Source organism: Apostichopus japonicus, chromosome 2, assembly GCF_037975245.1.
Source record: "Apostichopus japonicus isolate 1M-3 chromosome 2, ASM3797524v1, whole genome shotgun sequence".
In the NCBI taxonomy this organism is placed as follows: Eukaryota; Metazoa; Echinodermata; class Holothuroidea; order Aspidochirotida; family Stichopodidae; genus Apostichopus; species Apostichopus japonicus.
The window spans coordinates 25,430,439-25,499,053 of record NC_092562.1 but is presented as its reverse complement, the minus strand read 5'-3'; the positions used below and the strand labels follow the sequence as shown (position 1 = coordinate 25,499,053).

Genomic DNA, 68,615 nt, shown 5'->3' with positions numbered 1-68,615 from the left:
TCGGATATACTTTTCAATTATCAAAGTAAAGTTAATACGGCATTTTGTAAATGGTACTACTATGTTTTTATTGTGCAATAGACTCTATAAGAAAAAAATCATAACGATAAAACATCTTTTAGAGATGACATTACGACAAAATAAAATGAAAAAGAAAGAGAAATGCTAATGGGCATTATGTTGACTTTCGGGAATACAATCTACTGGTTTGCGACAGAATATATAAGGTAAAATAATATATGACGACAGCATAAATTGATATTTTATGTCAGATTAAATCAATGCTTACTACATACTGTGTTATAAAAAATACATTGAACAATCTGTTTCGACTGAAGCAATAATCGATTATAATAAAATGAAACCAGATAGCCAGTTGGCTTTGTAATTCCTTGCCATACAATTTGCTCAAAATTCCACATCACTATATGACTAATGAAGAGCAATTGAGTTGTCCAAGAATTTGGTAAGAACCAATTCGCTGGTAAGAACTTTACAAAGTTTACAAAATGTTTCAATATAGAGAAATCCAGAAAGAAGAGTCTTCCTATGTGAAATATTAACACATAGTCTTTTACCAATTGAAAGCTAGCAATTCAGCTCTGACACCAACCATCCCTTTAATAATTGTTATTAATGAACGTTTTATTATACATTTTTTTACACACTGTGAAATATTTCCACAACCTATTGCCATATAATATAAACCACAGAGAAAACAGCAAATTATGAGACCATTTGAGATAACCTGTTCACCCCGTGAAGCTCAGAGGGTGAAAACACATAAGGGCCTGCCTGTCTGTGCTTAAAGCAAGACTATCAACTCTCTGAAGCAGAGTTCATTCCCTGGAAGACTGTATGACTTATAGAGCCCCTTCACAAAACTAAACCGAACAGAATTTGATCAAACTATGTCACCAAACGAAAATCAAAGCACTGAAGAATTAACTTAAATTTTGAAGTTATCGTCTTAGAATTAAGGCTTTCAGCCTTTGACACCTGTTGACCTCATTTGATTAATTTCAATAGGGTTCGTGCACTCGTGCGGCGTTCGTTCTCGCCAATTAAAACCCAGCAAAGATTGAGTGTCTCCATAAGCGGTTTTATCATAGTGTAGTTTTTTCTTCTTCTTCTTCTTTTTTATTTGAATTTTGTAAAATATTTTGTATATATATATATAAATATATATATATATTTATATATATGTATACATATATTTATATATATGTATATATATGTATATATATATATATATATATATATATATATATATATATATATATATATATATATATATATATATATATATATGCATTGCATTATTGAAAGTCAATATTGCGAACGTTTTGATACAGTGACACAACTAATGGGTACAAGTACTTCAGATATATGAAACTAATTCAATAAATCAATCAGAAGACATTTATATAGCGCCAAAATCAACAGAAATTGTTCAAAGGCGCTCAAGACATTTACATGAAATTAGTTTCAATACACTTGTTGAAAAATATACCATTTTAGCAGTTTCTTGAAAATATACACGGTCTGAGCATCCTTGATGTAATTTGGAAGAGTGTTCCGTTCTTTTGGTCCATAGCAGGAGAGTGAGCGATCTGCAAATGACACAGCATGGGTTCTGGGCACGCCGTAAACCATGGAGGTCTGTTTTACCTCCATGGATAAACTGAGGAGAAGATGTATATGATCTAAGCTGTATGCGTGGCGGTTGCAGCTGTAGCAGGTCAGAGATGTAAGCTGGTGTCTGTTTATGGTGGGCTTTGTACACAAGAAGAAAAACTTCGAATTTGATACGTTGTTGTATGGAGAGCCAATGAAGAGCAACGAGTTCCAAAGTTATTAAGTCATACTTCTTACGCTTGACAATGATGCGAGCAGAGGTGCGTTGGACACTCTGAAATTTGGTGATGAGAGATTTGTTAACACCAATCAAGAGCCTGTTGCAGTAGTCCAACCTGGAGGTAACTAAAGTGTGCACAGCTAGCTTGGCTGCTTTCAGTCGTGAGCATTTGGCGTGCACGACTAATGTTATTTAGATGATAGCAGATATGATGGTAGTTGTGACCTCTGCACTCATTGTCATACCAGAGCCGAACATAACCCCTAAATTTCTGACAGGGTTTGTTTGGACGGGAACATCTTTACCAGCAACAGTCAATGAGGGCAGATTGAACTTAGCCAATTGGGGTCTAAACCCAATTACCATAACCTCAGTTTTGTCGGCATTGAGTTTCAGGAAGTTTATTGACATCCATGTTTGCACATTGGAAACACAGTCTTTAAGTTTCAATATGCCTGCTTAATTTACTCCCTCCACAGATGTTGGACAAACCGAAACATACACGTGTGTATCATCTGCGTACATAGGCAGATCTAGCCCATATTCGCGAACCAGATTTCCGAGAGGTAAAATGTAAATTGCGAACAGCAAAGGACCTAACACTGATCCCTGAGGCACGCCATACACCAAGTTCTGAACAGAAGAAAATGTCTTACCCTGATGATGTCATCATCTCTAGCAGGCGCGGCGGAACGGAAAAATTATTGGGGGGGCTAATGTGTGGAGACTATCTAAGCGGAGCGCCACCATCGGTTGGCGCGGAGCGTACAAGAAAATTTTGGGTTATTTCAAATCCCCAGATGGCCGGAAACGGCACTTCCCGTGTGTTTTATGCTGCGAATACCTAGCCCTAAAATATGGGTCTCAAGTCTGCAATCTCAGATTGCACGTAAAAGTCTGTAAAAACATTGTAATTTGTATATTCGATGTTGTTTTAAGAGAGTAGCTATTATACTCGTAATGTACTCGCAAAGACGTTTTTGAGTGTAGTAAGGGCAGTGGCGGAGCTAGGGGTATTGGTCGGGGGGGGGGCAAGAATGGTCTGTAGGGGCGCTTTCGACACTATCTAAGCGGAGCGCCACCACAAGTTGGCGCGGAGCGTACAGAAAATTTTGAGTAAAGATACTCCCTAGATTGCAGGAAATTACCCTTTCCGGGCCTTGCTAATTTGCAGATAAACGGAGAATAAATAGGAGAGCGCAATAAAATAGTCAATAATAGCGAATAAGTAAAAAGTATAGTGAAAAGCTGAAAAGGGCGCCAGCAGTCCATTTGAGTCTATCAGGGGGGGGGGGGGCATCCGCCCCCTGACTGTATATATGGACGCTCCGCCACTAAGTAAGGGGATGTTGGAGAACTGGCTGAAATGAGGCAAGTCATTGGCCTAAGACGAAGTTGTGTTACGCTTACTGGTACTCACACTCACTGCTTCCACTTTTCACGGGGCGTGAAGACGCGGTTGGGGTGACAATGTGGTCTATAGCCAGGGGACGGGCCGAGGGTCCCCCAGCAATTACTAAAATTATTACACCTATATAGTATACGTGTGCATCGGACAGATCGACAAGTATGCATTGAAAAATGGACAGATGCACGTTTCGGAGCCTTGGTAAATATTGGGGGGGGGGCTTATCATGCATTTGCCCCCTCAACTTTTTCATTGGGGGGGCTGAGCCCCCCCAAGCCCCCCCGGTTCCGCCGCCACTGATCTCTAGTTCTCTTCATTATCCTTAAAATGATTTAGGGTAATCACTCCTCCGCTATCAGCCTAAAGCTGTAGAGTTTTGCAAAAATTTTTGAAGCAATTGCGAGGCGTTCTGTGCCATCAACGTCTAATGTAGTCAGACAACCAGTCTTTACATTTGCCTGTGGTTGTTCATATAGGAGCTGTCGGCCATCTCGGCTATACTGTGCCAGGAAAGCTTGTCCTTTACATGAACCTAACATATAAATAAAACCGTTCTTGTCGATACACATATCGATCGCATTATATCTTTCATTTGTAACAAGATCTGGTTTGGTGAATTCGAATACGATTTTAATTGACTGTCCCTCCATGGTGATTGCATGGGCGCCATTTCCATGACATACCAGAAGATAACCATCATGTACTGCGATATCGTTCACGACACCGAATTCGCCACCTGTTACTTCCACGGTGTGACTGTAGTTTAGCTGATGATCAAATATTAAGAAAACGTTACTGTATTCCAAACAAACAATGATTCGATTTTTGTCAGGATCATAAGCTACACACAACATACGCTTCCCGGTTGTTACAACATTATCGATGTACTTCCTGTTGTATGAACCATCACGAACATCGTAGATACCGATTTCATTGGGTGCACAAACCGTCACGACTTGGTGCTCGGATAAGTAACAACAATAACGAATGGTGCAGTTACTGTTGTATCTTCTTGTCATCTGCTCCTGCCTTTGTATTTTTCCTCTGCTGTTGATGACGGTGATATGTGAATAATTATCTGGTGCAGTACCAGATGTGACCATATTTCCATCACTGGTGTGTGTGATGCTATCAATCAGATACCCGCCTACCGCTGGACTTGTCTTAGAAGCAGCAGCTTGCTTAGCATCGAATTCCTTAAAATCGATTAGAAACTCTCGATTGAAAATAATCTTTACCTTCCCCCAAACAACTTTTGTTTCGTCAATAGTAAAATCAGATAATAATTCTAACTGTGGAAATTCTTGTTCCATTTCTTTTACTAGGGCGTCACTGGCGGTCCTGATGCAAGGGATGCACTGAGAATCCGACCAATCGTCTTTAGAAGCAAGAATTGATGAAGTTGTCGCTGTGAAATTCTCGTACCTTTCAATAATCTGTTCACAATATTCCAAGATATCTTGAAGTTCATTTTCCTTCTGCCTTGTTAGTAGTTCTTTTTCTGCCGACAGTTCCTTTAAATTTCTATCAAAATTCTCCAGTGTTATTTTGCATTTAGCTTCGATTTTATCGTGTTCTGCTTGCACTTCTTGAGATTCTTGGTCATATTTCTGATCCAAGTTTGTCATCTCGTTTTCAAATTTGACCCTTAGTTGACATTTCTCCTGTTCTCTTCTGTTTTCTATGTCTTCTACCTGTGCCTCTTTCTCAGTATCATTTTCGTTTATTTTGTCTTTCATCTTGTTAACATTGTGTTCGTATTGAATTTGCAACTTTTCTGATTTTTCTTTTACATTCTCTCTCAGTTTCTGCGTAGCAGCTTTAACCATAGTTGGTAACTCGTACAACTTTTTTTCATTTTTGGTAATTTCCAAAAGCTTTGCCTCCAGTAATTCTCTTTCACTCTTCGCTAACTCAACTACATCAAGCAAGTCGTGACCTTTGTGCATACCAGTGACACAGGTCACGCAAATCGGTACACCTCCACATGTACTACAAAATAATTGTGCCCTTTCTGTCACGTGATCAGCACATATGGGATCGACCGTAAATGGTGATATTGTTTCCCAAGTCAAGTTCTTTTCTTTGATGGTTTCTAAGTTCAGAGTGTGTGGTTGGTGATCTTGAAACATCTCGAAAGTTAGGTGAATCTGAAAACATTGCTGACATAACAATTTGTCACACTTAAAGCAGTATGCTGGCATTGTTGATTCCTTAGAACAGCTAACACATAACTGCTTTTGATCTTTATTTACGAATGAGTCTTGTAATTTAATCAACAACAGCCTACTCGTCATATGAAGATCAGTCTTAAATCCATCCACACCTTTTTCAGGAATTTTACAATCCTGTTTACATACTGAACATTTAAACATCCCTCCGCTTGTTGATAAAATGACCGATGTCAAGCAATCCCTACAATATCGATGAAGACACGGTAACAGTTTCGGATCTTTAAGTTGATCCGAACAAACAGGGCACTGGCAAACAGTCTCTGTCATGTCCTTGGAAGGTGTGGAGGATGCCATTGTTTCCGATGGATGATGGCTTTTTTTCTAGAAAATGAGCAGAAAAGGTACTTGATATAATTAGCATTTATTTACAAATAACAAACGCTTAATGGCGGCTATATAGTTAAGAAAACATATGTACTCGAATAAATCCCTTGAAAAGAAACACTGGCTACATTATTTTACCAAAAAAAAACAGACAAAGAAAAGATATATACTACAATATTCTCGTAAGTCGATAGTATGAAATGTGAAACATAAATATCATGCAGGCAGGTACTAGTAGAGGGAATCATTAAGGGCATGTGGTTGACTGAAAACATGATATTGAATACAGCACCGTTTTTCCATGTCCTTTTCTTTCTTGTCCTGACATTGCAACTGCAAAGTTTCCGTAACATCCGTAAGTAACACATAACGTTCGCTAATTGTTAGATTAAAGAAGTAACAAAGACTATAAGACTTTATACCGTGTTGCTTATACAAAAACGTATTATAATATCACGTTATGATGTAATAGCGATTCTATTATCAACGTTTCTACGTAACTTTGTAACAACTAATGTTTATAACATTGTGCAAATATTTTGCTGTAATCACGTTAAGAAAATTATGGGATAACCTTTTCATGACGTCACTCTATATATGGGTAAAGTTGATTGTGACGTCCCCATATTCTTTGTTCAAGATAATTCCTCTTTATGTGATGATCTTTCCCTATTGTGTCATGTGTTCCGTCGGAGTCTTTTACTTGCTTTAATTGTACGTGCCTTAGCCTAACCTTATAACTCTGATAGTTCGACAAATGAAATTAAACAAAGTACACATATTTCAAATATGATTATGTTTCAAATCTGCTCTAGTTTCCGAACTCGTATCTGGCAGTTTGATGGAATTGGATAAACAGATAGTGAGGACTATGCAACAATAGAAATATCTTAGAAGTTATATGTAATCACCATATGTTGGACAGAAAAAGTGAACAGTGTGATTGTTTCCGACGTAGAGATATAGAGTTGAGATGGAAAGCAGAACAAATTTAGATAAAGTTCCAGGTTATTTGAGATCTAAATCTTCTCAATTATGTATCTTCTTTTTGCAATATATTTGACCAAAAAGGGAAGTCAAACAAGAAGCATATAAGATTAGTGAAACGGTTCAGTATTCAAGACCAAAGTTTGGAAAAATAAAGTAAAATATCGAATCATATTTACACATTCTGTCAAAGAGCTCAAATAATTTGCATAATGATACGTGATGATGAGACTGACAGCACTGTTAATGTTATTTCTCAGATCGTTCGATCCAATTACACCTGGCGTTTCAGTTTGAAGGCTTAATACTAAAAACCTGCGCCACTACACCATATACAAGGGCATACACATTTACGCAGTATAGGCCTTAATTTTTAAGGTCAACTTTATTTGCCAAAATTATGCTACAACTTCATAAAATGGTCACGTGTTCTCAAACTTTCAAACATTCCGAATTTTCTTCCATTCTCTTAAATCAATTGATGTGGAGACCTTTGCATGTTTTATTTTAACTGTCCTAAATGTCTGGGAATAATGTGGAGGTTGAGAGGCCCGGAAAAGAATACTTTTCAAATGTCATCAACATTTAGCATGCTAAAAGTTTGGGACCTACACCGAATACCTTTAAAGCTGACTTCATACAAAGTGACATGGTGGTTCATTTGTCCGTGACAGAGAAGTAATGAAAGGTAGGTATGCTGACATTGTAAAAATTTGTTGGACCGTTTAATGTAAATTAACACCTCCCTCTAACACCTTCATTTAACGCATGCGCACACGATATATTTGAGAATAGTTTAGTCAGACATCCAAACATGTATATTTCTAAAACTATTTGTTAGTCATTTTTAGCAATGTTAACATTTTTAGCAATGCTGATATCCTTGTCGAGTTAGAGCGATACAGCTGGACATGCTATTGTTTACTGTTGGAGTTTTACTGCAGAGAAACTTCACAAAACGCCCATTAAGCCACTTACATCCACATATACGAACAAAGTAATGCATAATACACTATACAAGCAGGGACGTAGCTAAGGCCTGATGATCGGGGGGGGGGGTGTAGTGGCTGAAATTTCAACTGGATGGGTTTTGAAGCCAGTAAATTCCGACTGCTGCCTTGTACCCCCCCCCCCCCCCCTCCCCGCTCCGCGCTAATCGTCAACGATACGGTCAGTGTCAGTCAGAAACTCCATCTTTTGCGATTGCGCTTTTGTTCCGAACTTTTTGCGATACATTTGTACCTATTGGCCCTTAACTTCACAAACTTATTAATCACTGGTTATGCAAGTTAGCAACTGAGTATAAGTTATCTGCTTGAAGGCTGCATAGACTACTAACTACAAAAGCTATGTTAATGTAACAAAGGGGAACACCCTTTTTTCAGCAAATTATATTCGACGACATAGTGAATTACCCAAAAAAAAACCAGTGCTTTTTCCTAGAACTTTAAACTTGCATATGTATAATACACTAAACAGGTGCATATGAAACTGACATTATATACGTACGGTGTGTTATATGAACAGGAAGTTTCCACGCCGTCTGCAGTGCCGTCAGTTAACTTCTTGATATAACCGTGTAAACACTCTTCTCCTAATGTTCAAATGATGATCCTTGGAGATGAAAGTCTCTTCCTAGATTACTATTAGAATCGTAAGAATGCTTTCCGAATATTTACGGTCTAATCTCTCCATCTCTCTCATATATATATATATATATATATATATGTATGTCTGCAGTAGATGTTATTAAGTGTGTGCCGTAGTTCAACCCAACACGTCTAGTTCAGCAGTCAACATAGTTCAAAGTCTAAACCCAGTTGGGCTAGTGCAAAAACCAGTGAAACCTAAGGTAAAGAGGAACAAATTACAGCGAGACATCAACCAATATATCCAAAAGAACAGAAGTGTTCCTTTCCAAGAGATAACATCAGACTCAGATGCCCTCTGGCGGCTCCTAAAAGAACATATGAAACTGACATTATGTACGTACGGTATGTTATACGAACAGGAAGTCTCCACCCCTGGTGGAAATTCCAGTTGAACTTTTGAACTGAGTTTGAACTTTTCAACTGGAATTTTTTATATGGAAATTGGAACAAATTTGAACTAGGTTGAAATGTGTGAACTGGGGTTCCCAACTGGTTCAACTATGTTTTACTTGGTCCAACTGGTTCAACTATGTTTTACTGGGTCCAACTGGTTCAACTATGTTTTACTGGGTCAACTGTTTTACTGGGTTAAACTGGGTCAACTATGTTTTACTGCTTATATTTTTAAATAGGTTGAACTGGGATTCTCAACTGGTCCCATATTCGACCTGGTTGGGATCTCCCTAAGGGTTTCAATTTTAAGGTTATATGGTAAAAGAGCTCAGTATTACATATGACAATAGAATAGATAAGCTTAAATTCATGAATAGATGGGTGCCAACATATTGTTGTTTGTAGAACTAAATATGTTAAGAAAATGTGAAACCTACTACAATTTTGAGTATATTTTGCTGAAACGTATTTAAAGGTGGGCTCGCTCGTAAATTCCTCGTAAATTCTGTCCTTCACACCACCCGATTCAAAAATAATATCAATACTACCCTCTACAGGTTCGTCGCTGTTGTCTCGTAATTTCTTAGCAATCCCGTTTTTACGGAAGCGGTGGCCTTGACGAAATTCCTGCATAGTTTCTTGTCTATGGCAGTAGTAAGCGGTAAATTGTTACACCGCGTTTTCGTGTGTGTTGTGTGATACAAAACTCTGTAGTTTGTTAATGCGTTCAGAACTGTTCAAGACTAGTGGGCTGTACAGTACAGGTTATGGTCGAGTTTTGCATCAGGCGTAGGCTTTAGCTTGACCAGGGAGCTGCTACTCTAGCAGCTCCCTGGTTTGACTATTTTATGCCTACATGGTGAGCAGTCGAATTCCGACCGGTTTGGGTGCCCTGGTTTCGTAGTTGATTCACCCATTAGGAAAGCTGTGCATGCTTTATCGAATATCAAAAGTTTAGCCTATAGAAGTACAGTAACCTATTGCTATTTTACTGTAAGAAACCAGTGTATTTCAAACTTTTACAGATGCGCCAGTCTTGTACTAACCTGAGTAAAGTGTTTGAAATATTGTAACCGACGTCTCGAGTCGACATTTTGTTACAGCTCAAGAAACTAATAGTGAATAGGCTATAAGTCCGATACACACTGACTCGTGTCACAAAAATAAAAACGCAAATACAAAGTGAAATTTTTTTCTGAAGTGATTACAACATTGGGTATCAAACGTATGGTCAAGTCCGTCATTTGTGAACAATTGGTATTTCATTCAATTTAGGTATGAATTATATATCGGACACAGTCTGTATGTTAATTTTTTTTTTTATATATGCATTTTAGTTCTATATCAGGAGGGAAAGACAAAGCATTTTTTGTCATATATCATATATAGATAAATATGTATATTTACTTATATTTGGGCTCCTGGCCACGGGCCCTTTAGGCGATCACAGAGCACTTGCCCTAGCTGCACCCCATCCTCGTAACCGGTGCACCGAATTAAAAATAACGGAACTTGAACGGTAAAAGGGAAGTAAGGGAAGTAAGGGAAGAATGGATTGGCAAAAAGGGAATAAGAAATGAACAATAAATTAACAGTTATTTCCACTAAACTACTGTACTCCAGAATTGAATATCCTGCTTCTTGTTCCGAAAGGCTCCCAACGAAATGCCAAAAAGTCGGCAACGGGGATGAGGGGGGGGGTACCCAGCCCACCACGGGGCTACCCCTGCACCTCATCAGGACTGACTCGAATTACAACTCTCAACTTGATACTAGTGAACCAAAAATTGTCCGAGAGTTGAACTGAAATTTGATGGAATTAAAATAAAATAAAATACTAGCTGTCTGCATGGATCATACTCTATACTATTGTGTGACCATATAGGCGTACATGCTCTAGTCAACCAGGAGGAACACTGGGGGAAGCTATTTTACTTGCCAGAGAAATTTAAAAATTGCCGGAACGTTCCTAGCATGATTAATTCATTTCAAACTTCGACGTCAATGAAGGACAAAAAGAACAATTTAGGCCTATGTCATATAAGATCATTGAACCATCACGAACAACTATTTTTTTTTAGCTCTTTGGAAAACTCCGAATAATCTCCCATTTGCCAAATCCTGAAACTGGGAAGTACGGGGTGGGGGGGGGGATCCGTCTTGATCCGCAAGTATAGTGAACGTTCACCACAACAAGCTGTGTTTTGCTTGGGACTATAGAATTGTTAACCATTGTGAACATATATTTTTGTTTTTTGGGGGGTTGGGGGGGGGAAGGGGAGTCGGCAAATTAAAAAAATACAGGGTAAACAGAGGGGAGGAAATACAGCAGTGTATGAGAGGAGGTGAGAGACAGGACTGATTGATCGTGTCGATAGTAATTTTAATTTATATACATGTGATACACGAAGATAGACGTAAAATGTAGCATTGTTTCAACACTACAAAGGGGACCCTCCTCCGCCCCACCCCCCACACACACCCTCCCCCACGTTCAACATCATATCCCCTTCTTGCCAACGGAAATAAACATAAGTATAAATAAACCGATACAGATATTTATACCCGCTGTTAATCCGCAACTATTCCAGCTTGTAAAATCGTGTAGATTGACGGCTTCGCCGTCCTTTACTGGGTACAGGTTGTCAGTCCGACACGTTTTCAGTCCGAAAATAAAATACACGTTTTTAGTCCGAAAAAACGAGTTTTCAGTCCGACACGTTTTCAGTCCGAAAATAAAATACACGTTTTCAGTCCGAAAATAAAATACACGTTTTCAGTCCGAAAAAACGAGTTTTCAGTCCGACACGTTTTCAGTCCGAAAATAAAATACACGTTCTCAGTCTGAAAATAAAATCCACGTTCTCATAAAATCCACGTTCTCAGTCGGAGCTTAAATATATACTGTTCATTATATATATAGGCCTATATATTATTAAATTATCATATATATATATATATATATATATATATATATATATATATATATATATATATATATATTTATATGTGTTGTTTCGGATAGAATAAGCTGAGGAAAAGGTGAAGAAAGTGTTTTCCCTCAAGGCAGTATGCTGTTTGCTAATTAATTTTTATACTCATATCCAGGTCTCGCATAAACCCCATGGGAGTCCGTGCACGGAGGGGGGGGGGGGCGGGGGTAACCATTCCCTACATGCGCATGTATACGTTACGTTCGATTTATATCTGTAAATCTGTAAATGTTTACCTGCATCTCATAAAATTTGATTCGCTGCTCTTTTTATGTAGGTAACATTGAAAACGATATAATTAACATAAATGTTCAGTAACGGGATACAATATTGAAAATAAATCTTTATTTGCACATAATAAATTATGTTCGTTACAAGTAGGCCTATATATGAGGACGCGATAACTTTTAATAATATTTTAATACCTACTTCTTTCTTTTTCTTTCTGGAATACACACGTCTACGCGGAAATATTATATTCAAAACTGAAATAATTAGTCATATGATACAAACCATTTAGACACTTTCAAAATTAATCATCAAAAAAGATGATTTGTTTCTAAAAGATCTCTCTACATTTTCCTTCAAAATTTGCTTTGTATACCGTATATAGGCCATACTGAACCTTGCTCATTTTTATTAATAATAGGCATATATGCAAAGCAGTGATAAAGCCATATGACGATAATAAATATCAATATGGAAACTTTATAAGAAAATTCTAAGAATAGATGTATTTACATCAAAGTATATTTACAATGCTTGTGGTGATAATAATAATAATAATAAAAAAATTGTAATAATTTAAAGAGACAGCAGAAAACCAATTAATTAATCTTGATAGAAGCAACCACGGCTTCAAAATTCTACATTATTACAAAAAAAGTGGCTCGCTTCAAGATTATTACCACCTCATAAAAAAATCATAGCCCGAGTTTAGTTCATTTTGTGCGATTACTGATTATTAATTGTTCCTCTTGTAAACATTTAAGACGAAATGAACTATAATCCTCGGCTCCTCGGTCGAAGAGTCATGTCAAGTCAAACTTAACGTTACGTTAATAAATGAATCAATTATTGCTTGCCAATGTTTAACGACAAGGCTTTCTTATAGCCTTTTCTGAATTGCATACAAGGTGACGGTTGTATTATTGCTTATACGTATTGTAGAAGATGTAGAAAGAAAAGTATCGTATATGAACAAGATTATCGAGTTCGAGGGCGAGGGGGATATAAGAGGGTGAGAAGGGGGTGAGGGGTGTATATATATATATATATATATATATATATATATATAAATATATATATATATATATATAATATATATATATATATATATATATATATATATATATATATATATATATATATATATATATATATATATATATTGACTCAGAGTTTCACGCGTTGAGCGATCATCAGACAACTCTGTTCCACTAGTCTCAACTAGTCTCAACATAAATTACAGAAAGGGGCAAAAGGTTTCATCAGTCCAAAAATATACTTTCTCCATGGAATAGCCTTTTTATAAGTTTGGTTATCTATCGCCGACTGGTATCAGGGAAAATAAAATCCGTTGCCATAACAACCTCAAAAAAGTCAATAAACAAACTCTGATTATGGTCTTTTTTTGTTTTGTTTTTTTCATGGAATATTTGATCAATCTGGTGTTAACTGAAAACGTTGCCTAGGAAATGAGTTCAAACTTCAATTGGAAGCTTAGATTGTATTCCTCTTTCATCAGTCCAAAAATATACTTTCTCCATGGAATAGCCTTTTAATAAGTTTGGTTATCTATCGCCGACTGGTATCAGGGAAAATATAATCCGTTGCCATAACATCCTCAAAAAAGTCAATAAAAAACTCTGATTATGATCTGTTTTTTGGTTTTTTTCATCAATATGGAATATTTTATAAAAGTTTGTGACGATCATTAATGGCCCCTTTTACTAGAAATTAATTAAGAACTTCCGTTTTATATTACAGTTTTGAGTTTTCTATATAAGACTTGCGACTTTTTACACAACACTCAATCACAATAGGTATATGAATACATAATTGTCATTGCCACCGCTTTCTAACTGTTTACATACGTATATGCTTTCAAGTGATCATGAAAAGTTCTGAAACTTGGTTCTGAAAGGACACTTGTGTAGACTTTCCGTGTATAGGTATAATCAGATAACAGCTCCCATGGTATGGGTTACGCGATATCTCAACCATTTGATAATTTTCGTCAAAATGTCATGTTAGTAGAATTGTCATCAAAAATCTTGTTTTGTCAAGTTTAGTTTATATAACGCAACAACTCATAAATGTTAAATGTGATTCCAAGATATCATGTTAATGATGTTTTGCATAAACTATATATAGCAATGACTTTGTACAAGTAAACAGGTAAAGTGCAAGAAGCAACTCGAGGAAATGGTAATTTTCGTCAAGATGTCACTTGTTCCTCACTCGGCATTGGAAAACGAAAATGTTCCCTTCAAGGGTAATTGAGTCGTGCTCAGGTTTTTTTGAGGTAATCATACCTACTGGCTAAACAAGAGTACAGTACTGTACCCTTTCTATGCCCCTACCTAAATCAGTCGGAAGAATTTTGGAATCCTCTTAATGTGAAGTTTTTCATCTTACCCTTCCCCTCTCCCCGGTAAAAAACAGTTGTTGCGCCCCTACTGTTAGCTGTAGAACAATAAAGGGCTGATCGGGGTCTGACAGATATCACGTGCAAATTCAAGTTTTAATGATTCACTAATATTGTTGTGATATATAAATGGCATTACTGCCATGCTCATTGGTTACCAGAAGTCTCCCTTTACGAACTATATATGCGGATACACATGTGTTTTGCTAAAAACGTCATTTATAGTATTTGGTCACTTTTCAAGAGAATCGTGGTATCCGAGGCGTAGGAAGAAAGTTCAATCGAGGGATGGTAGGAAGGGGTGGGGGTGTGGGGGGGGGAGTAGAAACCTCGAAGGGCAGCAACAACCAATCATTTTCACAAGACTTGTTTTACAAAGAAGAGAATTAATGCTTCAAATCTAACTAGCTGTGTTCAATCTATCTGCGCATTGAAGGCATAAACAGCCAATTGAGACTAAGCAATTTTCATTGCATATTCAAATTGTCTGGGGTATCGTCTGTAAAACAATCGACCGCTCATCAGCTTCCAGACTTACATCGTGATCAACTAATTGATGTGATGTGAATACGGAATTGTGTACAACCAGCTCCATATTTACAATGTTGAACTTGAATATGCATGAAACATTACATACGTCATCCACCATCATGACCAATTAAAAGTCACTATATGGGTGACTTTATTGGACGCTTTATGAAGATGGTAATAAATACTGGCAAACGGTCAGTAATTCTTCATTAGTATCACAGAACGGCAAGACATACATGATACGTACCTACTTACCACAGGAAAAGACACATTTGATAAACTTAGATTGTTTTTCCCTTTCTGCCTCTGGATTTGTTCAAAATGGAGAAAGGAGGATTAAAGCAGTGTCGATCACCTTTATTTATTCATCTTCTGATTGCTGTCATTCTGCTTCTTGGAGGAAGGTCTCAAGGTAGGCTTAATTTTACCAAAATGTACCTTTTTAACAATGATATACATTAAGTGCCCAACAACAGTAATAGTGTTCTGGGAACAACCATGTCGACATAATGGTATACATAATTTATAGCCTACAAGTGATTACCTCAGAAATGCATAACGTCACATTTATCTTTTCTTTTTGTGGGGATGGACCTCCAGATCTCCCTAATGACGGAGTTCCCTTCAACGATCCCAAGGTCATACCAGTTATCTTCGTATAAGAGCTAAGGTGAAATGTTACATGCTATACTTCCAGCACAATTGGACTGCATGACTATAAGCCAGCGTTGCCAGTTCCCCTCCCCCTCCCCGCCCCCTCCAAAAAAAAACACATTTATGTTGTTCAATCCGACTTAAGGTAGCTATATAGGCCTAGGCTTGGGTAAAAACATTTACCCGTTTCACTCGATATTGCTCATCTAAGAGTCCCCCAACTAAGCTTGCACGGTTTCGTGAAAACCCCAAACCGTTTTTTTTCTTGCAAAAAAAAAACGAATCTGGCTCAAAACCTTTTTTTTCCCCTTCCCGAATTTCATTGAAAACATTCAAATCTCTGACGGAGGTGTCGCGATCGCTAAGATGCGTATTTTTGAAGCTATACCAACACTGCTGTAAAAGTCTAGTTCGTTCGCAGTAACGGGTAAAAAATAAGGAGAATAAATTCAAGGAACGTTACTGTCTTCATGACTCTCTTTTTATTACCCACGTTAACTTAACTTAACTTAAAAGTAAAAATATCGAAAAGAAATGTGTTAGTGAAATTCTTTCTTAAAGTTTTAACATCACGTACAATTATCGTTTGACTTGTGTTTACTAGACTTTACGAATTTCAAGTTCGTGAAAAAAACTCACGGGTCAACCCGATCACCCGATGGTCTAGTCAGCAAGAAAACTACTCTGATAATGACAGTAACTATTTACTTACAATCGTCTAAGAATTTCTGTTAACTAAGGAAGGGTTTGCTCGGTCGGTTGCTTACTGTTCAACCTGCTAATGATGATAAAATAGAATTCGTTGGAATTAATAGATAACAAATTTTCCCCAGATGGAGAAACTTCCTAAACGTAGATGTTAATGTAATGCCCCCTCCCGAGAAAATCAATTGCTCTATACCCCCATATTCACGCTATTAAGATGTTATATTTTCGGAGATTATGGCCTAGCGTAAACCCCATTATGACTAATTGGAGATCGTAAAAAAAAAATCTTTACAATATGATTGGTCCAATAAATTCAGTAGTGGCTGACAAAGTGTTCGAAGGTACCAATTGCACGAGGCTCTAGCCATGTTCGCGGGTGGTGTCTTGGCGGTAAAATAAATTCCTCTTCAAGGAGTGAAGAGAATTTGCCGTCTACACTTTCAAGTACAAGTTGAAAAATATTGCTGGCAAAAGCGGGGTAATAGGTGGGCAAAGATTATAAATTGTTTACGTTAAATAGGAAACACGTGTTCCTCAACGTAAACGAACAACCAACTGAGAGTCGCCTTGTCTAGCGATAATTGATAAGAAATAGTGAAAGGAAACTTGCAAAGAAAATAAAATCTATTAGCGTACAAAGAAAAATTGTCCAACAGCAACATCTGTTATTTCCAGCCATATATGCAACATTTTAACTCCTAATTAGTATTCCTTGACTCAAGCCTGCCTGACGCCAGGTGTATCTTGTGAATAATAGACTGTGATTGGTCTAATGTTACTTTTTGCATCTTTGTTGTTCAACTAACAGAGCCCTGCTCAAATGTTTTCTCACTGCTAGTCATGTGTTCTGAGCCAGCCAGTTGCGTGCGCGGCTGTACATGTCGTATGGTATTGTGGATTGCGCCATGTACCTTTCAAGTTTTAACGATTTTTTGAACACGAACTGTGCTTAATGTGTTTGAAAGGATTTTCTCCATATCCTTTACTGTTAAATTGAAGTAAAACAATAAGAACAACACAAAGAGGACAAACACGTTGGATATAACAATTTATTTTCAACTGCATCTCGTCATTTGAGTGTGTACTTCTCACAACTACTAACGTTGGCAAGCAAGGTCAGTTCAATACTACAAGGTCACCTAACTGATTCACGCATATAAGGGCTGCATAGCCTAATGTTAGGCCTAGCTATCCACACTCAACACTGGTAGGCCTATATGCGTGTGCCAATCGTGGTTGCCAATGTCGTCTAGCAGAAAAGCTTTCGCTTGTTTTAATTTACTTTCATATTGCAAAAAGATCAGTAAATAGGAGAAACCAAAGTCAACAAATGATCGGTGGAACCTTTAACTTGTTTTTTCCCTCCAGTATTTGCAATTAAACATTTCGGAATTCAACATTTGATGTTCAATAAGTTATTTTTTTATTGAGATTGACCGCCAGACCACCTTTCATAGGAGCAGAACTATGTCAATCTCTTTTCATAACTTGCTCATTGGTTAAGAAACAAATCTTCAAGTTTCCCACTGAAAGGTGTTATAACAAATGTTCGAACAAGTTAAGAAAAAGAGTAATTTTTTTTGGGAAAATCCCGGTCGCTAGTGTAATATCCTACAGACTACAGTATGGAACATACAACGTACATGGGTATACGTTGGTAAATATACAAAAAATGAGAGAACTCAATTATTAAAGCAAGCAGGTATTTTGTTGAACTGCCTAGCACTACATTACAAGAGCAAGTGAACAACTGATATAGAGAGGAAGTAATTTCATATAATGACAAACATGGCATGTATTTGGTGGGACATGTTTTTTTTATTCATTCCCTATGTTCTTGACATTTAAATTTTATTTCTGTGATCTATTTACATACATATGATTTGTTTAGTGATATTGTGTTTGCACCTTAATTTCAAAGTTATAAGCTATGATTGTCTTTGCTTATTCCTGGCACCTTGCCAACTTCAGGTTGGCGTCATATTATACTTCTTATTGTTATTGGAGTAGAACCCGTGGTAATAAATGTACGGAAGCGTAGAAGGGACATATTGATGAGATATATGCAACAACGCGCCAATATGAAAAGAAGTTGACAATTGACGTTTTTTTCCGGGATGTATGGAGATGATACCAAATCGTTCAAAATCTGAAAATGTATCTTTGTCGAGATACATCTCGCCAAAACGTCAAGTTTCCGTTTTTTGTCAGCTTGCAATATAGTCCCTCTTAATACAAGATTATCTTCGTCTGCCAACGGAATATCCCTTTAAATTAACATGGGTCGAAACGATGAATTATTTATAATAAATACTACTTCATCAAAGGTAATTATCGCTTCATTCGAAATTCGTAATTTAAATCACTACAGTCATACGAAATGCTTAGCAAGTTGTACAAGGGCAGAGTTAGAGCACATTGTCAGTCAAGGATCCCATCTCAAAATCTTGTCCCTAACTCATGATATGGTCGATTGAATGGAACTAATTTCGCCTGGTCAAACCCCTCATTCTTCCCTGGGATGGATCGCAGTGGGTAATCTGTGATGTCATTACGGCAAATGTTTTTCAAAACCTTTATTTTTCTATGATAATCTTCTTGTTCATTTATCCTTGATATAGTTGGAATGTTCGCTTAGCTGTCAAGGTTCTCTGCCATTTTAGAATTTCAACAAAATGCAACTGTTTTTTTTTAGTAGAAATAATTTTCTCTGTAGAAACGTTAGTTAAAAATCATACAGAAAAGCAAAAAACATTTTCCGTTGGATTGCCATGATCACATCATTGACTCTTTTGTTGCCAGATGCATTCAGAAAGTTCCACTTCATTTTGTAAAAAGTCATATCGTCACCTTATAACATCCTATGAGGGTGTGGGTTTTCCCTAAGGATACAGAAAATGTCAAGAATTTGTATGAAGCAGATAACTTTAGCCAGTGGAAGATATCCCTCTAAATATTCCTGTATGATGAGATAATTAAAGTTTTAAAGCTTCTCAATATAGAAGAAGTAAGTGTTCACATAGATCTGCTTAGAGGGGTAGGATCAGGGGCGGGGGGGGGGGGACTGGGGCACAACCCCACTTTTTTCCAATATAGCAAATGTGCCCTACTGGCAAATAAAATGTGCCCCTTTGATGAAGAACTGTCTTTTTGAATATCTTAAGCCTTTGTTAATTTTAATATATTAAATTAATTATTTAGTTTTAGTCTGTACATGCTATTCTAAAATGGCATCCCATATCTTTTTGTAGCACGGTTAACAATAAATGAAAATCAATCAATGTTGCAGCTCATTCTACTAGGATATTATTCTACACTTGATGATGCCAAATCCTACTTCTGTGTCTAGAGTTTTGAGGCTATTGGTGCATGCCTTGCTGTACTACAAAGGAGATTCACTGGAATTATTGCAGGGTCATATACAATACTAACCCATATGGAGGAAATTATAATTCTAAATGCAGCAAATGGCATAGCTTTTAAGATATCAGATCAGTTTGTGAAAACAGACACCAGTGACATTGATTTTCCGCAGCTTGATGTACAGCTTACAGTAGGTTGTTAAGGGGTACTATTCTTCAGCAATTTCCTGATGTGAAAAGAATTACATCAATGAGCACAATCATTTCTGCTATGTAGCAGAAACACCCAAATGTCCAGCCCTTACTTTCAGAACTTGCAAAACTCATTCATTTATATTTGTTGGCTCATAAAAGTACCGCTTCAGCTGAAAGATCGTTCTCCACACAGCGTCTTCTAAAGAATTATCTAAGAAGCACAATGTCACAAAAGAGATACAACAGTCTGATGTTATCGAATGTACACAAATCTAAGACCGATGACTTGGATTTAACCGAGGTTGCTATAAGACTTTTATTCAACGAATGAACACAGAAGGATTTTTTTGGAAAGTTCTAAATTATGGATGGAGAGAAGTACAGATAGGTTGATAGAGTCATGTGCACCATAACAGTATTGATAGCATACTAACACATCATATATATTTAAGTTATATGACCATTGGCCGGCATGTGTATCGGTTTATAGCATAACGAATGGTGGTTATGGAATGAGAAAGTGCCCCTCTGATGTTGTTCCCCCCCTGGAATTTTTGGAAGCTTCCTACCCCCCTGAATGCTTACCTGTCTATTGCAGCAATAAGGTGGTCCACTACCTGGTTATTTCTCGGACTGAAAACCAAGGGCGTAGGAAACGGGGGGCTGGGGGCGCCAGCCCCCAGTGAAAAATATGGGGGGCGGAAGTGTCATTCCGACCCCCGCTTCGCAAGTCAGAAAACCCTTTTTTCATTTCCAAATGAGAAAAAAAATCTCATTTGGAGCACCAAATTGCATCTAAGGCCAGGTGAAAATGCAAAATTATTTACAAAATAGAGTGGGTGCTGAAGTGTGCTACAGTATATTGCACCAAATTGCATCTGAGGCCACCTGGAGATGCAAAAAATTTCCAATTTCCCCTTAGACCCTCCCCCAGGTCGGCCATCAGTTTTCAGCCCAACCCCCCCCCCCCCCACTCAATAGTACCTTCCTACGCCTATGCTGAAAACGTCATTTAACATTATTTGCTTTAGGTCTCCGTTGTCATAGCATACAAGAAATTCATTTTTATTTGAAGTTTTCTTTATTTTGATTCAATAATTTAAAACGATTACATGAATTATACACACTTTAGAAAAGAATTAGAACAATTTCCCGCTTGTAAAATAAAATAAAACTTGTTGATAAATTTATCGTAACTATTCCTGTAATGTTTCATGTGATTCTTGTTCAACAGCTGCTCGTTACAATCCTGGTCCATGCCCAGGGGCAGCACCGAAACCAAATGACCATGTTACAAAAGAAGGTAAGTTCAACAACGAAGCAGTAAACTAAATCTATACACTAACCGTTACAGTTTAGGAAAATTCCACTAGAGTGACGTGCGCAGGATTTGGAAGTTGATGGGGGGGATTCTGTTACCGATTTAGGAATTGACGTTTTATTGAAGGCCGTCAACCTCAGCCCGGAGGCGTCGTTTTATTCTTTCTCAAACAAAAATGTCATAATCCTTGACTGAGGTCAGGGCATGGTGACCACATCAGGAGCGTTACACATAAAATTCTATCCCTCCCCTAATAAAATCAAGGGAAATAAGCCCCCCCCCAGTCCCACCACCCACCAACTGAAAGATAGAATAATACACAAATGTGTTAATTTAATTTACATACACATATATAGTATGTAAGTATGTTATAATTGAAGCGTTTGAAAAATTTCAAAATTTGCGAACTATAACACTATAAAGGAGAGGGGTTTAACTCCTTAGACCATCCTCAGACGACATAACATCTGATGGTGATTGGGCGTTCCCGTTGCTGCCCCCCCCCCCTCTCCTTGCGCATTACACTGATCTTTTCATATTTCTCGGGACCTTCAGCCAGTTTCTGCGGTCAAGTTAAATGATATTAGTATCATATTTTTTGTTCACATTATCTGTACCAAAGTTACATCCAATGCCAGCTAGCTATCACGTAAGCTATAACAACATATAGTGCTTTATGCGTTTACAATTGATGTTGCATGCAGGTCTTTGATAGGGACTGTATAGTCATTGACATTAATACCGGTAAGATTGTGAAAGGATTTTTTATTTGAGGCGGTTCGAGGGTTATTTAATCAATTTTATGTCGTCTTTATGGAAAAGCAATGTCAAATATACTGTATGGTGTGCCCATTATGAACTTCTAATTTTTAACCAGTGATATAAGAAACAGCCAACAACAACAAAATGTGATATTTATTTTATTAAGTTCCCATAACATTATTTCAAATATCACAAACATCACAAACATCTAATAAGATAGAAATATATTGTTTTGTTGAATTCATTCTATTTGCAGGGTTAGACTCAATTATGAAACAATTTATTTTGTTATAATGACACAAATAAGATAATAAAATTAAAATATATTCTTGTTTTATATACAATCACATTATGTTCTTCATCTCTAACTACTAATTTTCATAATTAATTAACCATCTGAATTAAGTTGTCGGCTATGTTTTATATTTTCGGCAAACAAACTCAAGATTCCACGGCAATCTTATCGATATGTCTTGGATTCAGAATACAACAATGAGCAACCATCACTGGATGAGTTAAATACTAATGACTCAACACTAACCCCCACAGGTAGGGATGCACCGGATCCAAATTTTTGGATTCGGCCGGAACCGGATTTTGCCGGATAGTTATGAAATCCGGCCGGATAAAATCCGGCCGGAACCGGATTTTTTCATTACACAAAAGAAAATCATTAATAAGAAGTAGAAGTATGAAACAAGGAGCAAATCTTAGGAGAGGTATACGCATATTATAAAGAAGGTGAAATTAAGACCCCATTTATGAGATTAAATATAACTTGAAGTGGTGTAATCTACATTCCTTAATAAAATAACTACAATATATATAATTGTTGACAAGCTTGATACAGTATAATACTGCATACTACCTATGAAGTTTGTTTTAAAACGGGAAGCTACATTTCACAAATCTCATACTTTATACTGAATAAAAAGATTATTTAATTGTCGTAATAACACTACTATCTGGAATTAGAATTGTCTTTTATTATTCATTATTTGGTAACAAACTTTTACATTGCAATATTATCTGTAAAATAAAAAAAAAGCATTGTATCTTTCCAGAAGTGGAAGAAACTTCTTATCTATCTTTTATCTATCCTTTAAAATGGAATTGAATGTTCATTAGAACACTTAATGATTTAGGTTTATCATGAACTTTTAGGAACTTTCATGGTGACAAGAGATACTGTATCTCTTTCTGTGAGAAAATTAGATACTGTTTTTTCTGGGTCTGGCACCCCATTTGGTGGAAACTCTTCTAGTCCATTGCTTCATCTATTTATAAAAGTGCCAAGATTACAATTTGCATTTTGCCATGACCACAAACAATGAGTAACAATTGACAGCTTTCTAGACAGGAAATGGACTGTAGTGGTCCACCAAAAGATCCATTGTTTTGACTTCTTAAGGTCCTAATGCACATGTTTGTTAAAAAAAAATCAGATGTATTTAACCATATAAGAGATTGTTTCACACATAAAATTCAGAGAAAACATGAATGCCAACAATAATGGGAAAGTAAAGAATCAATGGAACAGTATTTTGACTGATAAGTACGGTCTATTTTAACTGCACAATAATAAACTGATGAAGGCTGCAAGAAATGATTCACTGCAAACTGTATTTGTTGTATATAGCTTCATATTATTACAGTAGTTGTATTATTTTGGTTGATCTTTAGAAACTGGGTCAGACCATTGAGAAAATTAAATGAAACATGTTAAACCTAATTTTTTCCTTACTTTGAATGTTTTTATTAATTTTTGGAAATAGTTTACATTGATTTAATACCAACACCTTTTTAAGGAATATTTCAGGCCAGATTTTGAAAAAGATCCGGCCGGATATTTTTCAAAAACCGGAACCGGATAATTGCTCACTATCCGGCCGGATAGTCCGGCCGGACCGGATATCCGGTGCATCCCTACCCACAGGGCCCTTATACTTTGATATTCCCCTTAACTATTTTCTTGTGTTGTAATTGTCTCAGCTTATAAAAGTTTATCCTAATCAGTTTCTTTTATAAGTTGGTTATAGTTCAAATAAAATAGAATACTTGATGCACCACTTTGAGTACAACATTCAGTGAATGTGTGGTGACCATAATTTGCTACAGTAAATTGTGCTAGGAACCTAAATTATGAACAGGATATTGCTGTCTTAAGAATTGATAAAATATCAAGATCTATTAGAAGTATGCAGTGTGATGGTAGCCATTTTGTGTGGCACTGTATGTATATCTGTAGTTGGTCAATTTTGTGATTTCAGACATGGTTTGAGCATAAGGAAAGGCAACTTTTGGAACAAGTTGATTATGGTAGCGTCACGTCATTGCCAATGAACCTACCATTGCAAACTAGGCGTGCAGTATATGTGGGTATAAAGGGTAAAGGGGCTGCGGTAACATTAAATAAAGAAGCTTCTCTTTTGATTCACTTTAAGCACATATAGCTCGTTTGTGATCATATTATGTTGTACCTTTCATACGTACATACTGAACACATAGGCCTAATTTGTATTGCCTTTGCTAATTCATGGTAAAAATCATCTCTTCTTGAGACAATATTATTGTCTGTATTTTGACCTACTGATAGCTACTAATATGTACTCAAGCAAACCTGTGGAGACCACCCCAAAGCAAACTACTAGCAGTGAAACAACTGGCTCGACTGTCAGGGAAGGTACAGTAAATGTAGATGTTAGGTATTTGTATTTGTATATTTATTTGTTTCACCACTATTTACAATGTGACGGGAAGTCTCCTATGCAAGGGAAGAAGGAAGGATTCATGCTTACAAGTTCACCTGAGCCTCTTTCTTTGAGACCATTGCCACATTGTCTTTTATTGATTTTTGTTACACTTTTTGGATCTGAAATGTGTTAATAACATTGACAAACAATAAATTTCCGACATTACATCTTAAGGATGTACAGTAGAGAGAGCAAAATCAGAGCATTAAAAACTGGAGGAAGCCTGTTTATTGCTGTAAAACTTAAAAGCTAGCCCCACTTGCCCTGACTGAACCCCCCTCCCCTGCCCGACTCTACTGTCGTAACCTAATTTTCATAGTTGTGACGACCCATACTCTTACAACGCACCCCTGCACACTGGATGATTAGTGAGCACAGACAATGACTGTTTTATGTTAACAAATTGTGCTCCTTTAAATATGTCACATGACAAACTATTTCCCCTTGCCCAGACGAATTTAAGGCAGGAAAACCCTGGAATTCCCTGGAATATAAGCCAGGAAAAGACTGGATTTAACCCAGGGAAATCCGGGGAAATTCTTGGGCTTGAAAATGGTAATTCGGACAGGAAAAGCCTGGTTTATATAACTCATTTAGAGCCAGGTTAAGGCCGGACAAGCCTGGATGGTTAACCCAGGTTTACCCCGGAAAAGCCAGGTGTCTAGTGTGTGAGTGAAGAGCCAGGAAAAACCAGGAAAAGCCTGGTATATGCACACCCAGGATTACCCAGGAAAAGCCAGGTCCCTGTTTATATCAGTGAGGAGCCAGGAAAAGCCAGGTATACATACCCAGTATTAAACCGGAAAAGCCAGGTGTCCATGCTTACCCTATATAAATTATCTTGCTGGCTAGTTGGCAGTTACTTTTACCTATAGGAGGTTAGTGTGTTTGTGGTATAGGAAATTTTCATAGCTTTAAAATCATGAATTATATGTATATGTAAGGGTGTTAGCGACTGAAAATAAACGTTTGTTCTTGGTCAGAGAACTCTGGGTTTGGTGTGATGACCAAACACAGAACAAGACACATAAAAATGGAACACTCAACTGGATTGGATCAAAATAAATTATAATTATGAATAACAAACAATATACAGCTGATCTGAGCCCAGTCAAAGAATTAAATAAAACGACTTAAAGTCGAGAGGTGCACCCAAATGTTAAAGTTAATACACTTAATTTATAAATCTGTTCTGGTGATTGGTGTGCTGGTGACATCAGGTACAGATCTTCCACGACATTAGATCTTCCACGACATCAGTATAGTTGAACAGAATAAACTGTATGATAAATGTCCGATCCCAACAAAATAGTATCCTTTAATTAATAAGCAATAGTGTCCCAGGGTGTCCTTTCAGTAAAATAATGTCAGTTATAACAAATGGTGTCCCGGAATATCCTTTATGGTAAAATAATATCCTCTAAGTAAGTAATATCCTTTATAGTAAATAATGTCCTTTATAGTAAAACGCATGCCAAACTGTCAGGTGAATATCACTCCTTCCATAAAATAATAAGGACTACAGTATTAACTTAATTTTATAAATTAAGGTTCAAAACAAACTATCCAGCATTAAAACTATATTTCTCGTCTTTTGCAACTGTCTTGCTCCAATACTCATGGCCAACTGCCTAACTCCCTATACCCTCACAAAACTCTTTTGTTCCTATAATATATATACACAGACCCCTTTTCCTGTGAGAGCTAATTTCCAGGAAGAACAAAGATAGTTGCTAAGCAACCCAGAAGAGAGAAATCTTAATCCCCCCCCCCGCGACCACAAAACAGCTTACAAATATACTGTACAAATGTATAGCCCTCTGTACAGTGAGCACTGCACTAATAAACAAGTAAAACTATGGTACAAAAGAAAACTTTATGTAAGATCTGACCATCTTACAACCAGCTTATACTGGGTAAAAGGCAAGCTTGGCTTTTCCTGCCTAGCCAGGACAACATTCCACTCTCTTTTCCTGCCTATTGTGGACTTGTGAGGCTGGGTGAAGCCAGGAAAAGGCTGGACTTTCAAATTCCTGGCTTTTCCTGCCCAGCCAGGACAGCATTGCCCTCGCTTTTCCTGCCTAGTGTGGACTTGTGAGCCTGGATGAAGCCAGGAAAAGGCTGGACTTTCAAAATCCTGGCTTTTCCTGCCTAACCAGGATAGCATTGCCCTCACTTTTCCTGCCTAGTGTGGACTTGTGAGCCTAGATGAAGCCAGGAAAAGGCTGGACTTTCAAAAAGCTTGGATATCCAGGGAAACCCAGGGTTTTCTTGACTCTTGCTTAAAAGCCAGGAATTATTTTCGTCTGGGTGATTAGTTACAATAATTATTAAAACTGTGCAGCTTGAGTCGTGAACTGACACAAAAAACCCACTGCCAGCCAGAGAAACGTTAAGTCTGTGTACATGTTCAGTCATTGGGACTGAAACAGACATAACTTTAAAATGGGTAAATTTACCATAATTTGATAGAGTAGAGATCTGTGAAAACTATATGGTTAGCCTGTATTGTTAGACCTATAATATTATAGATACAGAGATATATGCATTGGTTCACTGTAATCACCATACCATCCTGACTTCACGCAAAGACAGTAAATTGCCCTCTTGTTTTGTTTGTGTGCGGTGACTCCCTGTGTTCCCTTAAAGACCAACTATGGAGACTTTTCAATGAACATAAAATCCCACCATTTTGCATGTATATAATCCCTAACTCACTCCAATTACATTGCTGTAATTAACTGTACCAATTTCGGACGTTAACTACGTGAAAAATGGGAAGAAAAGTCAGCTTTGTAGGAAACCTTTTTCAGACATTCCTGAAACATTCCTAAGACATCAGGTGACCATGTGACGTCACTGTTGGTATAACGCACTCACAACAATACTTTTAGTGTGTAAAGTTGTATACTTGAGCTGCCCAAAACATCAACGATAGTATATACTCCTTTTTCCCCGAAATGCCAGAATTCTGTGTTGTTGGAGCTTGTAGTTATACCTCAGCCAACAAAAGCATCAGCTTTTTTAGCTTTCCGAGTAGAAGAACTGACGTAAAACGCCGTAGACTTTGGATCAATTTTGTGAGATCAACGAGGAAAGATTTGTCAGCACCCGGAGTATCTCATGCCCATGAGTCCACATGCATGACCCTGCCTCAGTGTATGCTGCAAATGTCTCATTCTGAGAAACATATACTTTCGACAGCTGTGGCGGACATAGCTAATGTGAAATTGACCCTTTCAAGTCTCCTCGTAAACACGCCCTGGCCGTTCTTACATGTAACATTATATCACGCAATGTAGACCGTGTATATAGACCGTGCCTATAGGTAGCATTGTTAGTACATGTAGTGAGTTACAACTCCCACCGGGTATGTTAATAGTCATGTTAGGATTTCATCGCATTTATCCATGTCATTTGTCGTATTCCAGTATCGTGAGTTCGTGATACATGTGTTATATTGTCCGTTACGTTTGTTCCGGCATCTGCATGGTCCAAGGAGTGGAATAAAACGGTACTATATAGCGATCGGACGTTTTATTTCGTTAGTGACTGTCTTGTGATTGTGGGATGGTACTGGTCAAGGCCTGTTTCAACTAGACCTAACTCTATGGAACTACACAAAGTCACGGTAGTATTTCGCCCAGGATTGAACGAGAAGCGTGGATTTGGATATTCACTGCTAAATTTGGTTTATTGACAGGATACTTTTTCTGTGTTTGTACTTTTGGATATTAAAACGAGTGAGCACTATGTTCAGCTGAAGCTTAGTCATGTATATGCTACCCTGGTCGATTCGGGCCATTGTCTTCTCGTAGTTGTTAGATTATGTTTAGTGTTTTGGGGGGTAATTCGGTGACAGTAACGTAAACTATTTTCCCGTCACATATCACGCATGAGGCATCTTTTAGGTATATTCTTCTGTTCAGTCTGCGGTATCTTGCGATCAAATTGTAGTACGGAATCGGCAAGCTGCTTGCATGTTCTACAGTATATTGTACCGTACGTACCTATTGACGGTCCGCTATGTAAACGATGCCTCTGTCACAAGTAAAGGAGTAATCCCCCACCTGGACACGTCTCAATCTGCTTAGCGTTCGACACCCGAGACGAATGACATAAATAAATGACAGACCACCAGGAATTTTGCAAAATGAAACATAATTTATTTACAACTCGACCAATGACTTTTTGGTCTTGACAAAAGAAACATATATATACCCAACACAAAAAATACACACGTCGGTTAGCATTCGCTAACCCAACCAACCCTTCCAAATAACTCTACTAAGGATCTGCCCTATCGCTTAATTCTTCCCTATCGCTTAGACTTCTTCCCTATCGCTTAGACTTCTTCCCTATCGCTTAGACTTCTTCCCTATCGCTTAGATTTCTTCCGGCTGGTACCCTGCAGGAAGCTCCAGACGGTACGGCGAGCCCCTCACACCAGCGTAGCCGTCGGGCCCCAACACTGCAACCCTATATGACAAAAACACAACAAAACTACTCTCAGGCATGCGCCAAATGGCAAACACATGGCTATACTTATATCTATACCAACGAATATTGTCAAACTATGACGTCAATAGCCCCTATCTGACGTAAAGTCAGCAAGCCACACAACCAATATGGTGTCACTATTTACCAAATAATACCAAGAACCTCCGGGTCAACCCTTTCCATGAAACACATAGCTACTCGATACTATATATCACAATAACAAAATGGCGGCAGCCCGATGTTTGGAAACAGAACATGGTTAGAACGCACTCAAATTGGCGATAGCTACCCGTTCCACTACATATGATAATATACAAAATCAATCAACCCAACCAAAGGCACTAAGGCGAACTTATAATTCGTACACACTTATACGACCTAAAAATACCTTAAATGCTTTAAACGCATTTGACCCTAAACAATTACAAATTCGTATGCCTAAGCATGGACAAACATTTTAAAAAACTGACTGAATTGCGAGCCATAGATCGAGGACTCTTTAAAATACAATACATTAATTTCTCCACAAACCCTACTGTGCGATCAACAATACAGATACCAATTAAATGCGTAATACGGACAAAAAAATCAACTTACGGGATCGTCCTATTAGTAAATCCCGGATTAACTTGGTCAAACGGCCAGGGACGTAACACACAGTAAAACGGCCCTTTGCGGTGTACATATACACAGAAATGTGTCCAAAATGATTTCGTCGAATAAGACAAGAACGGATACACACAGTAATCCTCAGGATACGCTGATATGGCTTAGGCTAAAACGCAACGCCACAAAATATCAACGTTCCCAGTCTTTAGGCTCATACAAAGAAGCCTAGGCTCATACAAAGAAGCCTGGATAACGGCTAACACACAGAAGCCGAGGAATAAGACGGCGAAGACCGGACGGTGGTGAGACTCACACAGAATGCCTCATCCAACCACACCCCAATCCTTATATAGCGACCTTAAGTTGACCCCTGCCCTTACCCGCCAAAGCACAATCTACGAATTCCGATGGACCCGTTTCCCATTATGCACTTGCTCGGATCTACATACATTACCCGAGAAGAACCCGTTTCCCCATTGTTCACCTCAATTAGCAAAGGCCTAGGCTACCCGGTGGAAATTTCCACCCACAAGGAATGCTAAAATACAATTCAGGCGTGACAGCCTCCATATGAGTGGAAATTTATGTTAATAAAATAACCCATTTTACTTAATTTTCTGCTTAAAACTAGTTGTTTACTTTCATATGTTCTTGTTTTAAGCTAACAGCTTTTCAAACGCTCGAAAGTTGAAGTCAAATACAGTACAATTTTTCGCTATCTGTGTATAAACAGTGCCTAGTTTAGCGTTTGATTTTCGCGGTATACACATTATGACGTCACACGGTGACCAGAGGCTCCTTTGGGTCAATCTCTGTTTTCAGACATTCCAGAGGTTCATGTCACATGACTACCCAAATGTCCATTTTCGTGGTCGTTTTTTGATGGGTTATAGAAGGTTTTCGAAGATTATTTTTTACACATGTTGATTATGGGTATGTAAACTCCCAAATTAATGGAAAATCCCCCCAAAAAATTTGTCTCCATAGTTGGTCTTTAAATCGCGTACTGTTTTATACATATGTAGTTGCAGTTATAGACACTGTAGTTGCTGTCCTCTTTAGTCAAACTGTAACCACTTTTTCAATCCCAATTATAATCTACAAAGCCTTAACGGAAACCGCCAATTTTGCCATGTGATCGAGTAAACATCAGTTTTGTATCTAATTCAGACACTTTCGTGGGTTATTGCACCCGTTCAGGGGAATTATACGGTAATTACTTCAACACATGCCGTAAGTAAGGGAACTTTTTCCTTTTTTCGAGCAGTTAGATTCTCCCGAACTTTGCAAGTATAAAGTCTCTCTATTTCTGAGAACGGTCAAACCATCCATGAAAATCTAAAGCTGAAGAATAGAAAAATCAGCGAGAGCTTAATCAATTAGCTATCCTATCAGAGAACAATTAATGCCCTAACCATCCCTAGTTTACCGTATTATACCATCATACTTGGAATTGTTGGTAGAATTTGTCAATACGCTGGCACGGTAGACAAGCCATGAGTTGATGTATTTATCAGAACTGATCTCTAAAAGGATCTGTCTGAAGCACTTCGAATTTGAGCACACTTAGATAGTACAGCATGATTGTATATCACTAAATTATCGTACCTGATGTAAAGAGTCAGCAAAACGAGATATTTTTTGGGTTTTCTTGTTTTAACGATAGCCAGCGAATCAGTGCAGACCACCCCAATGGAAACCACTACTGGTGATGATCCTTCTATCGTGGTGAGAATTACACACTTAATTACATACAATTTTGAAGTAAGAGAATATTGTGTTTGAGGAGTAAGATTTAAGATTCAAATTTTGATGATGATATGAGCAATTATGATGTTGCCTGGCTGTACAATACTGTATGTTGGCTGTTAATTATCACTTCCAGTGTAGACGAGAGATCTCACAGAAACAGCAAAGAAATAAACTTGGAATACTGTAAATGAATAGAAAAAAAAATTGAAATTGGTATATTTTTTCCCCTTTGTCATCCAATAGTAAAGATACCCTTGAAACTATTCGGTTACGATGTCACTCTTTGTAGGAGAGAAGGTTAGATGTTGTGATTGGCATTTAAAGTAAATTCCATGAATCTTCGAAACATCAACACTATCAGTAGAGCCAATTAGAACATTCTGTTTGTAATAGCTTAGAATCTTCAGAGATTTGCAATGAATTCGACACAAAGTATCAAGGCATCAATGCTTCCAGCTATATTGTATGAATAACCACCAAACAAAATGTCTGTCCATTGGAGTGCGTATAGGATAAGGAACCTCCTTTCCATGTGACGTTAATGTTTCTTCCTTGTTCAACATATTGTTCTGTAGGATTTTTGTTACCTATTTTAATACACCAATAAAAGTATGAAGAAAAAGCTGAATGATCGTGTACTGATGTCAAAGGTCATATATTATCCATAATAAGATAAGATATGTCACTTCATGGATTGCTTGCTTGCTATTAACTTGTTATGGTATAATTAGATAAAGGACTGCTTGGATGTCTTCAATGCTGGTTATACAACCGATGGCATCTACACAATCAAACCAACTAACTGGAATGGGGATTTATTTGATGTCTTCTGTAACATGACTGACGGAGGAGGATGGACGGTAAGTCAAGGACATCCTATAGTATAGACGATGTATTGTATATGTATAATATGACTGACGGAGGAGGATGGACGGTCAGTCTAGTATGACATCCTATAGTATAGATGATATATTGTATATGTATAATATGGCTGACGGAGGAGGATGGACGGTAAGTCTAGTATGACATCCTATAGTATAGAACATATATTGTAAATGTATAATATGACTGACGGAGGAGGATGGACGGTCAGTCTAGTATGACATCCTATAGTATAGACGATATATTGTATATGTATAATATGACTGAAGGAGGATGGACGGTAAGTCTAGTATGACATCCTATAGTATAGAACATATATTGTAAATGTATAATATGACTGACGGAGGAGGATGGACGGTAAGTCTAGTATGACATCCTATAGTATAGACGATATATTGTATGTGTAATATGACTGACGGAGGAGGATGGACGGTCAGTCTAGTATGACATCCTATAGTATAGACGATATATTGTATATACGGTATATAATATGACTGATGGAGGAGGATGGACGGTAAGTCTAGTATGACATCCTATAGTATAGACGATGTATTGTATATGTATAATATGACTGAAGGAGGATGGACGGTAAGTCTAGTATGACATCCTATAGTATAGACGATGTATTGTATATGTATAATATGACTGAAGGAGGATGGACGGTCAGTCTAGTATGACATCCTATAGTATAGACGATATATTGTATATACGGTATATAATATGACTGATGGAGGAGGATGGACGGTAAGTCTAGTATGACATCCTATAGTATAGACGATGTATTGTATATGTATAATATGACTGAAGGAGGATGGACGGTAAGTCTAGTATGACATCCTATAGTATAGACGATGTATTGTATATGTATAATATGACTGAAGGAGGATGGACGGTAAGTCTAGTATGACATCCTATAGTATAGACGAAAATGTATTGTATATGTATAATATGACTGATGGAAGAGGATGGACGGTAAGTCTAGTATGACATCCTATAGTATAGACGATGTACTGTATATGTATAATATGACTGAAGGAGGATGGACGGTAAGTCTAGTATGACATCCTATAGTATAGACCATATATTGTATATGTATAATATGAATGATGGAGGAGGATGGACGGTAAGTCCAGTATGACATCCTATAGTATAGACGATATATTGTATATATGTATAATATGACTGACGGAGGAGCATGGACGGTATGTCTGGTATGACATCCTATAGTAAAGACGATGTATTATATATGTATAATATGACTGACGGGGGAGCATGGACGGTAAGTCTAGTATGACATCCTATAGTATAGACGATGTATTGTATATGTATAATATGACTGACGGAGGAGCATGGACGGTAAGTCTAGTATGACATCCTATAGTATAGACGATATATTGTATATACGGTATATAATATGACTGACGGAGGAGGATGGACGGTAAGTCTAGTATGACATCCTATAGTAAAGACGATATATTGTATATGTATAATATGACTGACGGAGGAGCATGGACGGTAAGTCTGGTATGACATCCTATAGTAAAGACGATGTATTGTATATGTATAATATGACTGACGGAGGAGCATGGACGGTAAGTCTAGTATGACATCCTATAGTATAGACGATGTATTGTATATGTATAATATGACTGACGGAGGAGCATGGACGGTAAGTCTAGTATGACATCCTATAGTATAGACGATATATTGTATATGTATAATATGACTGATGGAGGAGGATGGACTATGATATCCTATATGTCGTAAATATGGTTAAGTTTGCCTCAAAATTCTGTGCATATTGTCAAATTATAAGCACCCGAGGGTGTGCTCTGTACAATAGTAATACACTCATTCTCATTGACAGTTATAAAATCATTTAATATAAAGCTTTCACACTGGTCAGCAGAATCACTTTGGACGATTGGTACGGAATTAGTTTGTGACGCAAGGGTCAGGAGTTCTGTTCCTACAGCTATAGGCCTACATTTGAAGTGGCAGTGAAATTTGCTAGAAACAAATAAACATCCGTTAGAATGAGAAACAAGTTCTGACACAATAAACTTCAGTAATTTCTAATGTAATTGTGTAACCATGGAGATTGTTGCAATACATGTCATGGATATTCTTCCCATCGGTCTTTACGTCATCTCTTTACTCTTACTTTTCTTTACTAACTTTGAACCTCCATAAGACCACTTAAGATCATTACAGTGTTTGATTCCATTGTCTATAAATTGGGGATTGTCAGAGTAGATTCAGAGTAGATGGTTTGCTCTCTTGATATAGATTTAGAGTTTATTACAAAAGCAATCTGTCTGTCTTAATACTAGGCCCGTTCTCTCCGCAAATGAGGCCAGTTTTGGTTTGTTGAAGTAATCATTTCAAACCAGAGCTGGGCCCAAAATCATTGCAGGTGTTTCTTTTCCAAAGCGAATAGTATGGAAGTTTGAAAGTAAGATTCCATTATTTGTAATGGGACAGAGTTCAGACATTAGCAACAGTATCCAACATTGGTCTGATTATCTATTACACACACAGACAGCAGAACAGTTTTCATTCATGGTCTGTGAACAATCAACTATGGTAGTAGATGGTGAAATTCACTTTGCTCTAACATGCCACTTAACAGAAGGGTGAATTACAGTTCAGAATGGATTTAATTTGGAAGATTATGTTACTGCTCATTCACAGGTCATCCTTCCTTAGGTTCGTTCTACAAAGAAGTTAAATGCACTTTCTCATTGAAATGTTATTGAAAATAATTTGGAATTATTCTTTTCGTTCTTACATTATATACAGGTATTCCAACGTCGTGTTGATGGTTCCGTTGACTTCTATCGTAACTGGCAGAGCTATAAAGAAGGCTTTGGTGAGCTGGACCATGAGTTTTGGTTGGGAAATGATAAGTTGTATGACCTCACCAATCAAGGTGACTATCAACTGCGGATCGATATGGTGAACAAAGATGGAGCACCATACTACGCAAAGTTTGACTTGTTCCGGATCAACGATGAAAGTGACAATTACACACTGTCTGGACTGGGAACTTTTAATGGAACTGCAGGTTTGTCCAAGCTATAGGTTTCTGTACTATTAAATGTTATGTTCTGTTTTTTTATTTCTTTGGATGTCGTTTATTTTTCCGGTTCCTTGCTGGAAGCAAAGGAACCTATGCAGTCAAGTTTGTGTGAGTGTGTGTTTGTGTGTAATGAGAAGGTGTGCCCTATTGGGTTTGACGCTGAACTTATGAATATTAATGAGGTTATAGAGCCAAACCTAAAAATCTTTACATTGCAATAACTCCACAACATTAAGTTGGATTGTAGCCAAATTTGGTTCAGAATTGTTAGTTCATTGCTGGCTGGTACATGAAGGCCTAAATTTTGGGGCGATCTAAAATTCCTAGCCCTTTTTTGGGGCCAGGTATTCCCAAATTTTGTTTTCACCTCAAATGCATTTTAGGACACATTCTTTGGGCCCGAATTTGAGGGGCCCATTTTATTTTCATTTGGGCCCACATTTGTGATATGTTAAGACATCACATAAATCAAGCATAATTAGGCCTACTGACAGTGAAAATGCTAATACATCACATGCAGTTCATGAACCGAGCAAAATGACAGTCAGTGCAGCAATGAAAAGACATAGAAACCATGTTCGTACAGTGACATGCTAAGGTATCACACAAAGACAAGCACAACTTGCTAACAATGATAATATAACATGATGATATATAACATGACTCAAATACAACAGTGATATTTGATGTAGACTGTCACAGAGATTTAGCATACATGTTCTGCTATATGATGATATGTAATGTAGACTGTCACAGATTAAGATGAATTTCCTGCTATGTAGTGATATGTGATGTAGACTGTCACAGAGATTAAGCATAAATGTCCTGCTGTGTTGTGATAGCCTATGTGATGTAGACTGTCACAGAGATTTAGCATACATGTTCTGCTGTACGGTGATATGTGATGTAGACTGTCACAGATTTAAATGCATGTCCTGCTGTGTAGTGACATGTGATGTAGACTGTCACAGAGATTAAGCATAAATGTTCTGCTGTACGGTGATATGTGATGTAGGCTGTCACAGAGATTTTATAAATACCCTGCTGTGTAGTGATATGTGATGTAGACTGCCACAGAGATTAAGCATAAATATCCTGCTCTGTAGTGACACGTTATGTAGGCTGTCACAGAGATTGAGCATGCATGTCCTGCTGTACGGTGATATGTGATGTAGACTGCCACAGAGATTAAGCATAAAATATCCTGCTGTGTAGTGACACGTTATGTAGACTGTCACAGAGATTTAGCATACATGTTCTGCTGTACGGTGATATGTGATGCAGACTGTCAAAGATATTAAGCCTACATGTCCTGCTGTGTTGTGATATGTGATGTAGACTGTCACAGATATTAAGCATGAATGTCCTGCTGTGTAGTGATTTGTGATGTAGACTGTCAAAGATATTAAGCCTACATGTCCTGCTGTGTAGTATAATGTGATGTAGACTATCACATTGATTAAGCATCAATATCCTGCTGTGTAGTGACATGTGATGTAGACTGTCACAGAGATTAAGCATAAATGCCCTGATGTGTAGTAATATGTGATGTAGACTGTCACAGAGATTAAGCATTAATGTCCTGCTGCACATCTAGTGATATGTGATGTAGACTGTCACAGAGATTAAGCATCAATATCGTGCTGTGTAGTGATATGTGATGTAGACTGTCACAGAGATTAAGCATATATGTCCTGCTGTGTAGTGATATTTGTGATGTAGGCTGTCACAGAGATTCAGCATGGATGTCCTGCTGTGTAGTAATATTTGATGTATGCTGTCACAGAGATTAAACATAAGGTCAAAGTTCATTTGAGGTCAATAGCTCCTGGTTAACTTAGTAGTGTAAACTTTGCACTTACAGACTTAGAAGTGGAATGTAGATTTGCTTAAAATGAGTAACCCTCATTGATTGTAAAGAGGTAAGAAGTCATTGAGGTCAACATTGATAAGTACTGAAGACTTTGTACCCAGGCTCACATGGTGTTAACTTGGATGCGTCTCACACATTGTATGTAAGTTGCCCTTGGTGAGTACACAACCTACTAATACTGTCAAAGATCAAAGGTCATTAAGGTCAGCATGGATCAAAATCTTGTAGCACCGCTCAGCTAAGTGGTAAAAATGTGGATGAATCAAATTATATGAATTTCTTATTTGGTATATTTTGGAATTGTTGATGCCAACTCAGTGGTGCCAAGTTGAATGAATGTGGCATTGACTTGGTTGTTATTAAGTTCATTATGTAAACCTTTTTTAACAGGGATTAATTTAGTTGGCAGGGATTCACCAAAATTTTTGGTTCGTGGTTCAAATGTTTTTTGTTGTAAAAGGGAGCTTCTTTCAACTATATATTACCCCAAATTTTAGGGCTAGAGTATGTGTTTTTTTTTATAGTCTCTGTACTGTAGGTGTCAGGTTTATGTTGACTACTATATATATGTACTGTCTAGTATTGAGATAAATTGTCATCCGTAGTTACAGAACATGCTGCAAGGTTGTAAGAATAATAGTTGTGAAACAGAGGGAGTTACGTTACAATATACAAATTAAACTTTGCTTTTTTGGAACTCAATTGTGTTGTGACGGACGTACAATTTGCAGATGTAAATCCATCATTAAAAAATGTACGTCTGTCACACAAGAACTTTGCGAAAATATCCCATGAAGGTGATCAAATTCAAATTTGATTTTACTGCTTATTCTAGTTTAAGGTCTTATTAACGTGATGCATGTAAGCTTTTAATTGTTTAACATTAAAAATCACACAGATCTACAATAAGATTTATGATCTGAAAAAAAATTCACTTTTTCTACGTACGTCCGTCACAGGGTGGTTTTTTTAAACAATTTTGTGCGGCTTATAAGGAGGTAAAAAATAAAAACCCCACAGCATAACATTGGAAGGCAGATGACACACAATGTCCAAATTAAAAGTTACCTCATATAAATACTCATTGAGATATGAACCAATAAACTATCCGAAATGTACGTCCGAGTTTACGGAACTGCCCAGATTCAACTTAATATATCCAATCATATTTACTAATTGTTTAATGTGTCTATATTGTGATAGGTCCCTTAATTGTGATGGATTTTAGTTTAAGGTAACATCTTTACTTGTTTAATTCACAGATGCCTCTGATGGTATTGCTTTGAGTTATCATCTTAACTCTGCCTTCAGTACCTTTGACAGGGACAATGATGATACAGGCAGAACTAACTGTGCTGTTGAACGCCATGGTGCCTGGTGGTACAAGAGCTGTGCAAATTCTAACCTCAATGGTGACTACATGACAGCAGATGGTGATAGATCAAGCATACAGTGGTATGATCTACCTGGAAGTCAATTTAACATCAAATACACAGAAATGAAGATAAGACCGGTCTAGATATGGTTATTTCCACGAAGTACTTGATAAGAGGATCAAAACTAACAAACACACTGGAATTCAGCAAATATATCATCCATATCAGCAAACAGAAATGTCACAGATAACCCAAATTCAACCCCCAGCTCCTCAAAACTACTCTAAACAGACACAGACACACCCAGGTGTGTTTTACATTCAGACTGAGGACCCAGGTGTTTCTTCCACTCTTCACGTACCATAACCTTGACAATACCCCTTAACAATGACATTTTTCTGAGGACCTGTTGATTCTTTTCATCTGAGGACTTGCAATTTCTTTGTTTTTAGAAAAGAAAACAAGTACAGACACACATATTCTTATATTGTTATCAGTTATGAGACAATGATATTATATACTATTGTGTAAACAGGTATAAGTTCAGATACGTTTCTCATTAACAATAGTTATTACCCATATCATGGCATGGGATGGAATATTGGATGGGATAGTCTGTTGGAATTCAACATGAATTTCTCACAAAAAGTTACATCTTAAAAGGTTGTGTTGCTGAATCAAATGCAGAGAATTTTTTTCTTTCCTGTAAGTATAGTTTATCTAAGCGTTAATAGATTGCATAAATTGGTTTTACACAGAATTTATTATCTTGGCTCTCTGTATTCCATTTGAATTACTGCTTACATATTCATGTTCGATTTTTATTGAGAATTGATTAGTAAACAACTTTCCATCAGACGAAGGGGCGCTCCAGCATTTTGACAGAGGGCAATGTCGTATATTAGTCCTGAATCAAATTAACTCAATAGCCAGATCAGCTTGGTTATAGTTGGGTAAGGATGATTACCGAAGGTATGTTAATATGCATGATTACATGGGTTAGGAATGTATGATTATGTAAGATAGTAGCATTTGCAATTTCATGAGGATCACTTATAGAGACATCATCGTCGTCGTCAAGTCAAGTCAAGTAAAGTTGTTAGGGTAATTAAAAAACTTTTACCATTGTTTAAAATAGTGTTTATGTTTAGAGCTGTTGAATATGCATACATGTATAATGTTTTCTCTTTGCTATGCGCATACTGTGATTGAGGATATTTCGATATTTGGTGAAGGACTCTTTGTTAACTTGATTTTGTGACTTTAAGTAAGTCTTGTACAGTATATTCTTACGTTTAATTGAGACAAGGAGTCCACTTGTAATCCAAGGTTGATTATTCTTTAGCCTTTGCCGTACTCTATACAGTGGGAAGCAGTCTGAATAAGACTGGCTAAAACTATTATTGAAGGTATTAAATGCACTGTTTGTGTCCTTTGCCAGAAAAACTTCACTCCAATCAGTGCTAGATATACAGGAGGCAAAATGTCGGATATTATGTTCAGAATAATTGCGAGAGTAAATTGGAGCATAACCAGGAACAGTACTTGACTTCAAAATAGAGTGTAAAAAATAGGAAAATGATCACTGATATCAGTTGTGAAAACACCAACATGATTCACCTTAGCACCAGCATTGGTATTATTTAAGTTTTTAAGTATATTATCAATAAGAGAAGAACTGTTAGTAGTGACTCTAGTGGGCTTGCTAATAGTTGGGTGAAAGCCACAGGCAGTGAGGTTACTAAGGAAATAGTTATCGGCTGGTTTACAAAGATCAAAGGCACACTCTCAGCTAGGAAATTGCTAAAATCAAAAATCTTGTCTCAACGTATTCCCCGATTAAAAAATAAAAGCAATGCTGCCCTCTTCTCACAGCGGCAACGTATTCATTTCTTTAATATGGCATTCTCATCCTTAGCTATAAACAGCATACGCAAATGGGTACCGTTACCGCGAAGGTATCAGATTTCCGAGATTCTAATCTGCCTCTCAGTGTTGCGTAACCTATAGGCACACTGTGTAATTGTACTGTGTGCTATTCGAGTTACACAATTTTTCGATTTGCTATATGGAACAGTGCATATTGTACTGCTGGGAAAACGCTATACCAGCTCGTAGCAGCAGGTAGTTGTTATGGAAAGTCATATGGGCCCGTATGATTTCGTGCTGCCGATTTTTGTTGGGCAAATTGCTGAAGAAATAAAATGCGAATAGTTTCGTCGTGTAATTCTCTATAAACATGTGACTGAATGTGTGCTGCTTATGTACTGTTATTTGACGAAACGACTTGCTTCTGGCCTAACGTTCTTCAATACTTGAGTTCAAAATAAATAAAACAGTGAGCAAACAGCTTATCCACTAGAGAGCCTGTGTAGAAAAAACACGCACATAATACAGACAGGTTAATGAGCATGGTGAACACAAAGAGATAGATGTAAGGGGATTAGTAGACAAGGGATGGAGAGAAGAAGGAAAGATAAAAACCAACAGGGGAAGAGGATAGGTAGGAGATAAACAGTGGAGGGACAAAGAGAGGATTAAGGGAAGGGGTAGGGAATAAACTGGAGAAGGACAACGACAGAAAAGTGTGGAGAAAAAAAGGGGTGGAAAAAGCTATGAGAAAACTTGGAGTAATGGGGGAGGGGGCAAGGGGAGAAGGGGGGGGGAATGAAGAAAAGTTAATCATGTCCTTCCTGAATGTTGAGCCCATGAGGTTGAATGGTGCAAAGGCGTAGCATCCACAACCTCTCTCTGCTGATTCGCACTAGCTCAGGACGGCTACCTAAGGATTCAATCCCCTTGGCCTATAGAGACATGTCGTTAATGGTATGGTCGCATAGCTCCCAACTCTTGAGAAGGCAAATGCTGGTCCATGCCACGAATTGCCGTCCTGGGGGAGGGGTATATGGGGGGTGTCTCCCTCCCCTTTTTATTTTTTTTTGGAATCCTGGTGATGCCTACATATAAAATGGTGGCACCTAGAAAGGCTTTTGTCACCCACAATTTTCTGAGAAATATGCATTTTTTTGTGTGTAACATCAATAAATTGAGTAGTAGGTGATAATTCATTCTTGCCCGTGGCATGAAAATGTTCGCTGCTCGCCCCAATGAAATGAAATATAGCCTAATTTGAGGTTCAAATGATGATGTAAAGGAGGTTTTATACTCTATTATGCTAAATGCTAAAGAAATGATGGTTGCTAAGTCCAAATTTGATGCAATTTTTTTATGTATACTTGTCAATTACAATGCAGGTTTTTGGGATGCTTGCGCGGGTCAGGGGCTTTGGGTGTTAGAATGCGGGTCCAACCCGCGAATTGTGGGTCAGTTGGGAGCTCTGTGGTAAGAAGGTTAAAGTGTTCTCCAAAAACCTAAAAGATGAATTCATGACCTTCGGCACAGGGGTAAACTGGACTCCTCCAGCTGCCTTTACTACATTTTACTGCATTAATACAAACATATGGTGGCTTCCACGCCAACTCTCGACCAGAGTATGCTGTATTGGCCCCAAATAAACCAGATATTCAAATATGGTTACCTTTGGTCAAAGTTTTGAAACTGGTTTTATTACCACCTTCCAGGAAATTTACCTCACTGGGACATTCAGGCATCTTATGCTTTCAATTAGAATGCCTTAGAACAATTTGGAAAGTAAAGACCTCTAGGAATATATTAAATATTCTAGCAATTATAGCATGCTAAATTGGGGACAATACTACATAGCCCACCTTGAAAATATCCTGTAACCTACTCTGGATAAACACTATTTAATATGGAAGAAATGCTTTGGTTAAAGTATGAATATGGTCACTTGAACATTAAGAAATGCAAGTGAGATAGTGGTAAGTTTTCCCTGCTCATGGTTATTGTATATAGTTGAACTCAATGTAAGAACTGTACAGATGCAATCAATGTGTTAAAAATAAAAACATGTTACAATACTGACTTACCTAACTTTAGAATAAGCAATACAAACAATAGTAGGGCAGTGTTCCAAATACGGAATGCAAGGACATATACCCAAATAAGGCTAGGAGACGCCATGCCTCCATTGTGGAACTTCTCCATGATAAGTATAGCAGCTTTACATGCAAAAGAACTTTTGCCAAAACTTCAAAAGACCCTATAATGTCCCCTGCATTTCAAACATCTCCATCTGCCACTATCTCCATCTGCCACTGGGCCCCACTGGGGTTATCATGAGAGCACTGAATGAACTGTTTTATCACTACTAGCTGCAAGTTAGAGTACCTCTTCAACACTCTATGACATCATAATATATGTTATGTTAAATTGATCTCACACAATACAAAATAAAGACAAGTTATTCTGTACCAACAATAAATAACCCAAGATCAATGTCACATTAGAACTACTGGTATGACTGAACAGGCTACAGTAATTAAAAAGATCAGATATTGCTATCATGGAAAGCCAAATAGTGTACAATCAAGTATGTAGTGAAACCAATATTTCAATCATTTACTTATTTAATATGACACAGTTGTAACTTTGATGACATCAATTATGTAGTTTACTTACACTATGAATGAACATGCAAATCAATGCTAAATACTACAGAAAGGAGAAGGATACATAACACACTGAATGCAACAATCAATGTTTGACACCATGGAGAAGATAAATTCTTATGATACATTGCACTAGCTTAGTAACTTCATTTTACTGAGTCACAATGTTTGTTGTTGTCTGTTATGGTACAGTTTGTTCAATTGTCTTGAAGCCTTGTGATATCTACATTCTGGATACTTGTTACTCCCATTGTCCACTCTTGTGTCCTTGATGTATGGTATTTAAATAAGCTGAGAAACTGCTTTGACATCAGCTATTTCAAAATTGTCCGTATCCATGTTAACAACGTTCACTATGCAAATCCATAGCTTTCACTGGAGAACAAGAAATATGACAATCATCTTACGTAAAGTAGAGAAGCACACATTTATTAATGAAACAATCCAACACAAATACTTCCAGTTCCAACCCTTATATCTGCTTGCAAAACATCCATCATGCCATAACGCTATGCTGTGCTGTACTGTTCCTCTAAAGGATGTTCTGTACATCTGTAATGTGAAATGAAAATGGAAAAAAGACATACTTATGTCACTGTGTGAGGACAGAAGTATCAGAAAGATATACCTGTTCAAATGATTTTCCAAGATATGATTTATTTGATTTTAATTGCAAAAGAGACATTCAGGCTCATAGCCAAGGTAACTGGGTTGGAGCCAGCATAAATGTTATGTTTGTTTATTCACTGAGATTGTAACTTGCACTCATTGTAATAACTAAAAAGTATTGTTCAAATCTGGGTGAAAGTAGACCCCTTAATGATGCCCCTAACACGTTAAACTAGAAATATAGCTCACACTCAAAATTTGCCAAAAATGTCAATGTCTTTGCTGATATGAAACTATATGCACATGACAACCTGATCAGATGACAACTACAGTATAGGCAGTTAAGAGTAACTATCTTTAAGCAGTGCAAGTACTGTACTGTATGTACAAATGATGCCACATCATCATGAAACATAAAAAGAAAACATAAAGAGAAAAGAATAAATGTGCAATTTTTGAACACAAACTGCTTCAGACAGGTAGGTAGCACATTCTACAAGATTGGTAAATGTCTTTATTTTTCAGAGATAAGGAAAAATACTACAGGTACTGTTATCATTAACTTGTGGGGTTTGAACATTTTTGGGTCCCTCACATTTACAGACCTCCAGTGGCTGTATTAGCACCATATTTAGCACTACATGTCTATGTCATTAATATAGCATAATACAATAAATTAATAAATGTGTCCAATGTCCTAAATCTGGTTAGTCATATACAGTCCTACAGTAGTAGACTGCAGACCTAGTTAAAATGTAGACTTATTTACAGCATGGAATGGTTACAGTATGTACATCAAAAAATTACCAGTCTCCACTGGGGTATAGCTGCTGGAGTGCATTGCTGCATCAGCCTCTGTTGGGCATGGCCTTTCGTTGAGGAACTAGTGTTATCTTTTCTGGTTGATCAGTTTGGATACCAACCTCTCGAGTTTCTTAATTGGGCACACACCTTCAACTGAAAAAGACAAATAATACCGGGATGTGCAAAGTTAATAATATATCAGAATGCATACTGTACACATAGCAGGGAAGTGCTCATGAATATTTGAGTGCCAGGCAGATTGGGCGGTAGTGTGATCCACACCCTGGGAGAGGGATTTCATGGGTGGGGTACCCCCCGGCCCCCCCCCCCCCAAATGGACAAATTTTGCACATGAAGTATGCTTAGGTGGTGCTATATTCCTATTCTGTGCCATATATTCTCCCAGATTTTGGTTATGGTAAAACTTATTAAATTATCATCAAAAAGTGCTGGGCGAAAAAGTTTAAATACTGTTTGTGCGGGGCGGCATTCAGAACTGCTGGGCGTACAGTAGCTGCCCAGTGTGAGCAAATCCCTGACATAGTGAATTATATAACTTCCAACATAAATTACTGAATACCACATTTTGCCCTTCACTAAATAGTCAAAACTTCAAATCAAGTTTGCAAACACAGAACAGTAATTACACTACTAGTTAATACAGAACTTTGCTATTGGCAGCATAAATTCATCACATCTGCTTTATGATTTACAGTATGTATAGTGTCAACTCTGCAAGTATTCAAGAATGGTCCATTTACTAATATAGTGCAAACCTAAACTAGTGATGTGCAACAGTTTCTATTATATTTCTTATTTCTATGTTAGTACAGTAGTATACACCTGCAGTATTATAACTCATCTACTAATACCTTACATACACTAAATGTCATAACGTTTTGATGTTACAATGGCAATGTCCCAGTAGGCTTGCTCATACACTAATATGTCACCAAATTTCATCATGTTCAGGGATGCATAATTGCTTTCAAAAATATAGCTAGGCTTTGCTTATTTCCAAGACTAAAAATTACGGAATATTCTACAGGAGTGCCCTAAACAATGAAGTGTTTAAAAGATACTATAGAAACATGATATGGTATATAATGGGTGACCATTCTAGTTCTCTCACAAATCAGTAGTATCATTTTCATTTTGTATAATTTTTAGAACTGCATGATCAGATTATGTGTAGAGCTATGAAGCCTATGATGTTGTTATATTTTGGCAAATGTCTTTAATTTCTATATCATGATGAAATTATCAATTATTGTAAGACGGACTCAACGACCCCCGGAATGGTGCGTCATGTCCAATGAAGCGCATATTTGGTGCGTTATTACAACTACAATATGTGCGTCAGTGTCCGTCAATGTGCCATGCATGGTGTATCCTTTAAATTAAATGTGGTAAATTTTGTCGAACATAAAATGGTGGCATTCACAATTATTGGTGACATTGATTTGTTGTCCTTGATATTATGATTAAACAACGATGATAGCAAACTATCATGTTATGAATGCATAAATATGTGAACAATATCTACTATCCTTCACTAATTCAACAAAGGAGCCTGTAGAGCTACAGTAGTGTAGCTTCTTTCTGAGAAGGCTTTTGAGTTTTGAATTAATTTGGAAAACTTAGTTATATCAGTTATCACTTTACACTACAGTTACAGGAAAAGCCGCTACCGTTTTTTTAAGTTACTATACCAAGTTGGGAGTATTATAGGCATACTCTAATTTGGGATAAAAAGAATTTAAATTACAAAGTGGCTATTCTTACGACTAGTCATAACAATAATTCCCATTTACGCATGCACAGTTGCTTTAACGTGGCTATTTTTACGACTAGGAGTACTATTTTTACGACTAGGAGTAACAATATTTTCCGGTTAAGGGTTGGGTTAGGGTTAGGTTTACCCCTACTACATGCACAGTTGCTTTATTTACTTTACTGCGCATGAATTCGCCGATGTCGTAAGAATAGTTTATAAATAATTGTTATGACTAGTTGTAAGAATAGCCACAGCCTTTAAATTAATGCGTACATTTTTTTTTTTGCAAGTGGAGAATCATCCACAGCTAAAGTGGCTATGTGGATTGACAAACAAGTGAAGCAAAGTAAATATCCTAGCCTATGCATATTAGACTTAAAAAAGTAAAAGAACCCAATGCCTTAGTAACTTAATTCATCTTGGAGTTGCTCAGCAGATTGGAGGTTATTTCACCACTTAAGAACCCATTCTCAGACAAAAAAAAAGCCAAACTGAAATGGCTACACAAATTAGTAGTCTATAACTGAAAATGACCATGCATGCTAATATGCAGTAAATTTTCAAATTGTCAGACTAATTTATTTGTTGCTAGGAACTCTATAATTGTGCTGGTAAAGTAGAATAGGAAATGAAAACAGTAAATATTGCGTATAGGCCCGTCCCTCACGTATCTCATTGCATACTAGACTTACAGTTACAAAATAAATATGCCCATATCCAGTGTTCTCCACTACCGGTTTTGTCCGGGCGCGCCGCCCGGACAAAATTTGAAAAGGCTGGCTAGCGCCCGGACATAAAGCTACCGCCCGGACGAAAAACTCGGCCGCCCGGCCAAAAAAAAATACACTGGCACCTCGTCAAACATTTTCTAAAAGTCACTCATATTCTTTAAGAGTGACGAATTTGATCGAAACTACATGTTTTGTTTCTGCCGCGGCCGCGACGATTTACAAAACTGTCGATATTATGAAACAAACTACGTTCGGCAAAGCCCCGTTTCTAGAATGCCTAACAATGAACAGCGTGCACGATACGTACATCAGTTTACAACTGCAGTGTTTAACCCTACTTAAATATCACGGTAGGCTGGCTTCATGTGTTTCGAGTTTTCCAAGGTACCTTGCAAAACAAGCCCCTGTCTAACACCTGTTTTTTTAACATTTTTGGCACGTTTCCAAAAAAACTTTTCATGGAGTAAACTATTTTGGCTCCACTCTAGAATTAATTAGGTCAGTCAGTAAAGGATCGGTAAATTTATGCGAAATATTATCTTATACGTTCAAGAAAAGTAGGTAAATATCCCCGTAACATTAGGGTAAGTTAAACACACCTCAAGCCAACTGACTCCTTCGCATGAACAAAACAATCTATTCCCCATGATACACCAGGCACAGTCTATACCATACAGACATAGCACGATATCAAGGCCTCAATAGCTACAGTATGGCCATCTTTATGAAAGTAAAACGTGCAATCCCATGTTTTAGGCCACTTGGCATGATTAACTAAATGCTAAATATTGTTTCCATGTCCTTGTAGAGAACGTCAACTTCGCAAAATACAATTTAAGTTGTGTTTTTGTTGTTACGTGAGATCCGTAACGACGAAGTGGTTAGGCTATTTACTATACACTTAACTATGATAGGATAGTAATTTTTCCTTTTTTTGTGAAAATTCTAGAAAATAATTTCTTTTTCTGCCGCTCAACACCAGATGTGGTCTTATGGTTAATTCATAAATGGGTGTACTAGAGCCTTGTTTACATGAAATTAGTTGCATTTAGCACGAAATGCCAGTTTCGCGTGAATTTTTCGAAAGTATTTTGCTCGAGCTTTCGTAAAATTTGAAAGGTGTACCAACCTACTTTTCGTACACAATTGGTAATTTCTCTACTGATTTTCAGAGTTTTGTTCTCTATACAGTGAATGTTGTAAAGGCCGGGTTTTTACGAACTTCAAAAGTCATGAAGTTGATAAACTTTATTTCTTTTCAACTTTCTCACTGCAGTTGTTATCCTGTTGGTGTTGAAATAAATAAAGACTAATTTGTTATTTGATCATCTATTTATCATTCTTTCATTCATTGTGTGCATCTGTCTAATAGGGACTGATAATTGGTTGATATGCCTGAACTTGGCAGTTATCCCAGTCAAGCACAGGCTGTGTTGGGTTAGCCTTGCACAGTGTAGAATAATTTTTGATTGGACTTAGGGCCTATTCATTACTACTCATATTTCAGCAACAATTTTGAAGTGTTCTTATTTTTTTTCATTTGGCAAACGTAAGAGAAAATTTAAAACACTGCCTAAAAAATACCAATTCCTGGAGATACATGCAAGGCAAATATAGCACCAAATATTGCACCATTTGGCGTCTAGCCCACCTTCGGAGGGCAAAAATTTTCCAAAGGGGAGGGGGTGTCCCACTCCCCCAGGACGGCGATTACCCACAGGACGGCGATTACCACCCGGACAAAAAAATGACATGCGGAGAACACTGCATATCAAAAATGCTCTTGACAGGAATAACCACCAATTTGAGGTAGGCCCTCCATGGTGCATAATTTTATAAATCTGGGCCTGGAGCTAGGCCACAGTAGTCCTACTTTTGCTATTGCCCCGCTCATGAGAAGTTGCATTTCTTTCGAGTTTAATTTTCTTGTGGGGAGATCTCCCTACCAAATCCATATTACACTAATGTAGGCTAAGTCCTATTCATATTTGCAAAGCTACCGAATCATAAACCAAACACATGATACCGCACACTTCCATACTGATCATGCTTAGTAGGCGAATATAAGTAGAAAAGCATAAATAACACTTCATGAAATGTTCGGTCTAGGCTAGGCTACAATTTGTACAGCAGCCTGCACTGCAGTAGCATGGACACTGCGGAGTTCGGACACCTAAGCTTTAAAACACCCCAAAACTATATCTCATGGTATAAATCACCTGAAACTATACTTGATATGGTTGGGTCATTTTGGAGAGAAAATAACTGTAGCTTCGTAGTTTTTCGTGCAATTGGCTCTTGCTGTAGGTTGTCTCATCGTGAAATCGCGTATTTCTTAGGGGTGTCCGAACTTCGCAGTGTTCCAAACTTCGCAAAACTGACTATACTACTACTGTACTACTACTAGCCTATGTCTCTCGGTGTATTAGTTGCCTTAGTTTGTAGTACTCGTAGTAGTAGGCCTAGCTAGCATGATCTATTGAACAATATAACAATGAAGCCTACGGCAGACCAAACACTTCGGCCGGAAAACGATGCAGTAGCCTAAATAGTAAATATATAACGTTAGTCGTTAGCATAATTTGCTGCCTACCTTCTCGTATGATCTGCCATGCCAGTCCGTGAAGGTAGCATTTGTCATTTTGTCGATCCCCGATCTCTGTTCCAGTAGATCGTTTTTGGAGACCCAGTCCACGTACGTAGCACATGCAGCTCAAGTACACTTTTCATTTCATGTCCGTTTTGTCGCTCACTGCTTTTGGCATTGGGACCCACAATAAAGCAACCTGTGCCTTCCACCTCAACAGCGCGGCGACGCGGCCGCAATATACACGTTACGTGTGTTACGTGTGTTATGCTACCACTGCATGAAACTGTGCGTATATTACGTATATATTACGTATATATTAATATATTACGTATATTTACATACAGGGTACACTGTACACTGGCAGTATATTACAAATACCGTGTCACGTGATTAACGGTGAACCATCGAAACATATGAAATTGGCCCGCCCTCTAAAAATTTCCTAGCTGAGAGTGTGCTTTTAGAAATACAAAATAAAAAGCAAGGTGAAATATGCTGGCAGGAATCTGAAGAAGTATAAGTTATGAAATACATAAGTGAGAAAGACATGACATTGTGAGAAAGTTGATAACTTGTTTAAGAAATACAAACAAAATAAAAGGCAAGGGGAAATAAAAATACAAATAAACTAAAAGGCAAGGGGAAATAAAAACACAAATAAAATAAAAGGCATGGGGGAAATATACTGGCAGGAATCTGAAGAAGGATAAGTTATGAAATAAATAATCCTATAGTGTGAATTTGAAAAAAGGAACATATAGATTAAAAATATGAATGGAATGTAACAGTTTTTTACAAGATATTTAAGAATACGTTCTGGTATATAATATAAAGTAATATATAATTAAAGTAAAAGCACACCATCGTGGCGTTGTGAAACATCTCAAAAGAAGACAAAACATCCGTCCCTCCACTCCCCTCAATAGATATTCTAGCATGTCCCACTTCGTTGTTATTGGTCTTTTTCCTTTGTGCCCCATTCAAATCCATTATTTTTTCTGTAATAAATTTTTTAAACTTCTTTTCCTCGATGGCAAATTCCTCCTAAGAAAGGTTCTGCCTCTTCAGCCGATCTTCATAGCATGCTACAAAAGAGTAGAAAAAAAAAGATGGTGTCAACCAGGTGTTCATGATTGATTAATCAATTTTTTTACAATACAAACATAAACTTTTATTTCTCTATCATATATATATATATATATATTACATACATCATAGCTCCCAAGTTTTGATTAGTGAGATGTGTGTCCCAGGGCTGCCAGAGTAGATATTTACACTAAGCAGAGTGCCGCTATAGGTTGGCACATAATGCATCTCAGTGCATGTTAGACATGTATCAACATTTTTATTGCTTGTTTAACTCACGGTCCAAAAACGGTGCAAAATTATCATAATTATTATATATATATATATATATATAAACATATATATATATATATACATATATATATATACATATATATATATATATACATATATATATATACACATATACATATATATATATACATATATATATATTTATAACATATATAACATATATATGTGTGTGTATGTATGGCAGGTTTCTGGTTGGCATCTCGACTCATGCCCACTAAAACTTGCATGTAAAAAAACTGAAACTTGCATGTAAGTGTTTTGCCTAGCCAAAAATAAAGAGAGTGGGTATTCAAGTTCAAAACCTCTTATTTTATGATAGAATGACCGATGTCAAGCAATCCCTACAATATCGATGAAGACATGGTAACAGTTTCGGATCTTTAAGTTGATCCGAGCAAACAGGGCACTGGCAAACAGTCTCTGTCATGTCCTTGGAAGGTGTGGAGTATGCCATTGTATCCGATGGATGATGGCTTTTTTTTCTAGAGAATGAGCAGAAAAGGTACTTAATGTAATTAGCATTTATTTACAAATAAAAAACGCGTAATGGCGGCTGTATAGTCAAGAAAACATATGTACTCGAATAAATCCCTTGAAAAGAAACACTGGCTACTCTCTTTTACCAAAAAAAAGAAGAAGATATATACTACAATATTTCTCGTAAGTCGATAGTATGAAATGTGAAACATAAATATCATGCAGGCAGGTACTAGTAGAGGGAACCATTAAGGGCGTACGGTTGACTGAAAACATGCTATTGAATACAGCACCGTTTTTCCATGTCCTTTTCTTTCTTGTCCTGACATTGCAACTAACTGCAAAGTTTCCGTAACATCCCAAGTGACAAAGACAATAGGACTATATACCGTGTTGCTTATACAAAAACGTGTTATAATATCACGTTACTTTGTAACAACTAATGTTTATAACACTGTGCAAATATTTCGCTGTAATCACGTTAAGAAAATTATGGGATAACCTTTTCATGACGTCACTCTATATATGGGTAAAGTTGATTGTGACGTCCCCATATTCTCTGTTCAAGATAATTCCTCTTTATGTGATGATCTTTCCCTATTGTGTCATGGGTTCCGTCGGAGTCTTTTACTTGCTTTAATTGTACGTGCCTTAGCCTAACCTTATAACTCTGATAGTTTGGCAAATGAAATCAAACAAATTAGACATATTTCAAATATGATTATGTTTCAAATCTGCTCTAGTTTCCGAACTCGTATCTGGCAGTTTGATGGAATTGGATAAACAGATAGTGAGGACTATGTATCAATAGAAATATCTTAGAAGTTATTTGAATCACCATATGTTGGACAGAAAAAGTGAACAGTGTGATTGTTGCCGATGTAGAGATGTAGAGTTTAGGTGGAAAGCAGAACAAATTTAGATAAAGTTCCAGGTTATTTGAGATCTAAATCTTCTTAATTATGTCATTCTTTTTGCAATATATTTGACAAAAAGGGAAGTCAAACAAGAAGCATATAAGATTAGTGAAACGGTTTAGTATTCAAGACCAAAGTTTGGAAAAATAAAGTAAAATATCGAATCATATTTACACATTCTGTCAAAGAGCTCAAATAATTTGCATAATGATACGTGATGATGAGTCTGACAGCACTTTTAATGTTATTTCTCAAATCGTTCGATCCAATTACACCTCGCGTTTCAGTTTGAAGGCTTAATACTAAAAACCTGCCACACTACACCATATACAAGGGCACACACATTTACGCAGTATAGGCCTTAATTTTTAAGGTCAACTTTATTTAACAAAATTATGCTACAACTTCATAAAATACTTTTTAATAAAAAGGCGCCCAGGAAAGAACCTGGGCACAAAAACCAAACTACTGAACGACTGATCCGCTTCTAACCCCAGTCCCCTTGCATCGGGACTGTGACTGTGTGATCATCGTCAGGTGTGCATCACCATTCCCGAAGGAAACAGATACTATTACTACACATGACTTCATAAAATGGTCACGTGATCTCAAACTTTCAAACATTCGAATTTTCTTCCATTCTCTTGAATCAATTGATGTGGAGACATTTGAATGTTTTATTTTAACTGTCCTAAATGTCTGGGAATAATGTGGAGGTTGAGAGGCCCGGAAAAAATACTTTTCAAATGCCATCAACATTTAGCATGCTAAAAGTTTGGGACCTACACCGAATACCTTTAAAGCTGGCTTCATACAAAGTGACATGGTGGTTCATTTGTCCGTGACAGAGAAGTAATGAAAGGTAGGTATGCTGACATTGTAAAAACTTGCTGGACCGTTTAATGTAAATTAACACCTCCCTCTAACACCTCCATTTAACGCATGCGCACACGATATATTTGAGAATAGTTTAGTCAGACATCCAAACATGTATATTTCTAAAACTATTTGTTAGTAATTTTTAGCAATGTTAACATTTTTAGCAATGCTGATATCCTTGTCGAGTTAGAGCGATACAGCTGGACAAGCTATTATTTACTGTTGGAGTTTTACTGCAGAGAAACTTCACACAACGCCCATTAAGCCACTTACATCCACACATACGAACTCAGTAATGCATAATACACTATACAAGCAGGGACGTAGCTAAGGCCTGATGATTGGGGGGGGGGGGGGGGTGTAGTGGCTGAAATTTCAACTGGATGGGTTTTGAAGCCAGTAAATTCCGACTGCTGCCTTGTACCGAAGGTGATCTATTCATATATATATATATATATATATATGTATGTATATATATATATATATATATATATATATATATATATATATATATATATATATATATATATATATATAAGGTAGGTACGTGACATTGTTACAAATTGTTGAACCGTTAAAAAAATTAACACCCCCTCCAACACCTCTACTTCATGCATGCGCACACATTATATTTTGGGAATAGGATAGTCAGAAATTTCAAACATGTGTTTTTCTATATAACTCTTTGTTAGTAATTTTCAACATGTTAACATTTTTAGCAATGCTGAATATCCGGTCGAGTAAGAGCGATATAGCTGGGCGTGCTATTGGTTACTCTTGCAGTTTTAATTCACAGAAACTTTACAATAAGCCCATGATGCCACTAATATACATTCATACGAACTTACATATGTATAATACTCTATACAAGAACATATGAAACTGACTTTATGTACATACGGTATGTTATACGAACAGAAAGTTTCCACCCCTGGTGGAAATTCCACTTGAACTTGGTTCAACTGGAATTTTTTATATGGAAATTGGAACAAATTTGAACTAGGTTGATATGGGTGAACTGGTGTTCCCAACTGGTTCAACTATGTTTTACTTGGTCCAACTGGTTCAACTATGTTTACTGGGTCAAACTGGTTATGTTTTACTGGGTCCAACTGGTTCAACTATGTTTTACTGGGTCAACTGTTTTACTGGGTTCAACTGGGTCAACTATGTTTACTGGGTTAAACTTGGTCAACTATGTTTTACTGCTTATACTTTTAAATAGGTTGAACTGGGATTCTCAACTGGTCCCATATTCGACCTGGTTGGGATCCCCCTAAGGGTTTCAATTTGATGTATTTTTGTGTATTTTTCATCAACTCCAACAGGGCAAGTTCACCAGTAAACATAGTTCAAACCCAGTTAGGCCTGTGCAAACCAGTGAAACCTAGTTAAACTCCAGCTGGGTCAGTTCACCAGCCAACATAGTTCACACCCAGTTGGGCCAGTGCAAAACCAGTGAAACCTAGTTCAAACCTCAGCTGGATCAGTTCACCAGTCAACATAGTCCAAACTCAGTTGGAACAGTGCAAAACCAGTGAAACCTAGTTATACCCAGCTGGGTCAGTTTACCAGCCAACATTTTCCAAACCCAGTTGGACCAGTGCAAATGCAGTGAAACCTAGTTAAACCCCAGCTGGGTCAGTTCACCAGCCAACATAGTCCAAACCCAGTTGGGCCAGTGCAAAACCAATGAAACTTAGTTCAACTCCAACAGGGCAAGTTCACCAGTAAACATAGTTCAAACCCAGTTGGGCCTGTGCAAACCAGTGTAACCTAGTTAAACCTCCGCTGGGTCAGTTCACCAGCCAACATAGTTCACACCCAGTTGGGCCAGTGCAAAACCAATGAAACCTAGTTCAAACCTCAGCTGGGTCAGTTCACCAGTCAACATAGTCCAAACTCAGTTCAAACAGTGCAAAACCAGTGAAACCTAGTTATACCCAGCTGGGTCAGTTTACCAGCCAACATAGTCCAAACCCAGTTGGACCAGTGCAAAAGCAGTGAAACCTAGTTAAGCCCCAGCTGGGTCAGTTCACCAGCCAACATAGTCCAAACCCAGTTGGGCCAGTGCAAAACCAATGAAACTTAGTTCAACTCCAACAGGGCAAGTTCACCAGTAAACATAGTTCAAACCCAGTTGGGCCTGTGCAAACCAGTGTAACCTAGTTAAACCCCAGCTGGGTCAGTTCACCAGCCAACATAGTTCACACCCAGTTGGGCCAGTGCAAAACCAGTGAAACCTAGTTCAAACCTCAGCTGGATCAATTCACCAGTCAACATAGTCCAAACTCATTTGGACCAGTGCAAAACCAGTGAAACCTAGTTAAACCCAGCTGGGTCAGTTCACCAGCCAATATAGTCCAAACCCAGTTGAACCAGTGCAAAACCAGTGAAACCTAGTTAAACCCCAGCTGGGTCAGTTCACCAGCCAACATAGTCCAAACCCAGTTGGGCCAGTGCAAAACCAATGAAACCTAGTTCAACCCAACTGGTCTAGTTCAGCAGTCAACATAGTTCAAAGTCTAAACCCAGTTGGGCTAGTGCAAAAACCACAGCGAAACATCAACCGATATATCCAAAAGAACAGAAGTGATCATTTCCAAGAGATAACATCAGACTCAGATGCCCTCTGGCGGCTCCTAAAGACCACCAGGAGCCCTGTCACTCAGGGAAAACTTGAAATATCCAGTGAATTTAGTGAATGACTACAGGCCAATCGATCTTGCTAGCATTTGTTTCAATTGCATGCAAAATACTTTATTACCATATGTCACCGGAGCTCTTAGCCTGTACGGGGACAATTGCCAGTTTGCCTACAGGAAGGGGGTATCATGTACAGACGCTATTTTAACCCTTGTCCATAACATTGTTTCAGGTTTGAACTGTAAAGACACTACTGTTGCCAAAGTTTTATTCCTTGATTTTTCAAGTGCTTTTAACACCGTTTTACCAAATTATTTATTAAATGATCTAATGAATTTTGGTATCGAACCATGGCTAACCCACTGGCTTGCAAACTTCCTAACGGGGTGGTCCAGACAAGTCAAGATTGATAAAGGTCTCTCTAATACCTCCAATATCAGAATTGGTGTTCCGCAATGTGGTCCCCTCTCGGCGTTGCTCTTCACAATTTATACTAATGAAAATACAGTCAAATTCGAATTGTTCTGCCATTAAGTACGCTGACGACACTGCTATTTCTTGTAAAATTTCGAAACTCTCACACGAAAGAGATAATAGTCTGTACAAGTCATTCATTTCTGACATTACTGATATATGTCAACAGAAGAATCTTATCCTCAATCCAACAAAATCCAAAGAAATGGTATTTGAAAATATGAACATCAAGCATGCAGGTCTCATCCAAACTAAATCCGAAAATATTGTAATTGAGGACTCTGAAGTTGAACGTGTGTCTCATACCATGTATCTTGGTGTGCGTATAGATAACAAATTAACATTCACTGGTCATATTTCAAATATACTACGACGAGTCTACTATATTGTATCCACATTGACATATCTCGTTCCGTTCTTCGAATTAGACGTGAGGCATAAAGTATTTGTAACATCGATTCTGCCCCATATAATATATGCTGTGCCTGTTTGGTCTCATTTTCTACTTGCCTGTGATAAACAAAGAATCAGAGCGTTCTTGAAGTATTGTGTTAAGATTTTCAAGTTGGATTATGAGAGTATGGTTGATCAGGTCAATGGTGGAGCTAGGCGTGAATTTATCAGACTAAGTGGGAATATTCAAAGAGAAGAAAATCACCCGCTTCATGGAGAACTGAAATCACTGTGTCGACACACTAGCTATAATCTCAGGAATCGTGCATTGACACCAACATATAGAGTGCAAGTTTTCAGAAACTCGTTTGTATACAGAGCATCTATTTTTATTCAACATGACACTTTAAATGACTTGATTTGATGTAATTTGTATAGTTTCCACAATTTTTATTCCCTAATTAGGTTACTGTTTCCTAACTTTTATACATTTTATGAATGCACATAACATTTTATTTATTTTATTTATTATACTCACCATTTTCCTATTTATGAACTGTATTTTATGCAATTTATACTGGAATAAACGAAACGAAAACGATAGCAGGGACAATTGTTTACTGCAAGATTGTGCACAGATTCCTGCCAATGGAAGTTTACTTGCTACTTGTTGTGTTCTAAGAATGGAATTCTTGACTTCCTGTTTATGTGAAGAGAACAACAGCTTGACTAGCATTAATAAATTCCTCAGAACGTGAAGTCATGGAAGTAAAGGAAAGCTAATTTTGATTTAGAAAAAAAAAACACACACAGCAAACCGGCTGGAAGGTACAGAATGGAAGTTCTCATTCATACACTGCTGATGCCAACCAATTCAAAACTGTGAGCAATATTTCAGCTGTGAGAATCAAGGACATTTCTTCCATTTGCAAGAGCTTCCAAAGCCACTTCATTCAGCAAGAGCAAACTCAAAATTTGTTGATCAGGATTATAAGAAAATACTAGAATAGTTTGCAGACATGTTTAAAGCATAGTTGTGATTGGAATATTGCTTTTTATTTTTATATTTATGATATTGTTGTTTTGGTTTGAGTTTATAAATATCGCAGGAAGTTAATCAACTATAGTTTCTACTCCACAAATAGTACATTCAGGCATACTGAACCTTTCTGCAGTACAGTAGCTACTGTAACTGTATCAGGTTATGTCTCAAAATGTTTTTGTATTATTAATGTTGAGAGTTGTTAAATTGTTATAATACCACTGCATTATTACAGTATGGTTTTATCATTAAAGTTAGAAGTTACGTACCTCAGCATTTCACTTTTAAGCCCAGTATCAATTACTGCACCAATTGGTTTCTGCAAAGTACTAGTAGTATTTGGAAGACAAAACGTGACTGGCATACTACTGTAATGAAATTTCTGCACATGGCACAGTACAGTACCTGTGAACTGTCTACTGTAAATATGTGATTTACTGACTTGTTTCGAAGAGCACTAGCCACCACTCCCCCCCCCCCCCTCCCAAAACAGTTGCTAATAATGCAGTTAGATAGTGTTAAATGATGAAGAGTGTTCTGTTTAAACTTGTTCTTTTAATAAATTTCTTACTTTTTTCCCTCATTTTTCTTACATTTTTATTAACCACTGAAACTGCTAACGTTTTGGTGAACATAGCTGTTGGTTTAATATTCTTATCCTTGTTTCTCTAAATAATATTAACTTTTAATCCAATAGCAATAAAAATATTGATTCTCAAGCAGCAAAAACAGGCAAAAGGCTACACTAAACAACACTGAACATTTTGTGTCCCTCCTAATATATATATATATATATATATATATATCCATGGCCTAGTTGGTTAGGGTGTCCGCGTACAAAGCGGAAAGCCCCGGGTTCGAATCCCGGTGGATATATATATATATATATATATATATATATATATATTGTAGTGATATCAGGATGGTGAGAAAGTAGAATTCTCACACAAATTTATTTACACCCATTATGTATATAGTCATTGTAATTATACTCCTGAGAATCTTTAAGTGTGAATTGAAAACCTAATGAGCCATACGTATAAGTGTCATCTGAGTAGCTTATCTTGATTTAATAGCCTGGGAAAGTTTTACTGCATCTTTTGATCTTATTCCTTTTCCTGGGAAAGTTTTACTACATGCACATGCATTCATACATGGTATGCAGATCCAGCTTGGTAAGTGCTAGAACCATATTAAAATTGTTTGAGGTCAAAGATCAAATGAGTTCAACAGGTGCCAAAGGCTGAAAACCTTTCAAGCACGATAACTTTCAAATTAAAGCTGCAATTAATCTGCGAATGCTCCAATGCTATGATTTTCTTCTGGTGAACATAGTTTGGTCAATTCTGTTCAGTTTAGTTTTTTGAAGGGGCTCTATCAGTCTTCAACAAAACATACAGTCATGCAGGGAATGAACCTTGCTTCAGAGAGTTGATTGTCTTGCTTTAAAGCACACTCAGGCAGGCCCTTATCAGTTTTCATCCTCCGAGCTTAACGAGGAGAACAGGTTTATCTCAAATGGTCTCAAAATTTGCCAATTCTCTTTGATTTATACTAGATGACTTTTGCTTCGGCAATAGGTTGTGAAAATATTTCACAGTGTATAAAGAATGTTTTATATAACTCTCGTTCAGTAATAACAATTATTAAAGGGATGGTTGTTGTCAGAAATGATTTTCTATCTCACAACTGGTAAAAGACAGTTTCCTTTTATATATCTATGTACATAGTTAAATAGATGTCTATGTATGTATACATCTATGTATATATATTTCACTTAACAATACTGTTCTTTCTGGATATTGAAACATTTTGGATTAAAAATTCTATACTGTTAAATCCTTACCAGTGAATTAATTGGTCGATGCCCACAAGTGAGTGAAGCATACCAGGGCTAGAAATCTCTGATCTTTTCTGGTTCTCACTTTAATTCTTGGACAAATTTAACTCACTTGCTCTACATTAGTCTGATAGTGATGTGGACATTTTGAGCAAAGCGTATGGCAAGGAATTACAAAGCTAACTGGCTATCTGGTTTCATTTTGTCATAACAGATTACTGCTTTTCACGAAACAAATAGTTCAATATTTTTGTTATAACACAGTATGTCGTAAAAATTGATTTAATCTGTCATAAAAGATCAATTTATGCTGTCATAACAGTTATTTAACCTCATATATTCTGTCTCAACATAGTCGATTTTTTTCCCCAGAAGTCAAAAGTATGTCCATTAGCATAGATGGTTCTGCGGGTTTCTATCTTTTATTTTCATTTAATTTGTCGTAATGTCATCTTTAATAGATATCATCATTGTTATCGTTATAACTTTTCTTATCAAGTTCATTGCCCAATAAAAACATAGAAGTACCAAATACAAAATGCCGTATGAACTTTACTTTGATAATTGAAAAGTATATCCGATCTGTGGACGACTACATTATGCAGATGTTAGCATGGTAAGAGAGACTATCGGAAGGAGCACCTCTTACTACCCTACCCGGAAAGACTCGGTTAAATTAATCAGCAAAATCTGGCAATTGTAAATTTGATGCGATAATAAATAGCGATGGCAACGGTCGATAAAGAGAAGGAAAAAATTACAAGGGGAGAACACTTTACAATGCTTAAAAGAGACACCGTCAGATACGATAGTGCAGTCGTCATGCACATGCAGCTATAGGGAAGCAACCAGGGGCAGGTGTGATACGCCCCTTCTCTTTAAGTCTTCCCCCACCCCACTCCACCCCGTCTGTCTCAAACGATCAATACCATGTCGGTTTCAGGTAGCATAATCCAAAATATAGATGCATCGGCTTAAACACTAAATCTTCAACGTATAATATGGTATCTATACGTCCTTGTTAAAGTTCTCACTAGCTTAACCCTACCCTTCACAGGATAGCTGATAAGTTGGCAATTCGCACCCCTTCAATTTTTGCGAATCATGACAACGAATATTTTTGCTATGACGGCCTGACGTTTTCTTCACTTGTAAAACATACTTCTTCACGCAGTAGTAAGGAGGCATGGAGTGGTCTGTAATTGCCCCAATTGCCCCAATTATTGCACCACGTGTACTTCCATTCGTGTACTCTGACATCCAAGCACAATAAGCATAGCATATAGAAATTTTAAATGTTAACATAATCTCCTGTTTTTCTTTGTGTAAGTACTTTCCCTGAAGAAAACACTAGGGTGGATTGAATAGACTGTATGTATAGAGTATGCCACCTCTCAAATCAGAACCGAAATCAAGGTGGATTTACACTTAACATATACAAGATTGATGTAGTAAAACGAAAACAAAATCAGTTCCATACAGTTGAACTTTCTTTTCTTGGCCATACACTTATAAATGAGTCAATCTTTAGAGAAGAATGAGGATGAGGAATAGCTATAATAGTGAAGGAGAGTGAGAGGGGGAGGGATGGGAGGGGGGAGGTGTGAGAAATGTAACATTAACAAGTATCCTACTTCCATGATAAGGTGTCAGTTTGAGTATAAGAGTATAAACATACTAATGTTTGTGAGCTCAAAACTCATCAAGGGTGAACAGTATCTGCAGAATTCATATAAACACAACTTTTTCAAGATATCTTACGGATAACATTGTCAGCAAAATTGTGTTACAAAGATGTCATCCATCAACCATCAATACAGTTTTCATGATGGTTTAAAGATACTACAATGGCAGCTCTGCATGTCAAGTATTAAAAAACACAGCCTTTTGACTCTTCAAATTTACCTCAAACTTTTATCATTGTTTATTTTAATAAAGATAAAAAACTAATTTACCTTTATGTTTTAGTTTTGAAAGCTAATGTTTACAACTTTCTAACATTGTTAACAAAACTATGGCTACTAAGAAGGAGCAAAATGAAGATTCTAGGGGAGGAAATGACACCGTTGTCCCGCGTATGTCTTATTGTTTTCGCACAAATGAATGGATAAACTGCTCAGAAATATATTGCCAATCAAAACAAACTTCTAAAATAAAAGCTAAGCTGAGTTTCTGCTGCGTCACTGCTCTTGTTTGTTGTTGTATTATTTCCGTGAATCGTCTCATCTTTACTTCAACAGTAATTTATTCCTGAATTGAGGAAAATCATGAAGGCGGAAATAGAACAAACTATCAAATCAATAAGGACTGCGCTAACTTGGGGAATAGTACCGTTCATAGTATATCAGACGAGGCTTCATCCACATTAACTGTACTGTGAAATATGTGTGGTCGGTTGCAATGATGTGGGTAGGATACAAGGAAGCGTAGAAGAGACATTCATATTAACCAAATAGTTATAATGATAATAGTAGTAGTATTAATAATGATAGTAATAATAATATTTTAATGATAATAATAATGATTCTGCTTATAACGACCTCATCCAAAATCTTGTTGCTACTAATACTCGCAACACACTTTCTCTAAACCCTTCCGCAATTTCGGAGAATCTCAAATATGCCATTTGCTCTAAAACTATTAATTTGCCAAACAAAAACCTAAACGTACATAAAAGCGAAATCAAACATATTACGCAGTACCTCCAATCTGGAAAAAGAGTTGTATGAAAACCACTCCGATGCCAGTCGTCAAAGTTTAGATACTGCCCGTAATAAATTAAAAGGTTTGTATCATGACAGGCTTCATGGCATTGTTGTTCGGTCGAGAGCTCGTTGGGTTGCGGCTGGTGAAAAAAGCATTAAATATTTTCTGAATTTAGAAAGGCGCAACAAGGCAAATAACTGCATTTTTAGCTTAAATATGAACGGAAAATGTCACCACAAACAGTGGAGAAATTCTTCGTGAAATACGTTTGTTTTAATAGTACTTTATACTCTAATTCAAAATGTTATCCTTCATATTTTATTAGAGATTTGCCTGACTTTCACTCTGAGGAATCGGACCCCAGTTCATGCGACGGGCCTGTTACTTTAGATGAATGTCATAGAGCCTTACGCTCAATGGCTAACGGTAAATCTCCCGCTAGCGATGGTCTCTCTGCTTAGTTTTATAGACATTTTTGGTCTCTTCCTGGTCAGCTTGCTGTCGATTCCTTGAATTTTGGTTTTGATCATCATTAATTATCATGTGAGCAATATAGAGGGGTCATTACTTTAATTCCTAAACCGGATAAGGACCATAATGTTATAGCTAACTATAGACCTATTAGTCTCATTTACACTGACTACAAGATAGGAGCAAAAGCATTAGCTAACCGGTTAAAACGGGTCTTCGACAATACTGTTGGGATAACCAGACTGGGAAAACATCGTTTTGTGCTGGACCTAATCGATCACACTACCACAAATAACATTCCGGTCTTTTGTTCTTAATTGATTTTGAAAAAGCTGTTGATTGTATCGATTGGGATTTTTTTGACCACACTCTTATTTATTTCAACTTTGGGACCAGTTTTCGACGATGGATCAAAACACTCTACACTGGTAATTTTTCCTGTGTTCATGGGCTCATTTCTGCAATTCATAGAAGCTGGAACGATTCCGTCAGTTTTGAGTCAATCTAATGTCAAGCAATTCTAAACTGTCACATCCCTTATAGACTGTATTTCACTCTCGTCAAAAGCCTGCTCTAAATGGAGCGTTACTTTTGACTTCTCTCAGGACGATGTGTTAGTTATATTTAAGGTGCCTTCCCGTACGCTTTCTGAAGCAAAAGTACAATATTTCCAATTCAGGTTTTTACACCACATCTTAGGAACCAATCGGCTTCTTAATTTAATGAAAAAAAAACGGCTTCCCCGGTCTGTACATTTTGCAATATTGAAGAGGAAACTATTGAACATTTATTCTGATCCTGTCATGTGACGTCTAATTTCCTTTTAGATTGCGTACAGAAATGTTTTGGTAGACAGTTTATCTGCTCAACAAAACCAAATGTCTTCGGTAAACTGGTAACAGGTTACGACCCATTGAATTTTGTTATCCTTCATATCAAATATTTTTATCTTCAATTGTAAACAAAACAATGTTAAGCCTGACTGCTTTAATTTCTTCTATAAATGAAATTCATTCTTAACGTTTAAAAGCACATTGTTTCGAAGCGAATATCTACTAGCACTGCTCGTAGAAAATGCATGGCATTAAGGACTTGTTTTTCTCATTCAATTAATGAACTTTGTGACTCTTGACTTAACCTCTGCTTATCATCTACCTTACTGTTACATTTCGTCCCCGTTTTCGCGTGCACTTTTGGCGAAATTGAGTTAAATATTGTTCTTACCTATTTCGAGGGTGAAGAATCGGTTGAGCCGGGTAAGAAGTGTTAAAACTGGCTATTTTTATCGTTTTTTCTTACTCATTTTTGACGAAGGTCCACCTAAGACCCACTCTCGTTTTTACATACTGACGAATACTTTAGTCATCATTACAACCACACAGTCACACAATTTGTCTAAGGTCCATGCATTTTTGCATCACGACGAATACGAATACAATGGGATTATTAACCCATAAAGGTTGCTTGACATAAAAAAAAGTAGACGGCACTTGCTGTTCCAGAACGGACGTTGCAAGCCACTCGAAGAATCCATATACATATCAAACGTTTGATTAATCCATGATATTGTGTCTCATTAAGATTGTAAGGAAAGAATTATAACAAAGGGTCTTTTTCTTGACTTTTCAAGTGCGTTTAATACTGTCTTGCTAAATCAATTAATGAAGGATCTTTTACGATTTATCAAAGAAACATGGCTTACTTATTGGCTGACACAGTTTCTTCAAGGATAGCCCAGACAAGTAAGGTTGCATAAAGGGTTATCTGAAATATTGGAAATAAAGGTTTTTATGCCTTGAGGTGGGGGTGGGGTCCATTATATGCTAAATTATTTGCTATAGGTACTGATGAAATTAGGTCAAACTCACACATTTCTGTTACAGAATGTGCCGATGATACTGCCGTATCATGCGCAATTCATAAGAGCTCTGTTGAAACTGACCAATGAAATTTGCAGTGTTCTGTATATGACATAGTTCCAACATGTGACCGCAAGACTTTATTGCGTAACCGCCCCCCCTCTCCCCCCAAAAAAGAAAGGAAATTCGTTTTTGAAAATAAACAATAAAACATGAAGGTCTCATTCTATCAAGGTCGCAACGTATTAATATTGAGGGATCAGATGTGGCTACAGCTGGTGTGGCTAGACCTAAACTGAGTACTGGGAGTATACAGCGACGACAGTTTGACCTTTTCTTGCAAAGCATTAAGGTATTAAAAAGTATATTATATAGTATCTAGTGTGGCTTACGTTGTGTCTTTCTTTAACCAAAATGCTAAAGAAAATGTTTTCAATACTATTATACAACCTGGAACATGTGATGTATACAGTGCCTGTCTGGTACCATTTTATATTGCACAAAACAAAAGCAAAGAAAGAAGAATGAAGTTTCTTAAATACACATCAGCTATATTTATTTAGAATACAATATACTGTGAGAAAAAGTAAATGCTGCTGTAAGACCTTAGTTTACAAGATGGCTAATAAGATTTACAATGATCAGAATAACCCCATAAACTGTACTAAAAAGGCTCCTGCAAAAATCGAGCAGAAATCTAAGAATCCCCACAAAATACCGTACGTAAGTTTACAGCAACTCATTTATTAACCGTGCTACGGTACTTCATACATTCCATTCGAGCACTTAGAATGTTTGTTGTAGTCTGTTTGTTATATCGTTTTATGTATTAACTCCCCTCGTCATATCCGACTCCTCAATAAAAACCTTCACCTGGTCAGCAATACACAATAATTCTCTAATTTTGTAGCCTAAATAAACCAATACACCTGTTTTATCGGTACTCGGTTAGAGTATGGGAGGGGTCTTTGAAGGGGTGAGGGGGGTGGGGGGATGGAGTCCGATCTTATCTTTTAATTTGATGGCTTAGTTGGTCACTAGTTCCCAAACATATTCGAGACGGTAGCTCATACCACTTTTGGTTTAGAGGTTAAAGAGGGTTAAAATGCTAAAGTGGCCATATTTTCAAACTGAGGCTAAATATCGAAAGAAACTTGCAGAAACCTGCAGAACTAATAGTTTTTATGGAAATGTTCCTCACCTTTTAAACGACTGTGATAACGTCAAGGATTGCAGGAGAATGGCATGTCCAAAAAATTAAAGTGTTAAGAGAGTCAAAATCTTGGTTGGATTTACAATTTCTATGTGCGGCATTGAGCGGAAAGTTTTTCTACTTCGATAAAAATTTTCCAAACAATTATGGCGGCGCTGGAAGTTAACACTAACCCTAGATTTACCATTAGGGTTAGCCTGATTAACTATGGTGTCTAAATGAAAAGGTCCAGGCAGTTGAACCTCCGATTGCATATTATGGTAGACCGATGCTCTCATGTGATAGCCGTGTGTTAGGTCAGAGTAATTTGCTCTCCGTGTAAGGGCGCTTTATAAGAATACCTTCTAAGACAAGCGCACTGGAAAGAGCTGTGAAATTGAACTTGAATTACCTCGTGAGATAAATGCAAAGGCACGTTTTGTAAATAAAACAACGTCTTTTAACGTCTTTTAACTCCAAGTGGATGTGACGTATATTCTAACGCGTTTACGTTTATAAGTCAAAAATGCAACATGCAAAGACATAATAATTTGCGGCGTATTTACAGCTTGACACTTTTTCTTACTTTTAAGTTTCATATCTTTTCTTTCTACTTGAATAAAAGGCGGCATGTTAAGAAAGAAAACAAAAATGTAACAGGAAAAAAGATAAGGAAGTAACCAGAGGTCTGAGGCAATCGAAATGACACTGAAAATAAAGCTTTGTCTGTATTATCTAAATATAGAATTTCATGCCAGTCGGGCAAAGTTTACATTGGCGCCAAATATCGCTCCACAATATAACGTCATAAACATCGAGAAAAATACTGTTTGTGATCAGTGACGGACTGGCCACACGGGCATTTGAGCAATGCCCGGTGGGCCGCTGGCCCGGTTGGCCGGTGGCCCGGTGGACTGGGGAGCCTGGTAAAAATTACAGCCCATTTTCACAGTAGTTAATAGAATACAGAAGGGCTGTGTTAAAATATATATTTAATTGTGGGATCAGCTCATGATATCACCATGTTATTTAGTCTGTTAGTTCGTAACAAAAGAACGTGCTATTGGCAACCTAATGAGCTAAATATAGAATTTCAAGCCAGTCGGGCAAAATTTACATTGGTGCGAAATACCGCTCCACAATATATCGTCATAAACATCGATAAAAATACTGTTTGTGATAGAATTGGACTAGCTGAGTCCATTGATGCATTTTTTCAGGACCATCAAATGTATAGAGAGGTTGAGAAGGAGAATGAGAAGATGGATCATTATGGTATCATACCGAGTCTATACAGCTAGGGGAGGCCACGTCAACATTGAACTTCTGGTACAAAACCACAGATGGGGCTCACTATTGTTTAAAATCTTTGCCCGATTTAAAATGTCTCAAGTGGTTAAAATGGCATTGCAAATGTGGCCAAAGAACATATACATATAAACAGTGGGCGCTCTTGTTAGCTTACAGATAGAGTTTCTTTATGTTATACGTACATTCAGAGACAAGTGTACTATTTGTTTGCATTAATGTAAGATATATAACCAGACATTTTTTCCGAGCCGTAACGTGAGTGATGTTTCATCCTATCAGACCAAATTCTGAGAGGTTATTGACCCCCCCCCCCCTTCCCGTTCACAGTAGTGTACTGTATGATGTTGGTGCGTAGAAGAGTTTTGCCTGAGCATTGCCTGTTTCCAAACTGAAATGATTAGCCGTTGTTTGGCACTAGGAGGGCTGTCGTAGATGCAATACTTCTCTACGAAAACACTTCGAATGAGGGAGGGGAAAATTGGAAATGTTTTACATAAATCACCCTCCTTAGAGACATAATCATGTTTTTTGTGTTAACATTGAACATGGACCCTATCACAGTTCCATTGTACAATGATGAATATCATGTAATATCCTTACACTTGAAAAGTCATTCACATCCAAGGTGAGGTTTTGAGAGGGAGGGGCAGGGGGGAAAATTGGAAATGTTTCACATAAATCACCCTCCTTAGAGACATAATCATGTTTTTTGTGTTAACATTGAACATGGACCCTATCACAGTTCCATTGTACAATGATGAATATCATGTAATATCCTTACACTTGAAAAGTCATTCACATCCAAGGTGAGGTTTTGAGAGGGAGGGGCAGGGGGGGGGGTGAGGAGGGAGACACCATTTTCTGCTCATTATTGAACAACCATTTCAATTACGATTCTGCTTGCATACAGTGCTATATGTTATTTAAATAAAAGAGTGAATGGCTGTGAAACCGACAGTACAGTTTGCAGGTCTAAGTAGGTCTAACACAGTTACATTCCAGACATCTAGTTACGTCTAGTACTACTACTAGTACTAGGCCTACTACTACTAGTAATAGGTAGGCTATATCGAAATTCGGACTTCTTCACCACTTCCAAAGCCCCCGAATCAACCTCTCGCCATAT

The 68,615-nt window shown here is 37.3% G+C and overlaps 2 protein-coding genes and 1 long non-coding RNA gene across 5 annotated transcripts; 1 reads left to right on the top strand and 2 right to left on the bottom strand.

The window, feature by feature from the left end:
• Positions 1–3,571: 3,571 nt before the first annotated feature.
• LOC139973007 (uncharacterized) lies at positions 3,572–8,570 on the bottom strand. The gene is made up of 2 exons (XM_071979352.1): positions 8,321–8,570; positions 3,572–5,821 (listed from the first exon to the last, which is right to left on the bottom strand). The coding sequence occupies exon 2, from the start codon at positions 5,792–5,794 to the stop codon at positions 3,608–3,610; it is 2,187 nt and encodes a 728-aa protein (XP_071835453.1). The 5' UTR covers positions 5,795–5,821; positions 8,321–8,570; the 3' UTR covers positions 3,572–3,607.
• Positions 8,571–15,136: 6,566 nt separating this feature from the next.
• LOC139983902 (fibrinogen-like protein A) lies at positions 15,137–41,489 on the top strand. 3 transcript variants are annotated; one of them, XM_071997667.1, is made up of 7 exons: positions 15,137–15,442; positions 21,184–21,252; positions 24,629–24,715; positions 31,561–31,622; positions 32,378–32,506; positions 35,331–35,595; positions 38,746–41,489. In XM_071997667.1, exons 1-7 carry the CDS (start codon positions 15,352–15,354, stop codon positions 39,000–39,002), a joined length of 960 nt encoding a protein of 319 aa, XP_071853768.1. In that variant the 5' UTR covers positions 15,137–15,351; the 3' UTR covers positions 39,003–41,489. The 3 variants fall into 3 exon arrangements, with proteins under 3 accessions (XP_071853768.1, XP_071853769.1, XP_071853770.1); XM_071997669.1 differs by lacking the exon at positions 15,137–15,442 and adding an exon at positions 17,221–17,507; XM_071997668.1 differs by lacking the exon at positions 24,629–24,715.
• Positions 41,490–42,702: 1,213 nt separating this feature from the next.
• LOC139983990 (uncharacterized) lies at positions 42,703–49,043 on the bottom strand. Its single transcript, XR_011798912.1, has 2 exons — positions 44,808–49,043; positions 42,703–43,943 (listed from the first exon to the last, which is right to left on the bottom strand). It is a non-coding gene; the product is annotated as an uncharacterized lncRNA (long non-coding RNA).
• Between the last annotated feature and the right edge of the window lie 19,572 nt (positions 49,044–68,615).

Bases quoted from the DNA above. Each gene is read 5' to 3' on its own strand.
- LOC139973007 (XM_071979352.1), bottom strand. From the start codon at position 5,794: ATGGCATCCTCCACACCTTCCAAGGACATGACAGAGACTGTTTGCCAG.
- LOC139983902 (XM_071997667.1), top strand. From the start codon at position 15,352: ATGGAGAAAGGAGGATTAAAGCAGTGTCGATCACCTTTATTTATTCAT. The intron at 15,443-21,183 runs GTAGGCTTAATT...CTTGTTCAACAG, and splicing joins TCTTGGAGGAAGGTCTCAAG to CTGCTCGTTACAATCCTGGT. The intron at 32,507-35,330 runs GTAAGTCAAGGA...CATTATATACAG, and splicing joins CTGACGGAGGAGGATGGACG to GTATTCCAACGTCGTGTTGA.